Source organism: Salvia miltiorrhiza, unplaced genomic scaffold, assembly GCF_028751815.1.
Source record: "Salvia miltiorrhiza cultivar Shanhuang (shh) unplaced genomic scaffold, IMPLAD_Smil_shh original_scaffold_220:::fragment_1, whole genome shotgun sequence".
Classification (NCBI taxonomy): domain Eukaryota; kingdom Viridiplantae; phylum Streptophyta; class Magnoliopsida; order Lamiales; family Lamiaceae; genus Salvia; species Salvia miltiorrhiza.
In genome coordinates this window covers 136,063-194,609 of record NW_026651504.1, presented here as the reverse complement: position 1 = coordinate 194,609, position 58,547 = coordinate 136,063, and the positions used below count along the sequence as shown (strand labels likewise).

The window sequence follows — 58,547 nt, the reverse complement described above, 5'->3', positions numbered from 1 at the left end:
TGTACACTATTGAGAAATATAAAATTAATAACAAATATACATCTAATCACTAACATTCAATTAAAATAATTTATCGTATATAGATTATAATTTTTTTCTTATCAGACATGTAAATCTAATTTTTATCTAGAAAAAATAAATAATAGTAAAATTTATTAATTTAGATTATATGTAATGTTAATATTATATATATATATATATTATTAATTATATTTATTATGATTAATGAATCTTTATATAGAATGTAATAGTTAATTAATTAATAAATGATGAAGATTATATATGGTAAATTTTGAAATGGTGAGATTTTAGATATGCCACATAGGTTAAGGCTTAATCCTATTATATAATAGATAGTTACTTCAATTATTGTGACATAATTTAATCATCAGAGAATTAATTTATATTGTGGTTTTCATTTTTAATTCAAATGTCTAATAGTAGTTTTTTTGGTGACGAGGAGAAACTAAATTTGTGAATGAGGACGCACAATGGTTGATTTTGATCCTAATTTTTGTTGAGTGTGAACTTGTATCGTTCTTCCAATTTAATGGGGGGAAAAACATGAAGAATGGGGTTTAGTTCTGGATCGAGCGAGCTTTTAAAAATCAAAATGCACTTATAAATAGCATTTGCGTGTAGAATGTCGAGTGAAAAGAAACTGGAGAACTATTGATTCAAACATGGTAAAGTAAAAATATTCAAACTAATTGGAATCTTCCCACATTTTAATATATGAGCAACTTTTGAGAAGCAATATTTAATCTCCATCACCGACAATTTTTGAATTCTCGTAAAAATCTACCTTTCCAAATCGATCCCACTGAATTCATGTGAAGAACGGATCACTTTTATTTTATTTTACTTTTTGTGAATATATATATGATTCAAACTGCATATCACAGAATTTGCATGAGCATATTCTAAATTCAAAATCTTCGTGACGACAAACAACGTTGTAGTTGAATCCTTTAGGCTCCAAAAAGTGTTGCTGCAATACAAAAGCATATATATATATACATGCAAAATAAAGCATTCCACTTTCTTTGTTGGAAGAATATTTGCAAAAAGAAAAATTAAAGTAGCAGTAAAAAGAAGTGTAATTGATGCCTTCTTCTTCCTATGTTGCATTATTTCCATTTTTCTCTCATAAAAATTAAAGGTTTTATGAGCACTACAAAATAATCGCATTCCCAAATTGAAATTGAAGCAAATTTGATCGTATAAAAATATAGATAGGTAAATCTGCACAAATTTGAAATTATTGATAGCATCAGACTCGCAACACATGAAATTGTTGAGATTGAATATGTAAACAATCAATTTAATGGTGGTTGTTGATTTAATTTCTTGATAATTAAATTTCCAATCTCTCGCAAACCAATTAATTGGTGAATGGGAAATGATGTATTATAAAAGTTACATCTATAACTGGCATGAGTATTGGTATGAGTACTAGTATGGCTAATGGTACTACCATACCGACACCCAGTCTTTTCAGTGCATGTGAAATATGACAGCCTAAATTCATTTATTTATTTATAATTATGTTTTTAAAATTATTTAGATTCTAATTATTGTAAAGTCATTCAAAATTGTATTATAGGTTAAGTTTATAAATTGTCTAGTCGTGCCCCTAATTAAATGTATGAATTTAAATTATAAATTACGCATTTAGAAATAGAGCTTTCATTCTCAAAATGTTAATACAGGTTTGGGCCTTAAATAAAATTATTTGTTTGAACCTATTTATGTTGGGCCTTATTTGGTTCATTCTGCTTAAGCCACATATTTTCTGATTCAATTTGCTTCAGCCACATAACATCTGTTCTTTGATTCTTTCAAGTCCACACTATTTAACTTTCCCACCAGACTTTATCATTTTATTTTTCTGAAAATTTGCCAAAACGCAGCAAACTCAAACTCATTTATGTTATTTCTGTGCAGAGCTCCATTCGGTAATCTATTCAATTCTGTAAACTTTCTACAGTTTTTGTTTCAATACAACAACTCATCTTTTTTTTTTTTTTCTTTCATTTACCTTCTGCAGACACCACAAGTAACTAAAAACAACCACGTATTTCCTTGTTCTAAAATCCATATACCCAACAACTTGGGTTAAAGAAACACTTTGACCTATGCACCAAAATCAAATGGCTTCATGAATAATTTATGTAATCTAAAACGAATAAAATGAAATTAGAAGCATAGATATGATAATGATGGAGATGGATTTTGTGAGCGGTTGTTTACGGCGAGTGTGAGTAGGCGGTGGCTGTTGTCCGACCAAAGCTTAAACTCCTGATCTGGCAAAAACTTGCGGATTAATTGTGGCCTCAATCATCGTTAAATCAAGGGATAATTGCACCAAAATACACAAACTTTGCCAAAAATCCAAATTTAACGCAAACTTAGGATTTTACATTTTAATACACCAATTTAAGAAGTTGTTCAATTTTGACACAATTTTGAATTCCGGCGACCGGGATATTGACGTGGCAGCCGGAATCGCCACGTCACACACACACACACACACACTCCACCCTCTCTCTCTCACACCCCACTCTCTCTCTCTCTCTCACGACTCTCTCCCTCCACCGCCCTTCCCCAGCCGCCCCGGTCGGACCCTCCCCCTCCCCCTCCCCCAGAACCGCGTCGCACCGCCTCTTCCACCGCCGCCCCTGCTCTCCCCACCACCACACCTCTTCCGCCACTTCCTTCTCCCTCAGAAACGCGTTGTCGGAGTACTGAATCGAGGAATTGCAGAGGTGAATTCGGGTTTTGGGTTTTGGATTTGAGGAGAAATCGAGCCCTAATCCCTTGTCGATTTTGTTGGTGGGGAAGGGCGGTGGAGGGAGAGAGTCGTGGGGAGTGCGGTGGTGGGGAAGGCGGTGGAGGAAGATGTGTGGTGGTGGGGAAGAGCAGGGGCGGCGGATCTGTGATGGTGGCGGGGAAAGGCGGTGGAGAAAGAGGTGTGGTGGTGGAGAGAGCAGGGGCGGCGGTGGAAGAGGCGGTGAGAGAGAGTGATGGTGGTGGGGGAAGCCGGTGAGGGAAGTGGCGGCGGGTGCGACGCGGTTCTGGGAGGGGGAAGTGGCTGACGGCGGGAGGGAGGGTTTGCGGCTGGGGGCTCGACGGCGGCGGTGCGACGCGGTTCTGGGGGAGGGGGAGGGTCCGACCGGGGGGGTGGGGTGGGGGAAGCTGACGTGTGGAGAGAGAGAGAGAGAGAGTGGAGTGTGAGAGAGAGAGGGTGGAGTGTGTGTGTGTGTGACGTGGCGATTCCGGCTGCCACGTCAATATCCCGGTCGCCGGAATTCAAAATTGTGTCAAAATTGAACAACTTCTTAAATTGGTGTATTAAAATGTAAAATCCTAAGTTTGCGTTAAATTTGGATTTTTGGCAAAGTTTGTGTATTTAGGTGCAATTTTCCCTTAAATCAATAATATCAGAATTTGTGTCCTGATTTTGGCAATAGGCTACAAAAAAACAGTGCACACCAATGGGATATATGATCATTTTAGGTCTATGGTACTTAGTCAAGTTATGAAAGAAAGTCGAATTTCGATCCCCATCCTACAGCCAACGCACGAATTTCTCTGTTGAAAATAACTATATTTACGATTAAGGCAACGCTTCGGAACAAACTTCCTCATCAAATTTGAGGGAATAAACTAGAACAATTTTGTTCAAGACATCGCTTAGATATCCACAATGTCAAGACCAAGTAACGCGGCGGCTACACTCCGACGAAGACGGAGCTTATTTATTGGAAAGGAATCGGGACAAAGTACAACGAGCAACAGTCATCCAACACCATTCCACTCAATGTGAAATGCCGTTCAAATTGGGGGAGCAGCATGAACAACGATCAAATCACTGCGACGACGCAACAAATGTATCAAACCAAGCAAGGGTGGGTCTATGTTTAAATATCTACACGCTTGGCGTATCTACGCGAGTCTCAAAGATTCGCGTCATCCGATGACGACATCCACTCCGCAAAGCGTTTGAAGGGATTCGATGGCGCCTACACGACGACTTTAGGTGAGTCGAATATCACAACAAGGCCTATAGGCCAAAAGACGGCGAAAAGAGACATAGGGAAAAGGAAGCAAAAGGTCGAGACGTCGGCCGAAAGGGAGAAACATGAAAGAGCAGTTGTGACCGTGGAAAAATATAATTAAAGTTATGGATGTTTTATTCCAGATGCAACAAGACCATACTAACTCCATTCTCATGGGCAAGGATATGTCGACAATGACTCCGACGGAGTTGGAGTTTCGCCAAATGATGGTGGCGGTAATTCTTTTATCATTATAATAATTTTATTTTTTAATTAATGTAAACTTCAATAATTTTAATGAATTTTATATTATTAAGTTCAATGTTTAATTTAGTTTACAAAATTATTTAAAATAAAGATAGAATAGAAAATAAACTAGAGAGTTCAAACAAACGTACTCAGAGAATCTCTATTGTGAAAAAATGGCTCTTAACTTAAGTGGTGATCCCTACCTAAGGGCCCTTTAAGGGGCTCATTATTACTCGTATAAATTGCAGATTGAAATGGTTATTTAACTTAAGAAATAATAAAATCTAATATGATTATATGATAAGTGGTAACCTTAGAGTGAATGTCGTAGAATTAATGAAAGCAGTATTGTAGCAACCTCTCCACTCTTTAAGCTGCGGTTAAGAGATGTGTTGACCAACAAACTTCACCATTAATCACCTCTTGTTCGTAGCAACCTATCATTTCCCTAAATTTTATATATTCACAATTTTGGAAGCTTATTGTCCCCTTTGCCACCCTCGATCTTCCTATACAAACAAAAACTGAAATATGGGACGGAGCAAACTCCCGATCAAGAAAATCGAGAACACCACCAATCTCCAAGTCACCTTCTCCAAACGTCGATATGGCCTCATTAAAAAGGCCTATGAAATTGCAGTTCTATGTGACATTGATCTCACTTTGATTATGCTCTCCCCTTCCGGTAGACTCAGCCATTTTTCCGGTAGGAAAAGGTATATATAATTAAATTCATCTCTAATATCCTAAAATTATATTATTTCATTTAATTATTGATTCCTCATTGCCGCATTCATGATTATAGAGTTGAGGATGTCATATATCGTTACATTAATCTCTCCGATCGTGACAGAGGAGGGTAAGCATGTTAGACTATATTTGCTTTCATTAATTCTTATTTATTGCAACATAACAAGTTTTGTTGTTGTTGTTGTAAATTGCAGGATTATTGCAAATAGAGAGGTATTTTAGCCAGATACATACAAATTAAATAGTGAATTGGTTTTTCCACAATTGTTTTATATGCTATTTGCAATTTAACTGTGTTTTTTTTTTCCATTGATGCAGCAAATAGTAAACACATTAACGAAAATAAAAACTGAAAAGGATCTTGCTATGCAAAGGTTCTATCTCTTTTTTTGTTTCCGGGAATTTTCATATATTTCTTCATCTTCCAATGAGGAATATGCTGATTTTCTTTTTAATTTTTTTTTTCAGTGCCGCAACTCCTGGCTCTGATACTGAGGTAAAAAACAAAAAAAAAACCGTTTAATCATCATGTATACACAAATAATTTCACCATTTTGGTTTTCAGGAAATACAGAAAGAGATTCTAGATTTGCAAAGACAACTCGAGAAAGCTCAAGATGAACTTAGGTACACAGGGACCAACAATGATACTAAAAATCAATAGACATAAAATATTATGGTGCTTAGATTTATTCGTTTGTTAATGGACAGAGTGTTCGAACCAGATTTAGATAAGTTTACAACTCTAGGAGACTTCGAAAAATCCGAAGTGCAACTTAAGGAAGGCCTACGCCGCGTTATGCAAAGAAAGGCAATAATTCAAGACTAATTATATTAGTTATTTCTTGGATTTTTCCCATTCTATCCTTAATCTCAACCTTTAATATATATGTATTGTTAATGTTATCACAGAGAAACCTCTTCAACAAAGTGGGCCAGCAATCAAGTTATCAAGACACGTATAGGGTTCGATTTATATATCTGTAACATTTACTATGTTTGTCTTGTATTCGACAAAATAGTAACACTAATGTGTCATTTTTGTTTGCAAAAGGAAATAAATACAGTTGTTCAATATTTAACTGAAGCACAAACACATGGAGCAAAACCCTTGCTCGAGAACGAGGATGATCAAGGAATCGAGCTCAGCAATATTGAGCACGTGAATTTTGGATCGGATGCGTGTTCTGCCAATCTAAGGTCTGCTCATATATATAAAATCAAAGTCATGTGTAATTTTCAGAAATAAAATACTAAATGAGTAATTGTTTGCTCTTTAATTTCAGGAAGCAATCATCACCAACGATGTATGAGTCCGTTTCTCAGACAAGTGGAAACGAGAATGCCCAAACTGTGGAAGCATGTTCCAACAATGTTCTAAGCGATGATGCTTTTCAACAATTCCATTCCTCAAAGAATCACTACACATCTTTACTGCAACCAGACAACTCTACTCATTTCAAGGTTCCAACAAATATTCTCAATTTTGCTACTGAGTGTTAATTATTTTATGAGGAGAATGAGTAATTAATTATATTTTGATTTTGATGTTGCATATCGCAGGACGTTCTGGAAGGTTCGAATGAAACCCTAGCCGCACTAGACGAACATACGATGTTCTTACCATCACAATGCCACCAGCAACCCTCAAGTGAACTTCATCTATAATCAAGTTTATAATCAAACTAACTGTTTCAAATGTTATTTGCACCAAACCATATGTTTTCCCTCCTTAAACCAAGGATTTCAGAGTGTTTGTGTATTGTTTTAATAAGATATATACTATTCTCCAATTTGGCTCACTATTCTTCTTACTTATAAACTAATCCGCTTTTCCTTTACCATACCACATAATTAATACTCTTATTTGAGAAAATAAAAAATATATAAATCTTCGTCCCTAAAAACTAAAAAGTTTGCCTCAATTTTTTTGGGGATGTCCCAAAAAAATTTGCCCCAATCTCCTTACTTTTTATTTTTGTACATGGCCTCACCATCAACTTTACAATTACAACCATTCAAACACTATTTTTGTACATGACCCCACCATCAAATAACTTTTTTTACCAATTTTTATTAAAACTCGTGTCATTCCCTCTGGGGCAATTTTTAAAGGACGGAAGGAGTATCTATTTAATTTTCAATTAACAATTTGATCTATTTAATTCAACAACTATAATAATTAAACATTTTTTTAAAATAAGCAAATCCTTTGTAAAATAATACTCAATAAATTAATCAACTCTATGAATTAATAAATTTCTTATGTCCCCAACTTGGGTCAATTCAAAAATCATCAATTTTAATAAAATAAAACATAATAACTTTTTAGAGTACCTCTTTATAAATACTCCATCCGTCCCTAAAAATTGTGATCCAATGGAAGTGACACAGATTTTAAGAAAAAATATGGTAGTTGTGTTTGAGTGGATATTGGGTCTCACACATTTTTATAAATAATGAGAGGAAAAGTTTGTGGAATTATTTCCAAATAAAGAAAGATCACAATTTTCAGGGACATTCCAATATCGTAATAAGGTCACAATTTTCAGGGAAATATGGAGTATTATATAAGTCATGTTACTATTATAAATTAATTATTAAAGCATTATTTATTAAAATATTCTAATTATGAATAGCTATGGTTATAACTTGTTGAAATATGAATTTATTGTTGAATCATCTTCAGCCTGATCATCATTAGGATCTCTAGTAATATCAGCCACAATGAATTGATAATACATGTATTTATTTAAATATTCTCTCTCATTTGTCTTTACACATTATATATTAATAAATTAAAAAGTTATTAAGTTATTAATATATTGTTAACTTTTTGATAAAATTCTCATGTCTCAAAGTTATTAACTTAATTATATTTTCAAGCACTTGCATTTCAATGTATAATAACATTTATATACAATTTAGTAAATATGTGACATGTGCCCTATTTATTTAGATAATTGTGAGTAATTGTATTTTCATTTATCTAGTTAAGTAAATAGATTTTATAGGATATTTATCTTTTCAAGATTCTAAAAAGATTTCCAGATATATATATATATATATATATATATATATATATATATATATATATATAATAGATTTTGGATAAGAAAATATAATTATTATTTCTAAATATTAAATATTAAAGTAAGTTTTTAATATCTAAGAAATTAATATTTTTTTCTAAATATATAATACTATAATTTACACAATACTCTTAAAATAGACAATCTATATTCGTGCACAAAACACTTTTTATATTAGTAAATTAATACTCCATTCGTCTTACAAAAATATAAACATTTGTAAGTGACACTGGTTTTAAGAAATATTAGATAAAAGTGTATTGTGAGTGGAAAATGAGTTACACTTTATGAAAAGTAAAGATAAAGAGTAGAAGGATTGTTGTGGGGTAGTATACATAAATAGAAATGTTCATGTCACTACAAGAATTAAGCACATAGACAACATATTTTTAATAAATATGTTGTCAATTATTATATAGACAACAACAATGACCAAATCTGTTGTCTATGAGCTTAAAAAAATGTGGTGTGAGACGCCCAAAACGACAAAATCTTCATTTTTTTGTGAAACGGGGAAAGTATATTTTTCTAAATATATTATAATACTATAATTTACACAATTACTTGAAAATTAAATATATAATACGAATATAATAGACAATTTATATTTGTGCACAAAATACTTTTTATATTAGTATATATTCGAGTTGATTATTAGATCGAATCGAGAGTTTCATATTTCTCTTGTGGCTTATTAGGTAATAAACTTTTAGGGTTAAATGCATGTAATATCATAAACTTAAGTCAAATTCCAAATTTAGCATGGACTTCAAAAGTTCTAATTTATATGGATAACTTTACCCCGTGTTCAAATTTAGCACCATTTTTCGATTTGACTTGCCGGCACACGCTTCGATCCTACATGTCATTGACATGGCTTGCCGGCACAAGCTTCCGGTCGGCGAGCAAAACGTTGCGTTTTGCTCCCCAAGCTTTCTCTCTCGTCACTCTCTCTCTCTGTCGATCACTCCTCTTCCAACACCCATTTCTCCTCCCGTCGCCCCTCTTCCTCCACCATCGCCGCTGCCACGGCTATCAAATCCCTCCTGTGGCGGCCTGTGACTCCTGCTGTTCGTCGGTCAGGAGGGAAAGAGAGGGGAAAAGCCAGCTGGAGCGGTGACGTTATTGATGCCTTCCAGTCGAGGCGAGAAAGGGAGGACGACGACTGCAGGTGTCGGTCGAAGTCAAAAAGGAGGAAGGCGGCGACAATGGCGGCGGTCCGGCTAACCGCTGCTATCGGCTGAAGTACCCTTCCCATAACCACCCTCTCATCTATCTTTCTCTCTCTCGTCTTTGCAGGTTCTTCCCTCCCCAGAACCACCCTCCTCCACTGCGCCGCCTTTTCTTTTTCTTCGACTTTCTTCCCTCCCCAGAACCACCCTCCTCCATTGCGCCGCCTCTTCTTCTAATTTGATTTTCTTCCCTCCCCAGAAAAATGCACCTTCGCGCCGCCTCTTCTTTTTCTTCTTCGATTTTCTTCTTCCATGCTTTAGATCTATAGACTATGGTTGTAGATCTTGGTATAATCTCCGACTATGGTGTAGGCGAAGCACGCTTCTTCGACCATGCTCGTCTCTCTCTTTCTTTATTCGTTGCTAAAATTGAACACGGAGTAAAGTTACACATTTAAATTGGACGTTTTTAAGTTACAAATTATGACGTGTCATTTGGAAGACACGTCATTGCCACGTGGTTCTGAAATTTCTGCCGGAAAATAAATCGGTGCTAAAATTGAATACGGAGTAAAGTTATCCATATAAATTAGAACTTTTGAAGTCCGTGCTAAAATTGGAATTCGACTTAAGTTCATGATATTACATGCATTTAATCCAAACTTTTATTTGCCGTTTTTATCGGTTGTTGGACATTTGTAGTGTTGAAATTAAGCTTTATAATATTGTATTGGACTATTATAATTCTATTGGTTGTATGACCAGAAATTAAATGCTTGCTATTAAGTTTCGCTTAAGTTTTTGACAATGATGCGCAGCTCAGTTGGTAAGATGCGTCCCCTCCGGCCACTAAGGGGGAAAATGAGGAGTCATTGTTCATGCTCTTTTTAAGAAAAAAAAAAATCCGCTTAAGTTTTGTCTTATTCTGCAACTTTTGAAGATATTTAAGGGTTGTCCTACTCAAAAACCAAATTTAGAATGGAAGAAGCTTTTCAAGGCTCATCAACGACGAAGAGCATTCGATGAAGATGAATTGAATTTATTCATATCAATGGTTTCTGAGGTGGGAGAGAAGTCACTAAAATCAAAATCAATATTTTTGTTTAAACATAAATTGAAGCATGGAATATAGAGAGAGATTTATATATGCTCCGAAAAGTTGAGTTTATTGATCTTGAATTTAACTATTTATAAAGCTTACAATTCAACATCCATACGTCACGTGAGAATTTATGAGATATATAACAAACAATTCAGCATGTATATATATTATCTCATACAACAACTTTTTTTCTTTTTTTAGAAAATCTATATATTAGTTCATTACTTCTATTAAATATAATTAATTTATTGGATAGATACATTTATTTATAAGTCTTATCATCAATATATAGCTATAGATATATATCACATAGATTAATTTAGTGCGTGTAATATATATCTAATGAATTAATATATTTTTATAAATATATAATATGTAAAATCAACTTGAAATAAAATATGTAATAAGGGTAAAATAGGTAATCCACATGTTGTGCACAAGGCTCTTTTTCTATTAGTACAGGTATATATTATACTAATAATGGTTTAACCTTTTATGTTCTTTTCATCTCAGTCTTTACTAAATCTTTTCCTCTTAGTGGGTTCATTCATAATTTTAAGCGTTTTAATTATTTTGAGAATCCAAAGTTAAAATTCTCATCAAGAAGCAGGTCTTCCCACTCCCATAAATTGCTTTTCTGAATCTTCGATGTCCAACCAGTGTTGTCTCCAGATGTCCCCTACGATCATCATAAATAATTTGAAAAATTAATGCACAGAAAAAAGAATAATTATAAATTTGATGTTCTTTGGAAAGGAAAAAAAAAAAAAAAAACGATAACTGCCACATATTTTCAAACAATTAATGTATGTATACCTACATTAAAAAGTGTGCATTATTAAACTTCATTAGTTATGGGGAAAATGTCTTATACTCAATGTTAGAATGTTTAATTTCTTTAACTTGTACTCGTATTTTAGATATTCGTAGCCGCTATCCTAGTTTTATATATTAAGTTTTTCGTATATATATCTACCTCTTGTTTCGAATTATCCAACATATTAACTTGGCTGGTCTCTTCTCCCTTGTTGGTGAAGTTGCAAGTTGCATATTGCGAGCTTATTTGTATCGTATCAAATTGAGGTATTTTCAAGTTGCTACCATAACTTGTAAATATTGTGGTTGATGTGGACCTAACAAAAAAAAACATTAATTAATACTTAATAAAGCACGTAATTATAGATATAGAGAAGAAATCATATATATAAATCTCTTTACTTTCGGTAGCACTGTATATTCCTTTTAAAATGGATAATGTTAAACACTAAAATACATAATACTGAACACAAAAATACATATATAAATTCAACATCGCACAAATGCATCAACTCGAAAATACATATCACTGCACATATATAATGTACATAAAAATGTATGCATGAGTACTACAATACATCTGTATTTTAAAGGGAAAACTTGCTTCGTTCTAATAAATAATTAATTTCCCTCTTGGTGAAATGTGAAGTTTAATTAATTCAACATAAAAAAAATTACGTACCTAGGCGGCAAGTTGCTTAAGCTCTGGATGGAATTGTAGAATGCATTTGAAAACGTAGCCTAAAAATAATTTTCATATTTTATTAGGTGTAATATTTTCAGTGAATGTATCTATATATGATATTAACCTAATTATGTTTAAATTTTTTTTATAATGAATGCATACCGGCGAGAAAGTATTCCAAGCATTAACCGTATCTTGTTGAGGAAAATTCAATAAGGTATGATCTACCACAACAGGTTGCTGCAACAAAATTGTCGATTTTTTTGTCAAGATTGCAAATGCATAATTGTACAACTTGTAATATTCATATATAAACTACCTGTTGCAGATTTTGAAATGAGGAGGGAATTTCGTGACCAGATTCTACCATGAAACCAGAATGAGGAAGGTTCGATATGTTGGATCTCTTTGGATCTAAATTTGGTAAAGGATTTGCTTGATTGAGTATGTCTTGAAGTCGAACTTTGGCGCTATAGAGAAAAACCTTTGAGTTAATATAGAAGAGTCTATTTGATTTTTAGGTTTTACACAAAAGTTCATGACATATTTATACTTGTTGCATGTATAATTCTCAATGTGCACTTATAATAAGAAGGCAACATGAACATAGGTAAATAAAATTAGGGTCAATCGTGTTTTGTGACCCAAACTTTCAATGTTTTTTAAAATATGTCCTTCGGTTTTTATTAAAAAATTCTCAATTTTCAATGTTTTTTAAGAATAAGAAATATCCCAAACCTTCGTTTTATATTCAACCCCCCCCCCCCCCCCCCCCCCAATTTTTAACGCTTTTCAAAAAATATTTTGCTATACAAATACGCCGATGGAATGATTAGTCACCGCGCCAGATTCTTAAATGAAACGACATCATTTTATTGGGTAAGGTGGAAAAAATATTCAATCAATGGATGTTGTATAGTGGCATAATAATAATAATAATAATAATAATAATAATAATAATAATAATAATAATAATAATAATACTAATAATAATAATAATAATAATAATAATAATAATAATAATAATAATAATAATAATAATAATAATAATAATAATAATAATAATAATAATAACGTTTAATGTTTGGAGTTTTAAATAAAAAAATTAAAAGTTGAAGACATTTTCTGAAAAATATTGAAAATTAGGAATACATGCAAAATATGATATTAATCTATAAAATTAACTGGCTAGAAATTTACCTGAATGGGCTTGTGGGTAAATTGAGCTCGTTCTCGATGAAATTATAAGAAGATGGAATGTCATCATCTTCGTTTTGCAACACAGTTGGATCCATCTAAATACAGTAATATAATTATTGAAAAAAAATAATTGCATTTTTAACAAATTGAATATATTATTGTATAAAGATCGATGCTCATATCATACTTGTAAACTCGGTTGCACATTTGATGTTTGCAGATGATCAAACAACGCGCTCTACAAAACAAATAATTAATGCATCGTTAGTATTTGTCAGAATGTGATTGAAATATTGTTCTAATTAGGTGACGATAAGAAATATGAAATGATACGTATTCTAGGGTATATGGAATTGAGAAACTAACTTTTCTAGCTAAGACTCTTTCTAGAGAATGGTTAATGTTTCTCTCACACCAAGATAATAGGTGTAAGGAAGGCTCTTGTTCCGGATCCAATTCATAGTCTCTACAAAAATTAAAGTAATTGTTTCATTAACTTGCTATACAATTTATAGGACTAAGAAGTTTAATCAAATTAGCTAAGCATAAAAATACGAAAAGATTACCTGAGATTTGCTTCTAAAATTTGCAGTTCTAGGCCACTCTTTTTAATTTGCAATTCAAGATTCTGATATAAGGAGCAATTATAGAAACTAATTGAATTATATAGAATACACAATTTGGATAAAAGTAGGGATGTCAATCCGGCTAACGCATATCCTATCGGTTACGGGTTATTCAGGGTGCAGACTAATTGGGTTGTAAATTTTTTCGGGTTAGAAATTTCCAACCCTAATCCTAAATGTTCGGCTTTCGGGCTAGCCCATCGGACTAGTCGGGCTCAAAATTTTATTTTAGAAAACTAACTAATATAGTATTTCTCTTGACAATTATTTATAATAAATAAATACACGCATAAATAAGTAACATTTCAACATCAACTTACAATATACAAGTCTTAGAGATATAAAAATGCAATATTTTTATTAAATAAGTATCATTTTGTAATTTTTACATCTAAATATTTTATGTTAAGTATTGAATTAAAATTACAGAGAAGTAAAATGTTGAGTATAACTTTCTAATATTGAATTTCTAATATTAAATTAAAATACATTTCTCAAATTTTGAAAAAAATATCTTATTATACTAATTTTCATAGGCAAAGTAATGAAGTTGAAAATCAAATAACGAGAAATTTTTCATATAATCAAGCGAACACATTATTTTCAGGTCAGCCCTATAGAATTTCGGGTTTGTTTCGGACTGACCCCATCGGGTGTCGGGCTAGTCAAGTATAACTTTTATCAAGTTGAATTTTTTTAGTTCTTGAAGGATTAATAGGGCCAGTCCACGTATTTCTGAGCCGAATTGACATTCCTAGGTAAAAGTGTACTATTTCAAAATATCATAAAGAGATATGGTATGAGAAATCATTAATCGTACCTCAATTCTTGAATCAATTAGCCCAAACAGACCCCATCAAATTCCATATATATGCACCAAATGTATAATATTTTATTGTCAGCTAAGGAATTAGATTAAGAAAGTATAACTACAAAGTTTGTTGAAAAATATAGTATATATAATTTTTTGATGTACAAAACTCTAATACACAATTAATAGATCTACTAAAAAGCCATATGCAGAAATAATAAATTGTTAGACAATTTACGCCCATCTTGGATATTGGGTTATTCAACCAACGTCTTTGATTGTTGTTTAGGTTCAATTTATATTTGCATATTTGCTAAAGAGGTAAGACGCTTTGTCTCTAATCAATTTAGGTCATCACATAAAAATGAAGAATAATTATTACCCTTATTTTTACAAAGAAAAAAAAAATAACAAAGCAAGAAGTTGCGTTTTATCATATTAATTAATGAGAAATACGTTTTTATTTCTTTTTAATCACCATGGCGTAGTATTTGCTATAACTATTTACACCCTCCGTCTCATGAAGTAATACCAAGTTTTTTTTTTGTCTGTCCCACGAAACAAGACCAGTTTTTAAAAATGGCAAAAAAAAAAATATTTTTTATTCACCTTTTCACTTTTTCACCTACCACACTTAACACACAAAATACCAATTTTTTAATTTCCGTGCCAAAAAGAACTAATTCTTGCTTCATGGGATGGACAAAGTATATTATAACTCGTACAGGACAAAATCTAAGACTAGATATAGATATATATGTGGAATTAAATTGAGTGAAAATTTAAAATGTCATATTCCTTAAGTTATATGTGAAAAATGTCCTCTTTTATAAACATAAGCATTTTATGACCTATTATTTAAATGCCCTTTGATTTGATGAGTTTGCTTGGTTTTTTGTGAAAGTCTTACACATTTGATTGATTTGTTGACCGATTTGATAGCTATCAGTCATAAAAATCAACGATTTGACAGCTATCAGTCAAGAGTACATATGACCGGTGGATGGCTAGATCATGGGTCCGCCCGAACAGACACATAATTTCAGCAGGCGAACACATGATTTTACCGATCGGACACATGTTATGGGTGATAAAATCATGTGTCCGCCCGTACGGACACATAATTTCATTGGACGGACACATGATTTTATTGGGCGAACACATGATCTAGCCACTCACCGATCATATGTACTCTTGATTGATAGTTGTCAAATCGATCAAATGTGTAAGACTTTCACAAAAAACCAAGCAAACTCATCAACATCAAAGAGTAAAATAGGTGATTCACATAATTAGGGCATAAAATGTTTAAATTTATTAAGTAAGACATTTTTCATATGCAACGTAAGGAATAGAGCATTTTTGTCTATTAACACAATTAAATTCACATAAACAATCATACATTAAAACAAAGTATATATATATATATATATATATATATATATATATATATATATATATAAGGAGAGGTTCAGGAAAGAACCATAAATAAAAGAAGACGGGAGAACCATTTTCAGCCATTCGATCATCAAGATCTACGGTGGATGCATCATCTTGTTGGATGAATGCAGATCCTGGGTTCGAATCCTGAAGGGAGCATTTTTTTTTATTTTTTTGAGTGCATTAATTTTAACAGCGGATGCATTAATTTTTATAGTGAATGCATTAAATTTGATGGTTCTCCCGTTCTCATAAATAATGTAGTTCTCTCTAGAACCACACCCTATATATATATATATATATGGTGCAAGGCTGCTAGCCTTTCTACACGTAAATCAAAAATAAAATCAACAGGCTGTAAGGTATAAATGAGAGAGAGAGAGAGAGAGAGTATGTTACTGTTTGTCCAAATATTGCAACTTGCTAGTGTCACTTTTAATATGATTGAGATTCTTCAACTTCTCCAATTTTCGCTTCATGTAAATAATTGAACAGAAATAAGTGCTGTCGTATTTCAATATGTATCGATATATGATAGTGAAGAAAATCAAAATAAATTATTATATATAAACTAATTAGGGTGCGTTATCCTTGGTTGTAAATTTATCATGAGAAAATAAGAGATAACTATAAAATTTCATCCTTTAAATTCTTCTTTTATTTTTTCTCATTTCCTAGTTGACCCTTACTCATTCATCATTTTCATTACAAAAAGGAATTATTATCACACCATTTTTGGAGGGATAATATTATCCCTCTTTTTTAGTGTAAAGGGAGGAATTGTAAGGGTGAAATAGAAAATGAGAAAAAAAAAGGAAGAATTTAAAGGGTGAAATATTGATTATCCCTCTTTTTCTCATGATAAATTTACAACCAAAGAGAGCGCACCTTATGGTATTAAAAATACCTGAACATCATCTAATTGACTGCATCTCATCAACCACAGCAAGATATCACAATCATTAACAAAAGACAACTAAAAGTAAGTAGTTAAACAACATATATAATTGAAAGTTTATTAGAGAGAGAATTCTGAGTACCTCAGTCTACTTTCTGCTGGTAGATTAACATAACGATGGAGCAAATCTTCGATTCTGTGAGGGGGAAAAATAAAAGGTAAAAAAACTACTCCAATTAGTCTTAATTTTTCATTTTTTTATGTATGTACCAAGATTCTTTAATTGACTCCAAAAAACAAAAACGAAAAAACCTTCTTTTGTTGCAGAACTTGCTAACTCGGCCAGAAGGCGAAAATGCAACAAATGCGACATCAACATCGCAGCAAATCGCGATTTCATTAGCCTTCTTCATGAGGCTGCTGCGACGCTTCGAAAATGTCACTTGACATTTTGTTATGTCTTCAATTTTTTTCATGTCAATTTTTCGACCCATCTTCTTTACTTTTCTTGATTTTAAAGTAGTGGAGGTATGGCAAAGTGTCGCACCCTATATTTATAGCTAGGCCTCCCAAACTTTGTAAAATCAATTTCAAAGTGATTATATATGAGCATCTTTCTATCTAAGTACACGTAAAGGCACACCTAGTTTGTGGGAATAATGTGATAACATAATTTCAAATATATATTAACTCATATACATTTATTAGAGCATCCGCAATGGGGTTACATGATATCTTACATGATAGCCTACTTTATGATGGGGGACCACATGGTGTAAAGATGTTGCAGTGGGGTTACATGATAGCTTACATGATAGAATTAGTTATAAAGAGAAGAAAAATTGAAAAAAAATAAATAAAAAAAAATTCACCGTTTAAAGGGCTACACGATAGAACGTGTAGCCCTCGTGTAAACCTCTCCCGCAACGGTTACACGATAGCCCTATCGTGTAATGGCTATCGTGTAACCATTGTGGATGCTCTTATTAGCTTATAAGTTTCCAGTAAGTCATGTTTGGCGATAGCTTATGTTATGACGATCGATGACATTTATTTTTTTGACTACATTTCACATAAAAAAAATGGTAATCTAGGAAATAATTTATCTAAAGTGATTCTAAAAATTTAAGAGATTTACAGGAAATCTCTATGTTCAATCTTTTTTTTTTTGGTAAACATTTATTCACTTCATCAATATATACATACTAACTATCAGCATATATATAGTGTCATTCGATACACGTAACATAGCGTTGATTAATTCTAGTAAAATATGTATTGCAACACAGAAAATATAAGTAAGTAAAAAAGTTCTTCTGCTGTGCAGTGAATAAATTAATTTCGAAAACTAGTTTCTGTGAAAAAAAAATTGCGCCAAACAAGACTTTGACAAATCTCTAGCACTAATGAGGTAATCCGATGTTGCAGATTCTGTACCTGTAGTCATAGAAAGTTGCCATGATTTTACATTGACACGCGTCATTTTATGAATGAATGGTTAGAAGATTTATCGGGAAAAAGAAAAAACGTTGTAGCTTAAGCCAAATTATAATAAGGATTAGCACCACACTAAATTCTATAGATAATGGATAAGATTTCTTCATCAATATTATTTCTTCACTTATGATTAGATTTGTTTTAGTGCAAATAAAAGTCATAAAGCACAAGGATGATGAAATAAAACTGTTTCCCTTTAGTCAATTGTTGTTATTCGATACAAAAGAAATTATAATACGAATATGGAAAAATATCAAAATATATGCGATCAGATGAATAATATCATTCGAGAAAAGTAACCACAAATAAAATATTTTAGATTATTTGATGAGTTAGAGTTAAGAGCCAACATTGTTTTTTTTTTTTTTTTTTGAGAGGAAGAGCCAACATTGTTAAAAGACCTTAATCGACTAATTGTTTCAATTTTAATAATGAATAGAAATTCAACTCGTACTTTATTTTCGAAAGCCCAATGATTTTGGGCCGCGGCAACTCATCTCAAGCAAAATAAGTCAACAAATAGGTGCACCATTTCATCGACGGCGCACGATAGCTCTCCTCCGCCATGGACGCGCCTGAATCACCACCACAACCGGCGAGCTCTCCTCCGCTCACCTCCGTCTCCATCGACGCGGTAGACGACCCGCTCTCGAGTACGTACGCGTCTCTGAACTCCCACTGTCACGATCTCTCCACTCTGCAGGACCTCGCCTGCCGCGGCGCGTGGCGGACGATCCTAGACAAGGTGGCGCGTTCGCGATCGCTCTCCCTTCTTTCGCGGCCGCACGAACACCTAATATACCTCACCTTCAATGTTCTCGCCTTGGTCAAGCTCCGCCGCTACGCTGACGCGCAGCAAGAGCTCGAAACCCTAGATGATGATCTCGGATCCAAGCAATACCTGTTCGAGTCGTATCCGGATCAGTACCCGAACCACAATCCCGGATCCATGATCCCTTTCGCGCTCCGTTGGTTGCACGTGCACTTGCCATTTACCCTAGGTGATCGCCAATTATCCCTTGATCGCCTTTACGTCCTTCTGCATTTCATTCGCGACACGAAATTGTCGCGCAGTCGCGATTCGATTACTGAAATCTCGATGAATCTTTGGAAGAAGCGTGAGACGTTTGTGATCAATTCAATTGTGAGTCATCATTTGAGTCTGAAGGAATTTAAGGTGTGTCTGTATTTGTTGAAGGCGGAGACTTGTAAAACCGAGGATCCTTTCATGGTATCCAAACTAGGGTACGTGCAGATGCAATACGGTGATCTTGATGGGGCGAAACGGAGCTTTAAATTGGTCGAGAAAATGGTGGAGAAGAGTGAGAGTGGGGATGTGAGTTTAAAGAATTTGGTGGGTAGGAATAAGGCATTGATTTATTTGGTTGGGAAGGATTATGTGTCTGCTGTGAGGGAGTATGAAGAGTGTATGGAGAGGGATGCATCCGACGTTGTGGCTATCAACAACAAAGCTCTCTGTTTGATGTATTTGAGGGATTTGTCGGACTCGATCAAGGTGTTGGAAAGTGCATTGGAGAGGGTTCCGACTGTGGCATTGAATGAGACGCTTGTTGTAAATTTGTGTAGTATGTATGAGCTGGCCTATGTGAATCATGCTGATGTTAAGAAAACTCTTAGTACTTGGATTGCAAGAGTGGCTCCGGATGACTTCGATACTTCATGTACCAGGATTTGAGGTACCAAAAGTTTGGAAATGTAATGCCTTTCTGCATTTCATATGTGTAGTTGTGGTTGCGATAAATGAATTCTTTTTGCTCAAATTACTAGTATTTTCTTTATGATGGTGATGATTGCTCTGTTGTTACCCCATAGTTTTCTTTTCTGTACTGTCGTGGTTTTCTTAATTACAAGATTACTTCAAAATTATGGAAAAGCTGTAATGCTTTGTGAACTGTTGTCAGCTGACACGATTTTGTGTTATGTAAGTAGAGGATTATGTATAATCTGGAAATTCTTCTGGAACACAAATTTCATGTGATTGTTGTATTCAGGTGCCAATGCGATTTACTTCAGTCACAGGCAGTGTTTGCTAGTCTACTGCATTTATTTTACTTGCCTATCTGTTTTGCAGTTATTACTGGATAGAGATCTGTTACTCTTGCTCTTATCAACTTTTAAGCTTTCATATCATTACCTACTGTAACAAGTTTCCATACAGCCAATGGGAATGTGCTGTAGTAGTATGGAGTATTTATCATCAGTAGTGTCCAGCCCAAATATGTTAGAAGCAGTTGCTAGTGTTGCACATTATACATCTATGGTGCTCAGCATAAAATCTTGAGGCAAGATTTCCCTCTGTACTTCTTGACTATATTTACACAAAATGGATTTAATGGAATAACCGAATAAGCTTTTGATTCAAAAAGGGTACGATTTTGGCTGTTTATTTGCTTTCTTTGTTAGCTTGACATGCCCACAAGGCGCAGAACTGTATTAATATATTTTGTGAAGGATTGTTAAATTGAGAATATGAAAGTTCTGGATCCATCTAGACTGTGTTGTTGATGCTATACAATGCCAATGATAGATAACCTGTGAGATTGTATTTATGTTGCATTGTGTTTTAAGAGTAATCACAGCTCTCAATCGTAATAGTGTGGTGATATAACTATTTTTTCAGGCAATAGTGTGGTGATATAACTATTTTTTCAGGCAATGTTGCGAAGGTGCTAGGTAGCAGGCCTGGTCCTACTGCGTAGGCAGGCTGATTGGGGGGAAAATGAGAGAGAGAGGGTTCGGACTGCCTAGCTCCTTGGCTGGCCTAACCAAGACTAATCAGGTGTTATTACAACTGCTCTTGTTTCCATCCCAAAATAGTCTTCTAAAACCTTTTCTCTTCATCCCAAACTTAGTCTTTTCTTTGTTTCAAAGTGTATTAAATTTTCATTTTTCATGATACAATCTTACTTAATGATTTTTTAAAGCAACAATATATTATTTTAGATGAGTAAACAAGGGTAAAGTGAGAAATTTGTGTGACCATTTCACTTTCCTAAATACATTTTCTTAATTTGTGTAAAGATATAAGCCTATTTTGGGACTGAGGGAGCATGACATTAGCAACCTTATATGACTGCCCCGTATGTCTACAAATATGGTTCGTCTTGGTATACCTATTGTTTGAGGTTCCAGCCTCAGAGATTGGAATAGCAAAGATTAGTTGTACTCTCTTGTATTAATTGTAGCCCAGCTGTTCGACCAGGAAGTCTCGAGTTCATTGCAGACTTTTCGTGTATTGCAGATCACGCAATTGAACGATGCTCTGCTACAGCAGAAATTTGCATCTTGACTTGACATCTTTTGCCAAGTATAGATTCTTCCCAGGGTTCTGCATTGACTTGTGGATTGGATTAATCAAATTTTCTAACCTAGATTTCTGTTGAGGTTTTTTGGGTATTTTCGGATTTTTCTTGGTTTTCCTCAGTCGATGATTGAATGTCTTGTTTGGTGTTTGAATATATCTTGTTTCTGTTTAAGTTTCTTGGGTTATGTTTGAATGTGTTGTGAATTAAGGTTTTCTTAGTGAGGCTTGAAGTATGTCTCGAATAGGATTCTCCGTGGCTTTGAGTTAGCCTTTGAGCACAAAGTTGCAACTTTATAGAATCAGAATAGCAGCGGACTAAAAATAACAAGTGAACATGTTCGTTCGGCAAGTAACTTGAATACCTTCGTGAATGAGGCCTAAGCGTAAGTGGCAAGGCTAAGACAATAAAGTTTGTCTTCAACAGATCATTGGATTAAATCTTTTTTTTTATGAGATTGTTGATTCAAGTTCCATTAATACTTATACATGGTGGATTGTATTTTCATATTAAATAAATAAATTTAAGGGTCGCGCCACAGGTGACTCGAGCCCAAATTTTTTTGGTCTTAGTCATTAATCTCTTATCGCTTGGTTAACATACACACTTCTAATTGTTCTTTTGATTATAGTCTAGTTTGTACTAAATTTACTAATTTATCATAATATATATTTTATTTTATGGTATAACATGTATCTTGTATAAAAAAAACTTGTGGATGCCTTGACGTAAAAAGAATTCACTGTATATATTTGTGAATCACAAAAGAGAATTCGCTGTACAAGATGAAATTACGAATAAAGTAAGGTGAGAAAGTGAGGGAGAAACAACGTCCACTCTTATCAATACACGTGAAGAAATAGCGAAAATGATTAAACCGAAATTATAGAGTTAAACCTTTAAACTCTCTCATAAACTTGTGGATATCCAAACAACCATTCCTGGCTTTAATTATGTTGAAAGTTTGAAAAAGAAAAAAGACCCGTCTCTATTTTGAATTGAAAATAACAAGATTAAAAAATTGGTGCAGAAGGAGAGATCCACCAACTCTCCCCTGAGTATTTTACTTTCATACCTTCCTACCGATTCCACACACACCTACTCTGTATTCCCACCAACCCATGTAGTAGCGTCTCTATTTTACCCGACTGTTCTCCATTGTCATCATTTATTAGCTCTTGCCCACGAATCTTTTCTGGTTAAAAAAACATGCCGGCAGCTGCCTCTTTTTCTATTCAGCCCACATCAAGAATTGGGAACCAGCCTCAGCCTAAATCTCTCGCAAATGTTGCACTCACTTCCAATTCACTTTCTTTCTCATCCCAACTGCAGACATTCTCCCTCAAGTAAGCTACTTAATTTTTTCCTTTTCTTTTCTGTTTGTTTGTTTTTACTGATGGGCTCCTTTGTTCTCCCCTTGAATTTCATTGCTCCGAGCTTCGTCCATTCAAATTGACTCTAGATATGAGAATTTACTCTTGTTCTAGAATCTGTTCAGTTTCTTCGGGTGATGTTTGAATGTCTTGTTTCGAATTAGGTTTCTTCTGTGATCTTTTGGATATGCCTTGTTGATTAGTTTTAATGGGTGATTTTTGAATGGAATTCGACCTTCTTAGTGATCTTCGAGTATGTCTTGTTCCGAATGCTTAAGATTGTCTGCAGTTTCATGTTTCAATGCTGGTTTAAGTTGCCAATAAATGTTACAGTTATACAAAATTCAGTGTAATATTTTCTCTTTAATCCAATATATATTGATGCCTGAGCTAATTGAGAGTTGCGATTCTGTCATACATTTGGACTGGGAAGAAGTTTTCGGCTGAAACTTTGTTATGTTATGAGCTCTGTTGCCACAATCTTGAATTGGAATTGGTTGTTTTGCTTAGTTCTATCTATTTCCAGTCTAGTTATTGTAGTTCAGTGTAGCTTTGATTCTGATTTCCATCCATATATTTTGTGTAGATCGCTATCTACAACAAGGCAACTGCATCCTCAAGGATTTAGTGCATCGGTGAGAGCAGAGATAAACTCGGACACGATGCAGGTTGATATCTCGTTGAGCCCTAGAGTTAACTCCTTGAAGCCTTCAAAGACGATGGCTATCACAGACCAGGCAACTGCACTTGTACAAGCCGGTGTCCCCGTTATTCGACTAGCAGCAGGAGAACCGGATTTCGACACTCCAATTCCAATTGCTGAGGTAATATCTAAATTGCTCAGTAATCCAATTCATGTCAATTGGGAAAACTGTAAAATGATTTTGATTGTGTTATCTTGCTCGTCGTCCATTTTCACAAATTTAGGCTGGGATTAATGCAATTCGTGAAGGGTTCACTAGGTATACTCCTAATGCAGGCACATTGGAGCTCCGCACAGCTATTTGTCACAAGCTTAAAGGTATTCACGTGACAATTTTTTTTGTGTATCATTCTTGTGTCTGTAGCATAAATCTTTATTTCTTCGACAACAGAGGAGAATGGAATATCCTACACACCCGATCAGATTTTGGTGAGCAATGGTGCAAAACAGTGTATTCTTCAGGCAGTTCTTGCAGTATGTTCCCCTGGAGACGAGGTAAATCTTTATCTTTCTAAAACACGAGATTGGCTTCTTGCATTCAACTCTAAAAACTGAATTACTGTTATTTCGATAGTGGATTTATATGTTGCCAATGATGCCTGCTTTTTTACACTTAATAGCAAGTTGGTGAATCGTTTTCTGCCCAAGTCCGAAAGTTTTTTTGAGCTTTTATTGTGCTTATTCGGAGTATAGGCTTTATCAAAGAAGAAACTGAAAATGAAATTAATTTTGTTTTCTAATATGCCTTATGCACCCATCTCTGCAGGTGATTATTCCAGCTCCATTTTGGGTGAGCTACCCAGAGATGGCAAGGTTGGCCGACGCTACCCCTGTAATTCTTCCTACGAGCATATCTGAAAATTTCCTTCTAGATCCAAAGGTTCTAGAGTCCACATTGACTGAGAAGTCGAGGCTGTTGATTCTTTGCTCCCCATCCAACCCGACAGGGTCTGTTTACCCCCGTAAACTGCTTGAACAGATTGCTGAGATTGTAGCAAAGCATCCCAGGCTTCTTGTAAGTTCTCTCTCTCTCTCTCTCTCTCTCTCTCCAATTGGGCTGCAGTAAAGATTACTAATATTTAGTTCTATTGTCACACTCTCTCTCACTTTCGTAAGTTTTACCGTTTCAGGTTATATCCGATGAAATCTATGAACATATCATTTATGCCCCAGCAAGTCATACAAGCTTTGCATCTTTGCCAGGCATGTGGGATAGAACTTTGACTGTCAATGGCTTTTCAAAGGTAAATTCCCCGAAGAATGGCATACTTTTCCTTCTTTCTCACCTTTGTAGGCTATCTTTTATCTCAAAGAATGCTGATGTTCTAACATGACTAAATTGCCATCTTCTCAGGCGTTCGCCATGACCGGTTGGAGACTCGGGTATCTTGCTGGTCCAAAGCACTTCGTTTCTGCATGTGGGAAGATCCAAAGTCAGGTGCGATGCATTTCTCTCACCTACCAGGCAGATATAGATCATAGAAGTAAGTTTGACGGTTATATTTGACGAATTTCACTAAAAAAATGTGAAATTCTTTATTACAGTCAACTTCAGGTGCCAGCAGTATATCTCAAAAGGCCGGTGTTGCTGCTCTAGGATTGGGTTATGCTGGCGGGGAAGCAGTCGCGAATATGGTCAAAGCATTCCGTGAGAGAAGAGATGCTCTGGTCAAGAGCTTCGGAGAATTGGGTGGAGTCCAAATTTCAGAGCCTCAGGTAACAGCTTAATTTATTTTTTCACCGTGGCAACTCTTGGATGTGTGGTGTGGGTGAAGAGATGGGCAACCAGTATTTCTCGGGTCCTTCTCATCTCCGACCTTCTTTTCATCTTTTTGCAGGGAGCTTTCTATCTTTTCCTCGATTTCAGCTCTTACTATGGCTCAAAGGTTGATGGCTTCGGTGTCATCAATGGTTCGGAGGCCCTCTGCCGATATTTGCTCGACAAGGCTCATGTAAGACTCCACCCCTTTCTTGAATAAAAAAAATTAAAAACACACACACACACACAACATATTTAGGGTTGCTGAGTATTACTTGGGTGGTCTTGTTCTTGGTTGCTGAGTATTACTTACTTGTAGGTTGCCCTTGTTCCCGGGGATGCTTTCGGAGACGACACCTGCATCCGCATCTCATATGCTGAGTCTCTGCCAACTCTTGAGGCGGCCGTGGAGAGGATCAAGAACGCGCTCGTTGCCCTCAAGCCCGCTGTCCCCGTCTAGGGTGGCTGCAGCATATGTTCAAGGATGTGAAGTTTCTAATTTGTTGTAACTTTAGTTGTTGGATTCTATTTCAAGAGATCTGTACTTGCATTGGAGTAGTGAATCACATTTCATACTGGATTCTTAAAAAATAAATAATTCAGTTATATTTGTTGAATTTTGAAAGTGCCATGCTCGGAAGAACATGTTAATTGGTTTATTGAAAGGAAGAGTTTTATATAGAAAGTGCTCTCTGTTAAATGTTTACCTATTTAATTTCAAAGTACATATTTATTTGTTTTTATTAATGTAGGATGCCAATTCAACTCGAAACCCGTGGATTGACCAGATTAAATCAATAATCCTGATTAAGGCTAAAAAAATTAACCCGATAAAATTACATCACGAATAGCTTGTAATCGAATAGTCTGACACCCGATAGGGTTGGCCTGAACTTTATAGGGATGACTCGAAAACAATGTGTTCACTTGATTATATAAATTTTACTCGTTAATTGATTTTCAACTCTATCACTTTACTTCTGAAAATTAGTATAATTAAATTATTTTTTCAAAAATTTGTGAAATGTTGTTATACTCATCATTTCACTTCAATGAGTGTTTTTTTTAATTCAATACTCAACATAAAATGTTTAGATGTAAAAATTAGAAAATGTTAATCATTTTTGTGTGTTTTTTATATCTCTAAAAGTTTTATATGTAAGTCGATGTTAAAAAATCACTTATTTATGCGTGTATTTGTTTGTTACAAATATAATATTGTTAACAGAAATATATTAGTCAATTTTTTTTAACAAATTTTGAGTCTGATTAGCCTAATTTCGAACTCAAATGATGTATTCATCGAACAAGAAAATGCATTCATAAGTTCTTTGCGAATGGCTAAAAATGGTTCTTCGATATAAATATAATTAGAGTTTAAAAATATTTTTATATAAAATATTTTTTATAAAGCGAATATAATTTAGAGTTTAATATGGTAGATATAAAATAGTTGGGAGGTTTCAGCCGGCCCTTGGCATCAACTAGTATCTATAGAAATTTATTAATAACCTTATCGACGGGAGAAAAAAAAGGTTATTATAGCCTTATAAACATTTGAATTCGTTCTAGATATATATATTAAAGGATTAAGTATCAATTTGGCCCCTAACGTAGAGGCACATGTAGCTATTAACACCCTATGGGCAGGGGTGTGTCAACTAAACCCCTGAAGTTCCTAATTTCCGCCAATTAACCCCTCCGACTTAACGGACGGTTAACATCGTTAACTATTTTAATTTTTTAATTTTTTTTATTTTATTGGTGGTGGGACCCACACCATCTTCTTCACCAAGCTCGCCGGAAACACGCCGAAAACCTAATCCACCCCTTCCCCGAAACTCCGGCGTGGCGGCGACGACGGTGGCCGGTGGAGCTCTGGTGGCGAGCTCCGCAAGGCGGCGCGTTGAGGAGGCTCAGCCGCTTTGCTACTACTCCTTTCGTTGCTATGGAAGATCGAAGGTGGCGCTCAGGGCTGAAAAAGGTGGGAGAGTGGTCGCTTCGCGGTGGTGGTGCGGCAGAGCACGATGGCGGCACGGCCAAGCTGCGCGCGGCTGCCGACTGCTGCTGGAGTTGCTGTCGAGTTGTTGCTGCTGTTGTTACTCTGTTGATGCTGCCGCTTTTACGCCGTGGAGGAACGGCAACTGGTGGTGGTGGCGAGGAGCGACGGCGGCGGTGGAAGGTGGCGGCTGCTACCTTTGTGCAAGAGAGGGAATAGGCCGAGAGAGAGAGTTGAGCGTGAGAGATGAGATAGACGAGAGAGAGCAGAGCGTGAGAGAGAGATAGACGTGAGAGAGAAAGATGTGAACTTGTCGCCGCTGCGACGCCGGAGTTTCGGGGAAGGGGTGGATTAGGTTTCCGGTGTGTTTCCGGCGAGCTTGGTGAAGAAGATGGTGTGGGTCCCACCTAGGGATGGCAATCAGGTACGACGGGTACGGATAGTGACTATCCATACCCATACCCACGAACTAAATGGATAGTGGTTTTTAACCACGAAACTATCCATGGATATCAAATGGTATCCAAACCCGCCACCCGCAGGTATCCGCTACCCGTTGGGTATCCGCGAACCCGCTATTCGGCGGCTATCCACCACCCACGAAACAGAATTTAAATATAAATTTATAACAAATTTAATATATAAAAAAAAAATCAACACAAATAACATAGTTTTAATATATTTTAATTCTAAAATATGGTGGCCCATATCTAATATGTAAATCTAAAGCTCATATTTTAAATATATTTTTTGGGTATTTCACGAATATATGATGGGTAATTGACGGGTATTTTTCACGGGTAATCGGGTTTCGCGGGTATGGATAGTAATTATCTAAACCCATACCCACGAACTAAATGGATAGTGAATTGTAACCACGAAACTATCCATTGATATCAAATTAATGCCTCTCAAACCCACCCTAATAGGTTCGGGTTTTCGCGGATATCCGTTACCCGCGGGTAGATTGCCATCCCTAGTCCCACCACCAATAAAATAAAAAAAATAAAATAAATAAAATAGTTAACGGTGTTAACCGTCCGTTAAGTCGGAGGAGTTAATTGGCAAAAATTAGGTACTTCAGGGGCTTAGTTGACACACCCCTGCCAATAGGGTGTTAATAGCTACAAGGGCCTTTACGTTATGCGCCAAATTGATACTTAACCCTATGTTAAAAAATATTGGAATTGGTCATAACTCGTAAATCCTAGGTAGCAAATGGCAGTGCCCAATCCAAAATTAGAAGTTTACAAGTATAATAAAGGTTACCCAATTTGACAAGTCAAAGAAGAGTTAACTTGTACTTGAATGCCACGTCTGCATGAGAGCCCCACCTCTGTAGTAATGGTATTTCGTGTACATTTTCGTTTAGCCAACTCAACAGGGAATAACACTATGAATCAACTTCCCATTTTAACTAACTTTTTCAATTTCTTACATTCCCTAATCCAAATATTATTTCTCCTATTTTTTTATTATCTTATATATCAACAATATTATCTCCCACACATCTACAATATATAGCAAATTTCAATTAATATTACAGAATTTTCTGATGCAAAAAAAATTCAAATAACATTAATGTAATTTGAAAAGCCATGTTTGTTCCAAACAGGAAACTTAGGTCCTCAAGAAGAAGCTAAGGACAACTTTCTCCAAAAACCTTAATCAAAACTAACTTGAATTACAAGACAATCAACCTCAAAGAATATTCCTTCATGCAAAACCCTTCATTTAAAAACCCTCCAAAACAAAAACAAACAAAAAAGAAATGGCAGCTCCGAAGACAAGCGCAGAGATGGTGTTCTTTGATTTAGAAACGACGGTGCCGCAGAAATCCGGGCAAAGATTCTGGGTGAAGGAGTTCGGCGCCATCGTGGTGTGCCCTCGCAAGCTGGTGGAGCTGGAGAGCTACTGCACCCTCATCAGGCCGGGCGATCTGTCGGCCGTGGGGGCCAAGACCGCCCGCCCCGACGGGATCACGCGGCAGGCTGCGGCCGCGGCCCCGCCGTTCGCGGAGGTGGCCGACGAGATATTCAAGATTCTTGATGGGAGGATATGGGCGGGGCATAATATTCAGAGATTTGATTGTGTTAGGATCAAAGAAATGTTTGCTGATATTAATAAACCTGCACCTGCACCTGCTGGAATCATTGATTCTTTGGGAGTTTTGAGAGAGAAATTTGGAACAAGAGCCGGAAATATGAAGGTTGGTTTATTTAATTTGTTTTTGTCTATGTTTTTCGATTATTTTGATGTTTATTTTTGTTTTGAAGATGGCGACGTTGGCTGATTATTTCGGTCTTGGACAGCAGAAGCACAGGTATATATATTATACTTTCTGTTACTATTATTTTATGTTATTTTATTTTTGTGACATTTATTATCTTGGTTTGACGTTTAGGAGCTTGGATGATGTTAGGATGAATTTGGAGGTGTTGAAGCATTGCGCGACAGTCTTATTTCTGGTAATTATTTTAGAAGAGAGGATCTCGTCTCGTGCTATCTATATATATGAGATAACTAACTTGAGTTGTGACACACACACACACACACACACATATATATATATATGTATATATATATGTTTGGTTTTAGGAATCGAGCCTTCCTCCAAGTGCATTGAATTGGAAATGCCAGAGCAGCCCCAATGTCACAACAAGAAGCAAAACCTTATTGGTAGGTTCTTATTTTACTTCACCAATGCAACACATCACATGAAACAAGACTAAATTAAAATGTAAATTTTGCAGCAATCTTGTAGCCCAACTACTTTGAATACGGAAAAAGCAAGTAGAAAATCGCCTCCATCGACTTCTGCAGTGCATCAAAGGGCTGTTCCATATGCTAGACAAAGTCTTGGAAAGGTTGGTGGAATTATTTATTACAGTATAATTAATTAACGAAATTTGTCACATTTTTGACAGTTTGATTTACATGTATGTGACAGATGACAGCTAGAGTGAAAAATGTAATATGCAGCAATCTGTTGAAGCATTCGCAGTCGTTGATTAGATGATACATCAAGAACACACAATCATTTTTTCAATTAATAGATAGAAGAATCAGGATGATTTCTGACTGTATTGCTACTTCTTTTCCCATGATTCATTGATTCTTGTGTATATGTACAATCTCAAACATATTGGATATTGCAATGAATAAATCCACCTCATCTAACATTCTTTTCATATATTCTTACACATCAAGCATGTACGTACTAATGAAATGAAATACGAAATACAGTTTGTGTCGCAAGAATTTACATGTTATATTCCTCAAATTTTGTGATATCAGGACGTATATCTCAGATTCTCAATCATATATATGTATATCAAATACGTAGATTCTCGCAACTTATTATGACACATGACATAACATAAGTGATAATAATTAAAGTTGAGAAATTAAACAGGCATGGAAGAGATAGTACTCATTTGGCAATATCTGGCTTAGTGGTGGGCTTAGAATCTGTATTGATCTTGTTCCATTTCTCAATCTCCTTCACCAGTAGCCCCATATCTTCTTTCTCCTCTTCGTTCCATTTCCTAATTATTATCAACTTTCCTTTCTTCAATGTGTATGGCAAATTGAAACACATCTTTTTCCGATAGGGTAGCTAGACCTACCTACCTAGCTAACTAGCTAGTATATATGGAGAGCGAGAGAGAGGAATCAAATAAGTAGATAAATTAATGTTATTTATTTTAATTATTTTATAATCAATAAAACTGGCGATGTTATTTGTTTTCATTATTCAATGTAGAACGTACCGTAGGAGTATATGTAGTATTATATTTAATTTGGACAACGTAACATCTATGCTATCAAAAGCCATTTTGACCCTAATCTTGGTGTCCAAATTATAAAAAACTTTAATACTATGTTACAAGGCATGAGTTGACATATATAAGAAGATGGATGAGATATCTGATAACAGTAATTAGTAGGAGAATAGAATGCTAACGAATTCATATTAGATCAAATTATTATGCATGCTAGGGTTTATAATGAATAGTTCGAGCCTAGTTTATCATTTATCAATCGGTTAAATAATTTAGACTGCCATATTACTTATGTTTTTGGGGTCGGAATAATCTTTTTTAAAATTAGTTGAATTCTGGCTTCAATTGTATTTCACAAGCCTAAAGTTTGATAAATACTACGTCTTGAGGGATTTTTATTTATTATAGTATTATTTAAATATATTGGTATAAAATTAATTATGTTGGATTTAATCGTTGGATTTAACAAGTTTCGAGCTTAATTATTGGACCTCAGAAACTGAAAATATATTATTATGCCCAAGCCTAATTACTATACACTTGAAAATTCTGAAGTTTTTGGCATTCATAGGTCTTTGTAAGTCAATAAATCTGCCCAATTTCCACCCTCTAATTAGTAGTAATATATTTCTGCCAAAAGAAAATTCGATGCTTTAACTAATCCCTGCTAATTACATTTACACAACCAAGATTGTAGTTATCGTAATTCATTTCTGCATGATGCATACTCTGTGCAAATCGTCAATAAAATATATATCACTTATTTCGATCTTTCCCTGGTCAATGTAAATAGTCATTATCCGTCCCACGAATCTTGGCACGTTTGGTTTCGGCACCGGAATTAAGGAGTTGTAGATTAATGTTTTAAATGTGTAGTTAATAAAGTATAAAAGTGATGATAAAGTAGGAGAGCATGTAATAATTATTACCTTATTTGGAAATGTGTCAAAATTCGTGGGACGGCCCAAAAAGAAAAAAAGTGTCAAGATTCGTGGGACGGGAGGAGTACAAAATTTGTAGTTAACTATATAGTCTAGGAGAAAGTTCATCCGTATAATAAAGTGAAATAAAGATTTTTGAACTCATGCTTGTCAACATTTAGGATTAATAATTTTATACCAATCCATAAAGTAAATAAGCATTGAACTCAACATACATATAGCTAAAAATCTTGCTATACTAGCAATTAATAAATAAATAAAGTTGCCATGATAATTAATAAATGAAAGTGAAACACGATATATAGAGCAGCAAAGATTGGAGAGGTGCCATAATTGATAAATTCACATGAATCTCCTTGTCTTAATTCTTTGATCACACCTTTCCCTGAGGCCATGGAGCTGCCTCTCCCACAGCTTTCTGGATCCGTCGAGTTGAAGGTCGTAGATTTGGCGCGATTTGGGGTCGGAGAGGGTGTCGTAGGCGTGGCGTATCTGGATGAATCGAGGCGTGGATTGAGGGTTTGTGCAGACATCAGGGTGGTAGAGAAGAGCCATGGATCTGTAGGCTCTCTTGATCTCATCGAACCCTACATTTGGCGATGAGAGAGAGAGAAGTCGGTACAAGTTCATTTTCGGCGGCATGCATGAAATTATGGCTTTCTTTCTAGGGTTTTTGGAGGCTAGGTTGCGTTTCTGTAATAACTTGTGGTTGCTCTTGCTTATGCTCATGGACGCCTCCATTTTAACAAGAGTATAAAAATTGTGAGTGTGTTTGGGTACCTATTTATAGTTAACACACATATCTTTGGAAATTCATAAAAACAAATGTTTTCCTAAGGGCGTGCGTGCGTGAGTGAGAGAATAAAGGTTTAATTTAGAAACTTTTGAAAGGAGATGAGGTGTGAACAGTGAAAGTTTCAACGCGGTGCGCCAGATATTTGGCGTTATTTCTGTTAAGTTAATGTATTGCTTCATTTAAATTGGCATTTGTTTAATTTGGCCTGCATATATGCCCTATTTTCTTGTATAATAGACAACAAGAATTTCACGGCGGCACCAAAAAAAAAATGAAGAGAGAGGGAGAGAAAGAGGATAATGGTACTTAATATAATGTCATTTGGGGACAATTTTTTACAAGATTAATTTTGTATATAAATTATTATAAATTTTTAATTAATAATTTTTTATTTTGTACATAAATTTAAAATTTGTAATAAAAAATTACCCAATTTTTTTTTCATTCGTTCATTTTTCGGTCAAATTTTGTGCCTGAAACGCGACATCGTTTCCATCCCACTATATAATAAGACATTGGTTATGTTTTTCCACGCGGTCATATTTATGTCACACGAGTATATTTATGCCTTGTCATAATGTTGAAAAATGAGCGAATATGCTAAATGAGAAAAAAAAAATTAATAATTGAGTAATGTTAATATAAAATTTAAAATTTGTGTGTAAAATGAAAATTTGTTGAAAGATTATTAATTCATATATAATTAACCATATATATATATATATGGTAACAATTAGAAGTATTGCACGATACTCTTTTATCTCGTGAGCTTTAAAATTTAAAGGGGTTTTTTTCACGCTAGATTTTAATAAGATCGCTTTTGTGTTTGTGAGTTGTCAAATAATTTTCTTTTGTAAGGGGCCGGCATTTATATATTAAGATGGAGTTCAACTTAGGAATATTCTAATATTTTTTATAATTTCTCAAAAACAAATTGATAATTTATACTCCTTGATTCATATTCTATATTGAAATGATGAGAATAAAGACATCTTATTAATAAAAATACTCAACGTGAAAAATAAACGCGTACACTATAGATCCCTCTTGTTCACTTTGTGAGCTGTTTGATCTCCTGGAGTATCCCTTCGCGATCTGTATCATAAATTTTTTTATAATGCTATTTTTACCCATAAAATTGTTATAAAAAACAGATTCTAATAGAAAGTTAAAAAGGACGAGAATACAAGACGAAACTTTGGGAACTTTGTATTGACTTAGAGAAATTTGTGCATTCGTGAGCTATGAGATGTAAGCGATGATTTTTACATTGAGAATTTACATGTATTTATAAGTTAAAATATCTAAGAATCTTATTGGGAATTGCACTTTAATTAGGTTTTAATAGAACTAAAACTCTTCAAGTTGATCTCTATTTCTAACTAGATCTTCGCCTTCGTCGGATGCTCAAATTCTTCGAGATAATATCAAATCTCATAAAATTCGAACTGTTTCCAGGTTAACAGTGATGTTGGCCAGCTGACCTCTAATTAAATCTTCGCCTTCGTTGGATGCTCAAGTTCTTCGAGATAATATCAAATCCCGTAAAATTCGGACTGTTTTCGGGTTAACAGCGTTGTCAGCCAGCTGACAACACTGTTAATGATTGATTTCTGTTATCTTTGACTTCGATGCATATTTTATTCATCATCAATTAGTATTATAAAAATTTGATTATATGACATGTAAGAGAAAATATATACATTTAATTATATATAAGAGTTAATTAATTAATTGGGATTAATATTTTTGTTTTGTCATGACATACTGCATGACAAGCGTGTATTAATTTTAAATTATAAAATTTATAATAAAATATAGCGCACAAGGCAACATTTTTTGTGTTTCTTTTTCTTTTAAAAAAAATAATTAATATATTCCTTATTTTCCTCTTTGGTGACTCGGATCGTAGAAGGGAAGCATCTTAATACCATTAAGCTGTGTAATATTTGTTGAATATATGGATCGACAAACCTGCAAGTCAAAGTCAAACAACAATTCATCCAAAAATATATTAATGTGTCAATCAGCTGTTGCTAGGCGCCATGAAATTAGGCCACAGCTAAAAACAGACATACTTGAAATTCATCTCAAAATAATTAATAATCATATTATATATTGTAGGATATTGTTTAATATTTCCTTTTAATTCTCATTTTATTTTCTAGCACTTTTACATATTATAATGTATCACCATATATGGTGAGATCGTGGATGTGTAATAGAACAACGCACATTAATAAAATAAAATATAATAAAAATAATGTGAGAGTTTTGTTATGGAGATATTAGATATATAATACTCACTCATTCCCACGAAATTTGATCAATTTCTTTTTGGCACGAATTTTTAAATATAGGCTGCCTTTTACATCATCATCCCTTAATAAAATCATCCTTCATTTTAAAAAAAAAGCATTTCTTTACAAAATATAGGCTGAATAGCCTAAAGAAACATTTGGCTATACTTGTTCAATTGTCAAATTCTCCATTAGGCTCTCTTCCATTCCAATTGCTTGCATTAGCTCTTCCATTCCACTCACAATGCCCTTTTCCATCAAATATGTAATGCATTCATTCACCAAGTCATGAGACACCTTTAAGTTAAGTGGTAGTTCTCCCTGCCTTATTAAGGCCCCTTTCTTCATGTGAGGGATCTTATAGGCATTGTGACCCTTCACACTACAAGAAAACACGCGGTTAACGACCGAAATTTTCGGTCGTTAATTTTGCGGCTTTAACGATTGATTTACGATCGTTTCACGACCGATTTTATTTTTTATTTTTTTAACGACCAAAAATTCGGTGCTAATTATTTTTTTAATATTTTAATATTTTATTTTTCTTAACGATCGAATTTTCGGTCGTAAAAATTATTTTTTTAATATTTTAATTATTTTTTAAATTTTAACGACCGAAAATTCGGTCGTTAATATATATTTTTTTATTTTTATAAAAAATTAAATTTTTTTAAAAATTAATTTTTTTAACGACCGAATTATTCGGTCGTTAATATTATTTTTTTAATTTTTTATTTATTTTTTAATATTTTTTAAATAATTTTTTTTTATTTTTTTAAAGACCGAATTTTTCGATCGTTAAAATTATTTTTATTTATTATTTATTTATTTTTTATTTATTTTAATTAATTTATTTATTTCTTTATTTTATTTATTAACGACTGAATAATCGGTCGTTAATATTATTTTTTCAATTTATAAAATTTTTAATTTTCATTTTTATTTTTTGATTATATATATATATAAATATTTAATTATTTTTTTTATTAATTTTCTATTTAATTATTATTTTTAAATTATAGAGAATATTTTGAAAATGATTGTTATTTTCATAATATTATTCTAAAAAAATAGATAATATTGATATTAATGAAAATTTGATATTATTTGCAAATAATAATAAATTATTAGACTTATTAGATTTTCTAAATTATTAGATTCATTATTTTCAAAATATTAATAATTTTATTATTTTAAAATAATAAAATTATTTTTCAAATATTAATTTTTGTAATATTTATTATTTGATTTAATACTGATTTTGTTGTATATTTGATTGTTATTTTTCATACTCATATTTTCTTTTCTTTTTTTAATTACGATAATATTATTTTTTTATTATTTTAAATTCGATCGTGTATTTACCGTCAATGTTTCACCTGCACCACAAATCTTAGTTATTATCTCGACATATTATAAGGGTTTGAATGATTAATGATATTTTATATTGAATTAGTGTTTAAATGAATTAATAGGTACTATATATATCAATAATACGAGTGTTCTGTATTGGTGACTACTCGAAAGGAACTTCAAGGTTAAGCGTGCTTGACTTAGAGCACAAGTAAGATGAGTGACCTACTGGGAAGTTCGTCAAATGGTATGCAATTAAGGTCAAAATACATTTGAAATATACTAAAAATACTTGTGGGATACAAAGATATAAAATATATATATATTATATATATACCTTATATACCTTATATTTTTATGTTATGCTACATACCTTATGTGAGCACACTACTACAAAATTACACATACATAACACTTCATACATAACGGTTTTTTTAGAAAACCGTTATGTATGAGCGCATTTTTTGAAAAGATAACGGTTTTGACAAAAAACCGTTATCTATGTACTGTTGTCCATGGAAATTGACAAAAAACCGTTATCTATGTACTGTTGTCCATGGAAATAGATAACGGTTTTAGTGAATCCGTTATGTATGAGCGTTATCTATTAGTTGCATACATAACGGTATTATCGAACCGTTAAGACAACTGTTATCTATTAGCGTCTTTTTATAACGGTTGTTTTAACCGTTATATATGAGCGCCTCAAAACTGTTATGTATTATTATTATTATTTTTAAATAGCACTTAAATAAATTAAAGTAAATAATTGTTGGTATAAATTTTTTCCTCTCTTTCCCTCATCTTAAGCTCTCCCGCCCCTCTCACTCTCGTTCTTCCTTCTCAGGCAGTTTCGCCGGTTCTCACCGCCTCCGGCGCGGTGGTTACGTTCGTCTCTCTCTCCTATCACCTCTCTGCCCAGACCCCCTAGCCCCTACCCCTCGCCTCTCCCTCTCTCTCATCACCTTTTACCCTCTCACCCACCCCCAAATCTATAGCCCTAATTCGTCGCCGCCACCCTCGCTCCTCCAATCGCCGCCACCATGCGTCGGAGCCCTACAAGGCAGGCCAGCTCTCTCCCTCTGCACATCTCTCCCTCGTCATCTGCCTCTTATTGCCTTTCTCTTCGGCCCTGCTAGTCGTCTCCGCCGTGAATTGTTGTCTTCGGCCCAGCCTCCGCGTCCGCCGCAATTCATCGCCTACTCCACGATTCACCGGAGATCCCGTCCACTTCTAAGTCTCCGCCGCCGCCGCCGCCTAATTCTCCGCTAGACACCGTCGCTGCTAGATTTTCTGTATTTTTTTCTTTCTATTTTTTGTATTTTTTTCTACATCTCCATATTTCTGCAACTAGCTCATCTTAATATTCCCACCGATTCCTTCCTCCGCTCTGCCACCGTCGCCGACTTCCATGCTGCCCGCTTCCGTGACCCCGCCTGTATTTCCTTTTCCCATTACCTTCTCAATTACAAGGGTTTCTTCGCTTGCCAGGTATCGATACTTTCTATATAACCAATTTAACCTGTCTGATTGTTGTCTGGCCCTTAATTGGTTGTTGATAGAAACTTCCAGCTGATAGGAATCGTCTTATTTGATTTCTTTGCTTAAAGATATTGAGTTGTGAGATTTGAAAGTTTGGTTTTTTGGTTAGTTACTGGATAATTTGTGGTGCTTTTGCAATGCATTAATGTCTACTTTTTGCTGATTTTTTCCCCCATTTCCCTAATTTATCTGAAGCTTATCTTGTTAGCTAAGTGGATAATAGTCGATGAAGCCTTTGCAAAGGTGGATATATTTCAATGAATGCTTGTGGGTAATGATTTTCCAATATGTGATGTGTGTTGGTTCAGTTTTCACTGTATTGAATTGATGATCATTGTGATTCTCATTGTGATTTGTACCTGATAAAATTGAATATAAAAATTGATGGTAATCAGGGAGTTTAGTTTGAAATTTCAGTTTATTGGCTTGCAGTTTAATTTGAAATTTCAGTCTGTTGGCTTTGCAGCTATCTTGTAAGTGATCATGTAAATAAGATTTTGCAGGGATCAATCAGTTAATCTTTATGCAGTTCACTAGAACATGATTCACTCTATGCATGCTCAAACAGGGGCTTGCAGTGAGCAACCTTGATATTTATCTGCATCTTCTGAACTTTACTTGTACATTTTAATTCTGCAACTTAATTGTGCTATTTTTGTTAGAGGGATTGTCCAAGAGAACATGAGTGTTGGACATCGTGATGCTTTACTTCTTTTCCTTACACTTTGTAAGGTTTGTGTTTCTATCATCTTATTATTTTGTAGTTCAGAGTTGTCTGTACCACCTGATTGACCAAATTATAAAAGGTGTTTGCAGATGGGTATGAGGGAGGATAATGATGAGCAAAACTCGCGTTCTATCTTTGGAGCTTCTGCAGGTCAGTTCTGCTAATCTTTCTGTACATTGATTATTGCATGCTTGTTCTGGTGGTTTGGAGAAAAGGAAAGGTCTTCTTGTTTTCACTCCATCTCAATGGTTGAGGATTTTGAATGATGCTAACTCTTTGAAACAATATTCTAGAGTACACACTAACAATTTGCCCTTGTTGACTATCCTCCACATAAAACAATGACTAATTACTCCACTATCTATAAAAGAAAAGAATAGGGCACTTAAGTGGTCAGAAGTGCCAAAGCATTTTTTTCACTTGTTGAGGGGTTGGTTTTATTTTTATAACGCTTAAGTTCTGAGTTTCACATCAGATGAATTTTTACAATGCTAATTGTTATGTTTATCAATTTTTTACGGTGCAATTGTTACATATATCTCTATTCTATTATAATTTTGACTAAGCAGGTTATAATATTTATAAATTAAATGAATTAGGAAATGAACAATATACGACGCCTAACCCATACCAGTCACAACCCTCCCTTTAAGCCACTCAAGTTCGCACGCCGACGCTGGTCAGTGGAAAACAGCTAACATTTTCAGTTTCCGATTAGTTTTTCATATTCATTTCCAATTGAATGTGTTCTCATCTATTTGTTTATTCACTGCTCTAAAAAATCTATCTATATATATAATCCTGAATCATGCATCATTATGTTCGATGCTATCTAACGCTGAAACTTGCTGAAATCTTTTACTCTAATCCTCCCACTTTAGTTGTTGCCTCATTTATGTTCTCCATAATTTATATTTACTTGACTTCTGTATATTTCACATGCTTCGATTGTATTTGACAGCACCTACTCTGGATGAAATGCTGGCTGATGTTCTGTTTCCTTTGTTTAATATTGCAAAAAAACTTTTATAAACAACTTCTATACCTTCTTGGTTGGTGCATGTTTGTACATGCTGGGAAGGATATTCTTGGTTACCAAAAAGAGAAGTAGTGTACTTGAGTCATGGAGGGATAGTTGGATAATCCAGCATCTTATACTTCTAAATATTGGAAGCAGATTCTTGTGTTAAATAGACATGGAGGGATAGTTGGAACTGCCACTTGAGACATTTGAATGAACATCTGTTAAATAGACATGCAATTTTTGCTTTCTGCTTCTCTGTAGTTTTCATTTTGTAATAGTAGATTAGCATAGCATTGATTGAAACAATCGAAGTATTTAAGGTGAATGTTACCTTTGTGATCATATTGCCCTTTTCTTGGATTGTCTATTTTCTTCAAGCCAGGTTAGTCGAATAATTTTGGTTGTAATTTGTTTGGAGTCACTGGAAAGTTGTTGAGTTACTTTTTAAATTGTTAACTGAATGCATATGTATGTATATAACTGTGAATTCTTAGCTGAGTTAGATGTCGAAAGAGCTATTGTGTTGTGATTACCTCCATATATTGTATTTTTGAATTGTTGAATATACTATATAGAAGATTGTGTTATGACCTATAATAGCGTGTGCAAGTAAAATATGATGAAAACCATGATGAGGAAATAATACCTTCATTCTAAAAAAAATTATAGAATCGTATGTCTTACTCCGACCCTACTCGTATGTCTTACTCCGACCTTTGTGTTAATTGTTTATACAAGGTTTTATAGCAAATCGTATTGAACCGTGTAGTATCTAGATGGTACAGAGCTCCTGAGCTTCTGTTTGGCGCCAAACAATATGATCAAGATGGATGACCATGGCAATGAGACAAGGCAGGCAGCTGGGGAGAGGAGTGAGCACGCTCCAATGTCTTTGGATTTTTCAGTTTTTGGCATGAGGCCGCCAAATAGACCAACTATTAACAGGTAGGCTTTTTCTGTTTGCTTGATGACAATTCAGATTCCTTGAATGTTAAGTTGTTTGATTTTATGTTTTGGTATAAAGGAGCAGATGAGGGAGATATGCTCAAAAGTCATACCCACTATGTATGAAGGAGCAGCTGAAACTCATCAAAGTTGGAGCATGAAGGTGCTTCTGTGAAGTTTCTTTTTTTTTTTTTTTTTTTTGAGTTAGGCTCAAAACATTATGTATGAAGGTTTTGGATGATAATGTATGAAGGTTTTGTGTTATATATAATTTATGTTATTGATGATTTTATCATTTTATTGTTTATAAATTATTTATTTATTTCTTGAGATAAATAACAGAAAATTGAAAAAAAATATTAAATATTAAATAATAAAGATAACGGTTAAAACCGTTATAAAAAGTACAAAAAACTGTTAACTATGATGAAAAAAAATAAATATATCTCTAATACATAACGGTAAAAATATTAAAACATAACGGTTCCTACCGTTATGTATTTCTTACAAAGATAACGGCTTAAATCGTTATAAAAAGTACAAAAAACTGTTAACTATGATGATAAAAAACAAAAAAAAATTCTAATACATAACGGTGAAAAACCGTTATGTATAACTATTATAGATAACGGTTATGTACCGTTACGTATGAGCATCGTACCGTTATCTATACTATTATACATAACGGTAAAAAAACCGTTATGTATGACTGTATCATAGATATCACCACTATACTTATCGGTTTTTTGGGGTCATAGATAACGGATTTTATCCGTTATCTATGAGCGTTTTTGTAGTAGTGGCACCACTCATGTTTAGCTCTCATTAGCATTATCTTTTTTATTTTAGGCATTTATTTTTATTCTAATACTTCATATATTGTTATTGAGATCATTAATTTTATAAATTAAATAAAAATCAAAGTCTAATTTATTCTTTTATTAATTATTTGAAGTTAAAGGGAATATGAACAAATCGAACTTTGATTTTTATGTAATTTATAAAATTAATGATCTCAATAACAATATATGAAGTATTAGAATAAAAATAAATGTCTAAAACAAAAAAGATAACGCTAACGAGAGCTAAACATGAGTGGTGCTCATATAAGGAGCTCACATATATATATATATATATATATATATATATATATATATTCGGAATTTTTTTTATTATTAATTTTTAACGACCGAATTTTCGGTTGTTAAAAATAAAATTTCGGTCGTTATTTAAAAAAATATAAAAAAAATAATTTTTTTATTTATATTTTTATTTTATTTTTTCTCTTTTTAACGACCGAAATTTCGGTCGTTAAAAATAAAAAATCGATCGTTAAATTTAACGATCGAAAAAACGGTCATTAAAACTCGGGTGACGATGCAAACAACGACCGAAAAAAACGATCAATAAATCGGTTGTTAAAAATATTAACGACCAATTTTTAGGTTTTAACGATCGAAATTTTGGTCGTTAAAGCCGCATTTTCTTGTAGTGTCACCTTCATGATTTCAACCATGCACCCTTGTAAGCTTAGAAAAACATTGTTTAGAGTAGTGGATCATAGTTCCTCAAAAGAACTTACCACTGCATTGACAAGATCATCAACATTTCTACAAACATTTTCAGTTTGTAGACTTTGTATCGCTCGAAACCACCCTAGATCATTGATTGGTATCCGGGGAATTGGGTGGTTGATGCACTATCCTTATGTTGAACCCATCAGCACTTGCCACCTCTCTAAATTCAGGGTCATCATCCTTTATGTGAGGTTTTGCATTGTCTTGTTGAATAAAAATTGTTTTGCTTGCAAAAGATGGCCATTTAAGCTTAATGGATGGAACAATCTGTGCAATATTTTCAAATTCAGAAAATAACTTGAATAAAATGAAGATTTCTAGTACAATAAGATTGAGTTATGTACTCCTATCATTCTACTCTTACAACTTGCACACAACTCTTTAGAAACCCATACCTTATGAATAAAGTTATCTCTGATTACTTGTTTCTTGATAGACTGAATTGGTTTCTGTTCAAGTGTCCCTGCCGCTCTGTTTTTACTTGATCTTTTTGCTGGAACCCATTCTGTAAATGGAAAAATTCCTATCTTTCCATCAAACAAAACAGTCCCATCTGGTGCAAATAAGGGCATGCACACAGCACACATGAACATAACCTTCTCAATAAACTTCTTAGACTTGCATGTCCCATGTGTTTCGACCTCCCCGGGGGTCAAATAAAACCTATGAGATGCTTTGGTTATGTAGAACCACTTCTCATCAATATGTACCGTATTGTGCATATTCTTAAATTGAAGAACCTTAAGTATTCTATCATACTCAATGGCTTCAAGTGAAAACTTAAGCCGAAGCAATTTGTCGGCTAGATTGCACTTGTATGAGCTTTGATCAAACTCTTTCGAATCCATCGCCCCACTGTACTTTTGCTACAATTTATACCACTTGCAAGTCTTCTAATTGTGCTTCTCTTGCTTAATGCCAAACTTGAAATTAACTCCAAATCGATGTGCACCCTATTGGATCTTTTTGTACATTTACCACTTAATAAATGTATGTGCTCACCCTGCTGTTGTTGCTTTTTTGCAGCTGACCAAAGCCGACTCACAGTACGACGACATGCCCCAAATTTGACGACGGCCTCCTGCATTCGCCCATGTTTTGGCTTACCATCTTTGCTATCAAGAAGAAGAAACTGCACTATAGCATTTCTTTCTCCAGTGGTGTAATCTGCCCCCTCATTTTTCCCTTTTTTTTTTTACTTTTGAGAGTAGGATGAGTTAAGTAAAATTTGAAACTCTGGCAGATTATATAGGGGGAGTCCCCCTTGCCTTTTGTAAATTTTTAGTGGGAAATTTGAATTCCCAATTTTTAGTGAAAGGAAGTTTGAAATTCGGTCCTTATTTAAATTTGGCAGCAGGTGAAATTTGTTTCTCTTTCCAATTTAGCGCCAATTCTTTATAAGGCTTACAACCTATAATAGCTTCAGTGCTTTATTTTCGGCCAAGTGCTTTAATTGATAAAAGGTGACATGACTTTAATTAAGGGAATGATTACTTTAGTTAATAAAGTGCTTTTAAGTTGTGCAGAAACCAAATAGGACAAGCCCAATGGGACGAAGAGAGTAGTATTTTATGTATTAGATGTGATAGATGAAAAAGTGAAAATGTGAATAAAATGAAAAAAAAAAATCATATAAAGAAAGTGCTCAAACTTCGCGGAACAACTAAAAATAATACTGCTCAAGATTCGCGGGATGAAGAAAATATCAATATCAAGCAAATTGTTAATACGTGCATAAAATCCTTATTGCAAATCATATTTTATTTTTCATGATTTTAGTACTCTGCAGAACATGATTTGTATATAAAGAATCGGCATTGTGTCAACATATCTACAGTATTAAAAGTAAACTAAACAAGCTCATTTGCAATGAAAGTGTCCTATTGCAGGCCTCAGGAAGAAAAGAACCATATATATTGTAAAAAAATAATCCCAACAACTTTATATAAAAATTAATTTCACTCAAACATTGTATATTGTGCTCACATATAGTAATAATTAACTTCATTGAATCATTTTGTCCTTACTCAGTTTGGCACATTCAGCTGTTTTAGTATCTAGTCGGACTCAAAATAACGTACGCATTCAAAGGCTAGCGAATTTATTCGAGTAGAAAAAAGATTGAGAGTTTAAAGTCAAAATTTAAAATTTGAGTATCATTAATTAATATAATTTGGAGGTATATGAAGATGGGACAAGGCGGAGCATAAAATTGGACTTCCCATTATTTAATTAAAATTACTTTTTGGGCTCAGCTTAATTTTCTTTAAGGATGATTCTATTCATAGCCTACATTTTATTTTTCATAGCTGCTTATTTAATAAAATATTAAATATATCAATTAAAAATACTATTTTATCCTTATAAATCACCAAATTTAATAAATAATCACTCTAGGCTCAGCCTGTAAATGTGCCGCAAAAGTTAAACACAAATGGATAGGCCCCAAATATGAAGAAAAAAAAATACAAAATCTGCTATTTTCCGGAATGGTAACTATGATGGTAAGATCTGGCCAAATAGTTAATTTCCTGTAAAGAGAAATATTTGGGGGGAGTTAAGAGCTTATGTTCAGTTGAAAAAAAAAAGAGTTAATGGGCTCAATTAGCCTTGTATAAGAAAAGGAAAAAATGTCCACCCAAATAAAAATATGGAAAAACTAGCATTTTCTAACGTAAATGTACAATTATACCCTTAATACTGTTACACACTTTTTCGCAAAAGTGTGTAATAACATAAAGTGTGTAACTGCGAAAAGTGTGTAACAATGTATTTTACACTGTTACACACTTTTCGCAAAAGTGTGTAATAATGTAAAAGTGTGTGCTTGCAAAAAAGTGTGTAACAGTGTAAAATACACTATTACACACTTTTTTCGTTTCTAAAAAGTGTGTAATAGTATATTTTATATTGTTACACACTAAAAGGGTATTTTAGTCAGAAATGCTATTATTTCCATATTTTTATTTGTATGGCTAAAATTTCCTATGACTAAAAGGTTTTGGCTAGATTAGGGTGTTGCCTCAAAAAAAAATCATGCGAATAATTACTATTCTTACAAGGTGCGTTTACTTTGATGGATAAATTTAGGGTTAATGGTGTTTTTTACCCTATTTAAAAAATGAAACATAAAATATACCCACCCAAAATTAAACATATAAAATGTACCCATTTTGAGGTTGAAAAGACTAAGATACCCTTAAAACAAAAAGGAAATACCAAACAAATCCTCTCTCCAAAAAAAAAATAAAAAATCGCAGCCTCTCCCCCCCAAAAAAACTTGCAGCCTCTCCCCATCTCTCTCTCTCTCTCTCAAAGCGCCTCCGCCGCCCTCCAGGGTGTCTCCGCCTCCGCCGCGCTAGCGCCGTCGCCGTGGCCGCCCAGATCTGCCTCCGTCGCGCGCCGCCGTTTCTCTCCAGCACGTCCACGCACGCCTCCGCCGCAGCTTCGCCGTGCCTCGCCGCGACTCCTCCCCAAATCGCAGGCGCAACCTCCTCCTTCTTCTTCTTCTTCTTCTTCTTCTTCTTCTTCTTCTTCTCTCTCTCTCTCTCTACCGATTCCCCCACCTGCACGATTTTCGATCTGAAGTCGCACGATTTCCGATCTGAAGTTTGATTTTTGAAATTGTGCCAAGATCTGAAGTTTGATTTTTGAATTTGTGCCAAAAATGTTCAGTGCTCGACAGTTCACATTGCTCGACACTCCACTTAATGTCGAGCAATAGTTCAATTGAACTATTGCTCGTCTTGCTCGACATATGAACTATTGCTCGACAGTTCTTAATTGCTCGACACTCGATGCTCGAGGCGTCGAAGTGTCGAGCAATAGTTCAATTTGAACTATTGAACTATTGCTCGACATGCTTGATGCTCGACAGTTCAATGCTCGACGCTTCAGTGTCGAGCAATGTGAGCAATGCGCGAATTACACATAGGGGTAAAAATGTCCTAAGTGGGTAGATTTTATTGTTTTAAAAAAAGTGGGTACATTTTATGTTTCATCTTTCAAAAAGGGTATATCCCATTTTGCCTCATAAATTTATTATGAAAAAATGAGGGATAACAAAAATTTGTGTCTTTAAATGCCTCATTTCTTTTCTCACATTTTATACAAAAGATAAGTTCGTCATTTTTCTTTTTTTATTTTCACTTCAAGGATGAATAATATTATCACACCAATTTTCTTATTTTATAACTTAATCAACTTTTCTAATTTTCTTAATTTGTGGGCCCCATTTTCTCTACTCACTAAAACAACAAAAATTTTCTTAAAATTTGTCAATCTACTTTAGAACATCTTTTCGTGAACAAGAGGAGTATTTCTTAGTCAAATTAAAGGTGATGATATAAATAAGAAAATAAAAAAACTCTATATATTTTCCGGCTATTATCCCTTTATGATACTAGACATACTCTGATGTTTGTTTGTGATACATGAATTAGTTCTGTTTGGATTGGAGAAAATTCTCTTTTTAATATAAAAAAGGAATATATTTTTCTCTATGGAGAATTGGGGGAGTAAATTTAGATAACTAATTAGTTATATAAATTCATAATTTATCAATATCAATCCAAAAAATAATACAGAAAGAAATTTTAATGGATTTGAAATACTGGCATCGATCTTTTTTCCAAACAATTCATTAGTTACGAATTTGGAAACCATAATTTAAAGTCGTTCAAATTAATGCTGAAATGCATATTAGATATTGCTTTGCAGCGTGTGATATAGGGTTGTAAATGAATCGAATATTTTTGCTCGATTCGAGATTCGATTCGAAATTGCCTGATTCGTATTCGAAATTATTCGATTCGTATTCGATAACAAATATTCGATTCGATTCGATTATTATTCAAATACTTATATGAAATTTTGATATTCGATTCGATATTCGTAAATATTCGATTCGATATATATATATATATATATATATATATATATATATATATAATATTTTGAATTGTTTAATATGTTAAAAAGTAAAACCTAAACCCTAATTCCCTAAACTAAATCAGCGCCTCCCAATCCTCAAATCTCAATTCCTCATTCCTAAACTAAAGCAGCGCCGCACAGCTCCAAGCCCCCAACCTCCAAGCCTGCATCCACCCGTAGCCGCTGCCCCACCCGTCGCCGCGCCACCTGCATCTGCCGCTCGTCGCCTGCATCCCCGCGTCGCTCGTCACCGCGTCGCCGCGCCGCCTGCATCTGCTGCTCGTCGCCGCGTCGCCTGCATCTGCTGCTCGTCGCTCGTCGCCGATCTCCCCATTTCTCTAAGCAAGGACAGCAGTCGCCGATCTCCCCATTTCTCTGACTCTAAATCTCTCTAATTTGTTTGAGAGTGATGAGATTCTAATTTGTTTGAGAGTGATGAGATTCAGCGATTTTCTCTGTTCCTATATTCAGAGATTCAGCATCCTTCATTTCCATTTTTGCCCCTTTTACATGGGTTTTATTTTATTTTATAGTTCATTTCTAGTATAATTCTATATAAACTTATGATTTGTTTCATATTTTGTTAGCATAATTCTGTGTTTATGATTTTGTTAGCATAATTCTGTGTTTATGATTTGTTAGCATATATATTGAATATATACCTATATTATTTAACATTTTTTTTTCCTTCAGAATTTCGAATCGAATATTTTCGAATCGAATAATATAGAATACAAGTCGAATACTCGAATCGAATATTCGAATCGAGTATTCGGAAAAAAAAAATTAAGGTACTTTTAATAAACGAATCGAATACTCGAATCGAATCGAATAATTCGAAAATATCAACGAATCGAATATCGAATCGAATTTAATATTCGAAATCGAATCGAATCACGAATCGAATATTAATATTGTTTCACGAATACGAATCGAATATGTTGATATTCGCTTCGATTCGATTCGATTACAACCCTAGTGTGATATTTGGGCCATCTTATTTAATGGAGTAGTATTTATTATAGAACTATCGTTTGCACACTGTGTAATGCACAAAATTATTTTTATATATTTATATTCATATAAAATTGATAACAATTTAATTATTATATTTATAAATACAATTAAAAATAATAATTTAATTGAATATATATATATATTTGAATTGAATATTAAAAAATTAAAAAGAATTCACAATATATTTGTCCAAAAAATAGGAGAGATAAATAAGAAAAAAATAATTATGTGTGATGTACAATGACATTTGGTGTAAATAATGAGTTATGTAGGGATATTTGTTATATATTGACTTTCCATTTTTGGAAGTGACCTATTGAATTGAGACGTCTAAATAAAGAAACATGACCTATTGAATTGGGACGGAGAGTGTAATAAACAAAACGCTGCCAAAATCAATACAAAACATGATTCAAGAGCATTCTCAATAGTGTCTATTGAATCAGACTTTAATCTCAACTGAATATAGAAAACGAAAACGAAGAAAATAATCTAAAAATTTAAGAGGAAGATTGAATTTAGATTGCAGAGAAAGAATTTTATTTTCGATTGGTAAATAATGAATAATCTAATGATCTTATACATGAGAATTCTATTTATATATAGGTTACAAAATAAACTTGGCACTAATGCCCATTGATCAAGACAATTGGGCTCAAATTTTGTTATAACGGTTTTTGTCTTGGAATGAATCACCAAGATTGATGTTTTGCGTGAGGCTGGAGCTGTAACACCCCGTTATTTCTTAGCTAAATTTAGAAGTATTTTGAACTTAGAAGTCAGGATGATTCACGCCGGATATAAAGAAAATGAATTTATTTTAATTCCAACAAAAGTGTTTTAAAAAAAAAAAAACATTTGTAAATTTAGTTATTAAATTTATGTGCGTCGCATATTTATTTAATTTAGCATTCAAAGTATTTTCACGAGCTTTTATTTAAGCAAACACTGAATGATTATTACAGTTTTCATAGTACAACCTGGAAGACTTTTTATTTTATTTTATTTTATTTTATTTTATTTTTATTCCCACACCTACTCCCTCACCTAACATACGCCACCTACCCCTTAAAATAAGCTCCCACCTACTCCCTCATTTTTTCAAACTTAACATCACATACCCTCAAAGACCTCTTGCACACTTCACACCATTGGACAAATTCAAAGTTTACTTCAGCTAAAATCTTCTTTCTTTCGTTCACACAAATTATCCTTGCAAGAAAAAGAACTCAAGCTTAAGAGATTACAACATCCAAAACTATTCAAGGTTTAACTCTTTAAACTCCATTATTTGTGTTGCTGCATGTTTAAAGCATTCATTTTTATGTTTCATACTTAAAACATTCGAACTTTTTCCCAAACAGAGAGACACAAACACACATTCATTTCATCATCCCATCGATATATATATATGCATATGTGTATTTCAATATAATAACATGATGTTTATACATAAGAACAATGTGTGAATATATATATATATATATATATATATATATGTTTACATACAAGGCATGAGTCTGTATTTGAAAGAAAAGAGAAGAAGTAGAACTATGTTTTTCCCTTTTGTTGTTGGTATCGTATGTGTGGTGGGCCGAGTCGAGCGGCGTCGGGATGGCGGCGAGCTCGCTGCCGGCCATCCGGCCAAGGGTAGGAGAGGGAGGCCGCGGCACGGCGGCTCTGCCCGCTGCTGTCGGGCCGAGGACGGAGAGAGAGAGGGGGGTGGAGAGAGATGGGCGGCTGTGGGTTCAGCGGAGGGAGGCAGGGCACGGCGGCGGTGCCGCTGCTGCCCGGCCACGGCTGGAGAGAGAGAGGTGGTCTGGTCCGGGCTGATTTGCGTCGAGGTCAGGACGGCGGCAGCTATGGGTTGTTGTCGCCGAGCGAGAGGCCGAGGGAGGCGGCGGCGTTTTCGTCGTCGCCAAGGAGGAGAGAGAACAGAGGGAGATCGACGGGTGGCTAGGTCAGAGGGAGATGAGGCCGGTCGCCGGCTGTCTCGCCGGAAGGAGCCGCGGCCGTGAAATGTGACCGAGAGAGAGAGTGATATTGTAGTTGTTTGTGTATGTGTGTGAGCGGCTGAGAGGGGGGAAAGAAAATGGAGAAGAGGCTAGGTGTTGGGCTAGGGCTTGTTTGGGGTGGGCTTGAGTGTTGGGCTTTAGGTTTGGGTTTAGAGTGGGCTCGAGTCATGGGCCGAATTTCAATTAGTCATGGGCCGAATTTCAATTAGTTTTGGGCCGAGTCATGGGCCGAATTTTTATGAGTATTTGGGCTGAGATTTTTATTTATTTTTATTTCAGTTGGGCCTTTAATTATTAAATCTATTGGGCCTTTATTAATTTATTTAATTGGGCTGTGCAGTTTCTTTATTTAAAATGGATTACATTATTTAATTAATTAGACTTATTAAGTTTGATTAATTATTTTCAAAGACTAGTTTTCATAATAATATTAAATTATTATTATGTGCATATTATAAGTAATTACTTATTATATGTTAAGCATGACATGAAATTGCATTATATTTTGCAATAAAAAGTATTTATGATTTAATTGGTTTTATTTATAATTCCAATTATTAAAGAAAGATGAGTAAGAATATTGTTGGTGTTCTTAACTCAAGAGAAATGTTTTCAATTATTTATTTATTAAATTTTGAAAACCCGGCTAAGTGAATTATAGAATATTAAGCACTACACCATGACGTAAGATTAGCTTCACGAGACCTATTAAGAATAGAATTTCTTGTAGGCTTTGTGACCAGGGGGATTAGCGCTGCTTTCCCAAGACAGGTTTATATGTGATTATGATCTTCAGGCTTTGCCTAACCAGGTGGGCTTACTTTCCAAATGTATAAAGTATGATTGAGTTATTAAGCTCTAAATGTTTCAATGATATGCAAATTGTTTATTCAATAAAATGAAAACTGTTTATCCAATAAAATATTTTGTGCACTCTGCTCCGTTTAAGGCTCGCAACAATGAATCGATCGAGGTTCTCTCTTGACCTAACACGTTATTTGAGAATTGTGTACACCTATTAGATGACTCGGTGGGTTGATCTCCATTCGGGCACTAATCATGTATGAGGCGTTATAAGGGTGCTCGACGGGATGTGTTCCGGAGCATTGGGTCCCAAATGGGAGCTTGGCTGGGTTACGCCCTCAGTCCAAGTAAAGCAGGAGTAATGGATCCGTCGGTGGCTAAAAGGTCCGGGATCACAGCGAGTAACGGAAAGGGAGTGTGACATGTGCGCACAAATGAAAAATGTTTTAACATGCTTAGAAGTTCTTTCAATTTAAAACCTTCTAAGTCATGTCAAGTATGATTGGATAAACTGTCTTTAAGAAAATATGAAATGTTTATGAAAATGCATGCCCACTAAGTACATTAGTACTTAGCCCAAAAATACTTTCAAATGTTTTCAGGTTGGCTGGCCGGTGCTGACGGGACGGAGCTGAGGCTAGCGATAAATTCCTATGTTAGACTTCCGCTGTAGCAATTACTCATATCAGTCTTTTGTTTTCTCAACTTAAGATCTTCATGTTAAATTTCAAATGATATACCTGATCGAGCTTAGACTCTTCACTACTAAATTTATGCTAATGAATGTCGGTTGTCAGAAGCATGAAACAAAACTTGTGATCCAAAGGGGCATAGCCCGACTCTCTATCTTATTATTCGGGTTTTAACAAGGTTGTTCCTTGTTTATTTCTATGAATTATTCACACCTCGATTATATTTATTCCTTCAAGATTTGGGGTGTGACAGGAGCGCAGGGTTTTGCCAAGACTGTGCTGAGCTGATTTCGTTGCCTTCCTCAAGCTCACTTTAATTGTTAAATCAGGGTTGTTTCTTACTCCCTCCGTCCCATAAAGCATGACTCAGTTCTTTTCGGCACGAAAATTAAAAAATTAGTATTTTGTGTAAGTGTGATGGGTGAAAAAGTGAATAAAGAGTAATTTTTTTGTCATTTTTATAAACATGTCAAGTTTCGTGGGACAAATCAAAAAAGAAAATGGGTCATGCTTTGTGGGACGGATTTGTCTAGTTCCGCCACGCATTGATCTCAATTTCTTGAGCTTCTAATTGAATTGTAACCATAGTTAATTGAGATAATGTAGAAATGAAAGTAGGTTCGAAGGAAAGGTGTGAGATACAAAAAAACTTGTGTTGGATATTAAAGGTAGACTTTGGAGTTGGAACAAGACTATTCAAATTGTGGAAGTGAATGTTCCTTTTTTTTTGTGGTGCTCTCGAGAGTACTCACTTTCTTTTTTGTAACTGTTTTGGTACTACTGGTACTGAGTTTTTAATATATTTCACTTTTATTGATCAAAAAAAAAATTGAGATGATTTAGAGATATTTTAATTGTTAGTCTCGAACCATAAATTAGTTATTGAACTTTTAAGCCTTTATAGTTTCATCTCATTAAGTATACATTTATTCTATTTAATTTTACGAATATCAAAGATCAAAGGTTCTCACTATTCATCGTCAAAAGTCATCAAAATCTCATCGTCCTATCTAAAATCAAAGAGTTTATCACTTAAAAGGTTATATTTCACTTCTAATATTCTTTAATATCTAGTATAATTCAAATCCAACATAGTAGACATAATTAAGACAGAATATAATTAAAAATCTCAAAGCGGGAATCAATTTAATTTTTTTTTTTGATAAATTTACAGTATTAAATAAGAAATTTAAAAATAAAAGGATAACAATGAAGAATTTAGTTTGTAAAGATGAAATAAGTTATCTTTCAAAAGATACGGAATAGAAGATTAAAAAAATACATTAATAAATATACTAGAACTTACTCAATCATTCTATCTCAGCATAATTGTTGGATTATACCAAAATTAAAATAAAAACAACTAGCTGTATCATATGTGACAACCTCCGATGGCAAATCGTATCAGGATTTTTAAATTTTGAAAAACCATGAAATAATGGTGAGATCATGAGGCATAAAAAAAGGTAGCATGAAATCAATATGTGAACAAGCATGCATATATAATACTCCCTCTGTCCGCCAAAAGTATACCACTTTTATTATATTGGGCGTCCGCAAAGAGTATACCACTTTCCTTTTATGGAAATGGTCCCACCACCCACTTTAATCTTTTATCCTTACAAACACTCTTTATTTACAATAAAACCCACCCCAAATTCAATCTCAACCACACATCCCATAAAGTGGTGGGACCCTTTCTCCACTATATCAAAATCATCACCAATTTTATTAAATCCCGTGCCCAACCAAAGTAGTCTACTTTTGGCGGACGGAGGGAGTATGTTTTGGTAAAGAAAACTTTCACGTGATTATGTACTTGGGGGACTCCTCAACTATGGTAATTTAGGGTCCACTCCTTTGATAATGATTGTACCTCATAAGAGAAAAGCTGCTTTAGAGAGTTGTACCATCCTCTAATAATTTGTAGAGTGGGCTGGTTTTTCTGTTTAAGATGATGCCCAATCTTGCCCACACATACCAAGTGAGCACATGATCCACATAGAATTTAAGTGGGTAGCAATTTTTATTTTCATTTCTTTCTTACTTAATTTTGGTTTTATCATTTTGTTTTTGGTAATTGCTGAATGTGACATCCCCAAATAGGCCAAACCAATTTAAGAGCTATCATCCTATTAGGCTGGTATTGGTCCCAAAGTAAAAATATTTACTTGCCACATATTAAGGTTTGTCATTTAATTATATATAATATTTTAGGTCATCTCAAATTAATACATTAATTTGTGTTGTATATATTGTGCAGTGATAATATTATTATTGCATTGTGCATGTTTCTACTAAAAAAACATCTTATATATATATCCCCTTTAGAAAATTGAATCTTTTATTACTTTTTTTTTAAAGAGGGTTAATGATAATTCTCTATTTTTTTAGTCATCGTGATTTTATCCCTTAACCTATTAATTAAAGGTGAAGCATCTTAATTACTAATTAAGCTATATTTTGTTGTGTAAATCTTTTATTATTTTATTGTTCAATATATTTTAATCCATTCACAGATATTTACGACAATGGCAAGACTTGCATATTGAAGATAATTAAAAAAACATGAGCAAACATTGGCTTTTAATTTTTTGATATGTGACAATCATCACTTTATGATCATATAATGTTGCACTATAATGCAATAGATGATCAGACTTGCCTTTTTATCAGTCTTAGTAATTTGATTGTGTTTATCTTGTAGTTTCTTGATTTACTATTGGATCGCACCCTTCTGCAATTTTTTTTAGAATTATAAGAGATATATATTATATAATCAAATAAATCATCCGCATATAGGCGATCGGGACCCTATACCATACAAAGGTGAAAAATAACTGCACGTAAGTAAAATCACTACTCACACAATGACGAAAAAACTAATATAAAACACCGTATTGCTTATAATATTTTTTAATGTGAATTTTTATCTCATTGGAATAACACACACTATCAAATTTTGGAATAAGTAGAAGATGGTTTTCTCCAACCAAACGTTCTTAAAGGATACAAACATTTATCAGCATTAATTTTTTTCTAAATTTTTAATCTTTTATTTTTATATATTAATATTTGTTATGTAAGTATTAAAGTCTCTATTGAGACTGATACTCGGATATTGTGATAAATTGTAATTGTAAATTTAAATATATGTGAATAGTTAACATGTATTATGATATATTTTTGTGATGAAAATGAATAGTAAAATTATTACTCCCTCCGTCCCATTAAAGTCGTCTACATTTTTTTCGGCACGGAGATTAAGAAAAAGATTGTTATGTTTTAAGTATGTTTTAATTAAGTATAGTCCATCAAAAATAATGAATTAATTAATTGTGGTCCATATTTTTCTTCCAAGTGTTTCTGTTCCATTTTTCAAGCCAGCGCCGGCACCGGTGCCGGTGCTGTCAGCTCCGGCGACGACTGTCAACATCCAAACCAAGAAATTGGCTGTCAAACCAAAAAATCAATTCAAACCATTTTCTATTCCAAAAAACCAAACCAAGAAATTGGCTGTCAAAAAACATTGAGCAGAGGAGAGGGAGACGGCGACGCCGACGCCGACGTCGGCAGCCCCTTAATTTTCAGATTTAAGAGCACCACCCTCTGAGAACAACCACCACCACCGTAGCCAACAACCACCACCCTCAAACCAGCCGCCTGAAAACAACCACCACCCTCCGACCACCGCCTGAAATCACCCTCAAATCGCGCCACCCTCAGATCTGGGCGAACAACCACCACCACCCTCAAACCACCGCCTGAAATCACACCCAAATCGCGCGCCCCTCAAAGAGGGGAAAGGTTCGGCGGTGGTCGCGGCGCAGACCAGAGAGGCGGCGGCCATGGGGTCGCAGCGCAGACAGACAGACGGCGCCACCTCAGATCTGGGCGAACCACCCCTAAATCGCGTGAATCGGAACCCTAAGGTAAGCGATTGTTGCCTTGCTCACCGGAGACGCGACAGATTCAGATGGGGAAGCCGGCGGTCAGACGAGAGAGAGGAGAGAAGCGTCCGACGGAGAGAGAGCGGGAGAGCAGAGGCGAGAGAGGTCGGGGGCGCAGAGGAGAGAGAGGGAGAGCAGAGGCGAGAGAGGTCGGGGCCGGGGCGAGAGCCGACGGCCGGCGGCAGGGGCGGATCCACCATGGAACATGGGGGTGCAGTTGCATCCCCAAAAAAAAAAAATTTTTTTTACTAGTATTAATATTCATATATAAATTATTTTAGATTTAGTTTTTGCACCCCCAATTAAAAGTTTTAATCCAAAATAAAAGAGAAATTCAGTTTTTAAAATCCTAAATTCCATTGACCCAACTAAAAAGAGAGCTCACCATCTCTTTCTTTTTCATTCTTTTGATCAAGCCCATCATTTAATCAATCAATTACCTCAATTCTTAATTAAACAAAAAAGTTGAAAGTATACATTTTGCATTTGAAATGCAAAGTTATTACTATTATATTTGTATTTTAGTAAAAAAAAATGTCTAAAATGTATCGAAGGCCTCAAAAAAAAAAATCTCGGGGGCTACCGCCCCCGAACCCCCGTAGAAGTTCAACTCCCTCAAAAAAATCCTAGCTCCACTAGTGTTTATAAGATTATTTTTTGCATCCCCAATTTAAAAATCCTGGATCCGCCACTGGCCGGCGGCGGTGTCTTCGCCGGAGAAGAAGAAAGAAGAAGATCTTAGAGAGCGGCGCGAGGGAGGCGCGGTGTGAGAGAGAGAAATATGAGTGAGGATATGAGTGTAGAAGATAGGTTTAATTAGGTGTAGATTAGTTGATTAATTATAGAGTTTAATTTGGTGTAATTTTTACCCAAAAAGGAAAGTAGCCAACTCTAGTGGGACGCCCAAAAAGGAAATGTGGCCAACTTTAATGGGATGGAGGGAGTATATCTTATATTTATCAAAATAATTAAAATAATTACTCTTCGAATTTCGACGCAATAATCATTTTTGAAACAATAAAGATAAAGCTCATAATCAGAAACTGACATGAAAATGTAGCCAATTGAGTGAACGTAAAAAACTTTCCAAATTTTAATTTTCAGTCAGTTGGAAAGTAACCAAAACCTAGATGTCAATTACTGCTGTCACAAGTACATCACTATCAAGCTGGACCTTTGAAAGAAATTGAGAGAAAATGACAAAAATGGAAGAAAAAAATACTATGAATATAATAAGATTAAAGAACTTTGTGGAGCCTTTCTATATTACTGTGAGCAATATTTATGCAAACAGTGAAAGCGCATAGTGATTGAAAATTCCACGTTTTTCAACATGGCTTCCAACTGTTAATTACTTTGTTTATCAAATGAATTTTATAAACAAATTAACATCCATAATTAAATATGTCTCAAATATATTTTATTTTTCATCAGATCTGATCATTAGTATTGAATTCCTTCTATATATATAGAGAAAAAAGTTTCATGAAAAATGCTAAATATTTAGAGAAGAAAAAATGCATGAGAAAATAACGAACAAGTTAATAATTTTTATGAACAGATCAATATATCTTATGAACATGCATTTTCGTAGGATTCGAATCATGGGCGAAATCTTCATCATATTTACTAAATACGTCTCTTCATGAGTTATATATGTTGGTTTATTCATATAATTTATTGATTTGTTCGTTATTCTCCATTCCATCGAAAAATATAATTCTCCATGAAACCTAACTTTATATATATATATATATATATATATATATATATAAATATTCGTGTGTGTGTGTGTGTATAATTCGTGTATTCATCATGAAAAAAATACGGGATAATAAAAAAAATTCCTTTGAATCCCTTATTTTTTTCTCTCTCAATTTCTACAAAAGAGAATTTAACTTTTTCTCATTCCTCTCATTCATTCTTCTCATTTTAAAGATGAATAATATTATCACACCACGAATTAGGGATAATATTATCCCTCTTTGAAGTCAAAAGAATGAATAAGAAATGGTAGAATTTTCTTTTGTAGAAAATAAGGGACAAGAAAGAAAGGATTTAAAATAGGAAAAATTTTGTTATCTCTTCATTTCTCATGATAAATTTATCAATTAAAGATAACAAACCTTAAGTATTATACTCCCTTCGTCCACCAAAAAAATCCTGAAATTGGATGCTACAAATTTTAATAAAATTAATTGGATGTATTGTGAGTAAAATATCGTATTAATTAATTATAGGGTTAATTGCATATAATATCACGAACGTTGCCCGAAATCTATTTTCTCCACGATCTTAAAAAAATTTCATTTTTTATCAAATACTTTGACATTTGTTCAATTTCCCCATGATTTTTTTTTCCGATCACCGGAAAAATGACATAGCAATGACATGTATTTAATTTTACACGTAAAATTGACGTGGAATATATATGAATTTTAAATTACACATATAATATTAAATCATAATAAAAAAAAGCCATAGTTTCTTTTAATTTCTCATTTTTATCGGGCAAAAGGAAATCAAAGATTGCTTTTGGTGCTAGAAAAAAACGATTGTTTTCCTTTCCACCACCTCTGTCGAAGGGTTCC

General features: G+C 34.2%; 6 protein-coding genes and 1 long non-coding RNA gene across 9 annotated transcripts; 5 read left to right on the top strand and 2 right to left on the bottom strand.

Moving 5' to 3' along the window:
- Positions 1-4,820: 4,820 nt before the first annotated feature.
- LOC131003568 (agamous-like MADS-box protein AGL104) lies at positions 4,821-6,853 on the top strand. Its single transcript, XM_057930093.1, has 11 exons — positions 4,821-5,026; positions 5,116-5,169; positions 5,255-5,273; positions 5,379-5,434; positions 5,529-5,556; positions 5,626-5,687; positions 5,772-5,871; positions 5,973-6,026; positions 6,115-6,260; positions 6,347-6,524; positions 6,624-6,853. The coding sequence occupies exons 1-11, from the start codon at positions 4,842-4,844 to the stop codon at positions 6,726-6,728; spliced, it is 987 nt and encodes a 328-aa protein (XP_057786076.1). The 5' UTR covers positions 4,821-4,841; the 3' UTR covers positions 6,729-6,853.
- A 12,017-nt stretch (positions 6,854-18,870) lies between these two features.
- LOC131003548 (uncharacterized) lies at positions 18,871-21,390 on the top strand. 3 transcript variants are annotated; one of them, XR_009094713.1, is made up of 3 exons: positions 18,930-20,096; positions 20,492-20,702; positions 21,073-21,390. XR_009094713.1 is itself a non-coding variant. In XM_057930062.1 (2 exons), exon 1 carries the CDS (start codon positions 18,965-18,967, stop codon positions 20,093-20,095), a length of 1,131 nt encoding a protein of 376 aa, XP_057786045.1. In that variant the 5' UTR covers positions 18,871-18,964; the 3' UTR covers position 20,096; positions 21,073-21,390. The 3 variants fall into 3 exon arrangements, 2 of the variants coding, with proteins under 2 accessions (XP_057786045.1, XP_057786044.1); XM_057930062.1 differs by lacking the exon at positions 20,492-20,702 and having other exon boundaries at positions 18,871-20,096; XM_057930061.1 differs by having other exon boundaries at positions 18,914-20,096; positions 20,492-21,390.
- A 1,115-nt stretch (positions 21,391-22,505) lies between these two features.
- LOC131003542 (bifunctional aspartate aminotransferase and glutamate/aspartate-prephenate aminotransferase-like) lies at positions 22,506-26,174 on the top strand. The gene is made up of 10 exons (XM_057930055.1): positions 22,506-23,068; positions 23,682-23,919; positions 24,023-24,116; positions 24,190-24,293; positions 24,565-24,813; positions 24,929-25,042; positions 25,153-25,236; positions 25,344-25,514; positions 25,637-25,750; positions 25,877-26,174. Exons 1-10 carry the CDS (start codon positions 22,932-22,934, stop codon positions 26,015-26,017), a joined length of 1,446 nt encoding a protein of 481 aa, XP_057786038.1. The 5' UTR covers positions 22,506-22,931; the 3' UTR covers positions 26,018-26,174.
- A 3,130-nt stretch (positions 26,175-29,304) lies between these two features.
- LOC131003545 (protein NEN4-like) lies at positions 29,305-30,747 on the top strand. The gene is made up of 6 exons (XM_057930060.1): positions 29,305-29,765; positions 29,833-29,879; positions 29,961-30,024; positions 30,155-30,235; positions 30,310-30,423; positions 30,507-30,747. The coding sequence occupies exons 1-6, from the start codon at positions 29,328-29,330 to the stop codon at positions 30,573-30,575; spliced, it is 813 nt and encodes a 270-aa protein (XP_057786043.1). The 5' UTR covers positions 29,305-29,327; the 3' UTR covers positions 30,576-30,747.
- Positions 30,748-32,395: 1,648 nt separating this feature from the next.
- Positions 32,396-33,023, bottom strand: LOC131003560 (chaperone protein dnaJ 20, chloroplastic-like). The gene has a single exon (XM_057930076.1). It carries the CDS (start codon positions 33,021-33,023, stop codon positions 32,625-32,627), a length of 399 nt encoding a protein of 132 aa, XP_057786059.1. The 3' UTR covers positions 32,396-32,624.
- Positions 33,024-42,630: 9,607 nt separating this feature from the next.
- On the bottom strand, positions 42,631-43,394 carry LOC131003559 (uncharacterized). The gene is made up of 2 exons (XM_057930075.1): positions 42,942-43,394; positions 42,631-42,813 (listed from the first exon to the last, which is right to left on the bottom strand). The coding sequence occupies exons 1-2, from the start codon at positions 43,392-43,394 to the stop codon at positions 42,631-42,633; spliced, it is 636 nt and encodes a 211-aa protein (XP_057786058.1).
- Positions 43,395-49,288: 5,894 nt separating this feature from the next.
- Positions 49,289-52,230, top strand: LOC131003547 (uncharacterized). Its single transcript, XR_009094712.1, has 3 exons — positions 49,289-49,762; positions 51,241-51,321; positions 51,917-52,230. It is a non-coding gene; the product is annotated as an uncharacterized LOC131003547 (long non-coding RNA).
- Positions 52,231-58,547: the final 6,317 nt, after the last annotated feature.

Excerpts from the sequence above, each read along its gene's own strand:
- LOC131003568 (XM_057930093.1), top strand. The coding sequence starts at position 4,842 with ATGGGACGGAGCAAACTCCCGATCAAGAAAATCGAGAACACCACCAAT. Across the intron at positions 5,435-5,528 it reads AAGGATCTTGCTATGCAAAG|TGCCGCAACTCCTGGCTCTG; the intron begins GTTCTATCTCTT and ends TTTTTTTTTCAG. Across the intron at positions 6,261-6,346 it reads GCGTGTTCTGCCAATCTAAG|GAAGCAATCATCACCAACGA; the intron begins GTCTGCTCATAT and ends CTTTAATTTCAG.
- LOC131003548 (XM_057930062.1), top strand. The coding sequence starts at position 18,965 with ATGGACGCGCCTGAATCACCACCACAACCGGCGAGCTCTCCTCCGCTC.
- LOC131003542 (XM_057930055.1), top strand. The coding sequence starts at position 22,932 with ATGCCGGCAGCTGCCTCTTTTTCTATTCAGCCCACATCAAGAATTGGG. Across the intron at positions 24,294-24,564 it reads TATGTTCCCCTGGAGACGAG|GTGATTATTCCAGCTCCATT; the intron begins GTAAATCTTTAT and ends CCATCTCTGCAG. Across the intron at positions 24,814-24,928 it reads CAAAGCATCCCAGGCTTCTT|GTTATATCCGATGAAATCTA; the intron begins GTAAGTTCTCTC and ends TTACCGTTTCAG.
- LOC131003545 (XM_057930060.1), top strand. The coding sequence starts at position 29,328 with ATGGCAGCTCCGAAGACAAGCGCAGAGATGGTGTTCTTTGATTTAGAA. Across the intron at positions 30,025-30,154 it reads GCGCGACAGTCTTATTTCTG|GAATCGAGCCTTCCTCCAAG; the intron begins GTAATTATTTTA and ends GTTTGGTTTTAG. Across the intron at positions 30,424-30,506 it reads CTAGACAAAGTCTTGGAAAG|ATGACAGCTAGAGTGAAAAA; the intron begins GTTGGTGGAATT and ends TGTATGTGACAG.
- LOC131003560 (XM_057930076.1), bottom strand. The coding sequence starts at position 33,023 with ATGGAGGCGTCCATGAGCATAAGCAAGAGCAACCACAAGTTATTACAG.
- LOC131003559 (XM_057930075.1), bottom strand. The coding sequence starts at position 43,394 with ATGGATTCGAAAGAGTTTGATCAAAGCTCATACAAGTGCAATCTAGCC. Across the intron at positions 42,814-42,941 it reads GAGATAACTTTATTCATAAG|ATTGTTCCATCCATTAAGCT; the intron begins GTATGGGTTTCT and ends AATATTGCACAG.